Source organism: Somniosus microcephalus, chromosome 13 (genome assembly GCF_052327205.1).
Source record: "Somniosus microcephalus isolate GS21.2 chromosome 13, FLI_Smic_1.0, whole genome shotgun sequence".
NCBI classification, from domain to species: domain Eukaryota; kingdom Metazoa; phylum Chordata; class Chondrichthyes; order Squaliformes; family Somniosidae; genus Somniosus; species Somniosus microcephalus.
The window spans coordinates 6,602,752-6,674,840 of record NC_140999.1 but is presented as its reverse complement, the minus strand read 5'-3'; the positions used below and the strand labels follow the sequence as shown (position 1 = coordinate 6,674,840).

General features: G+C 48.7%; 1 long non-coding RNA gene across 1 annotated transcript; it reads left to right on the top strand.

Annotated features, from left to right (window-relative positions):
- The first annotated feature begins 41,299 nt into the window (after nucleotides 1-41,299).
- LOC147108015 (uncharacterized) lies at nucleotides 41,300-58,789 on the top strand. The gene is made up of 2 exons (XR_015080509.1): nucleotides 41,300-46,333; nucleotides 56,338-58,789. It is a non-coding gene; the product is annotated as an uncharacterized LOC147108015 (long non-coding RNA).
- The last annotated feature ends 13,300 nt before the right edge of the window (nucleotides 58,790-72,089 follow it).

The following is a 72,089-nucleotide window of genomic DNA, read 5'->3' as shown; positions in this document are numbered from 1 at the left end:
CTCTCTGGGAGAATTTATAGTTTTTGCTGTCGATGCCAGGTACAAAAATAAACAGGAAAGGAAGCTTGAGCATGGAGTGTTACACAGTTTTGGTGAGGTGGGGTGCGGAGGAAGAGAGGTCTAACCGAAGGCTATGCATCCAGGAATGTTTCCAGGGACTCTTGCGGAGCACCATAGAAGTTTCTAGAATAGAAACGACACATCTGTCAAGTCTCATTTACAGCAACAATGCGTGAAAAAAAGAATCTCACTTAGGTCTGTTGAAAAACTCTGTTAAAAATCCTCTCCTTCCCCCCTCAACCTAAAACAGTGACTTGTCAAAACTTTTCCAAAAATAATATTTCTCTGCGCCACAGCTGGTGTACTTGGAGGCTGGAGCTATAGTCAGGTGTCGGCCGTGGCTCTCTGGGTAACAGTGGGTAGTCAGAAGGTTGTGGGCTCATATCCCACTCCAAAGACTAGTACACGTAATCCAGGCCAACACTCCAAGAGCGAGTGCTGCACTGTCGGAGGTCATAGTCATAATGGCACAGAAGGAGGCCATTCGGCCCATCGAGTCCATGCCGGCTCTCTGTAGAGCAATCCAGTCCATCCCATTCCCCCACTCTATCCCCGTAACCCTGCAAATTTATTTCCCTCAAGTGCCTATCCAGTCTCCCCTTGAAAACATTGAGGCCTAGAAATTCAGTGGCCTGCGCCACCAGTTTGCGCCCAAAGAGGGCTTTTGCGCCTCTGGCCACAACCACCGCGATATTTAGCGGGGCGCTAATGGCGGCGTTAGCCTGTAGCACTGCGCCGCCACCGATGACGTCATCGGTGTGCGCAGCACCCCGCTACCGCCCCGAGCGCCACATTAGGTCGCAGCCGCCTCTTCCGCGCCGGCCGCAAACAGCGACCGGTACACAGGGGCCTACCTGTGGCGGTAGTGGGGCGAGTTAAGGTGGAGGTGCGGCCGGCCGGTTTTTCGGCGGCCGCCTGCCCACACCTCCGTCCCCGGCCTCCTACACGCCCCCCCCCCCCCCCAGCGGCATTGCCGGCTGTTTCCCGAGAGCCCGGCACGTCTCCTTGGTGCCGGGCTCATTTGCCGGCACTCGCGAGCGGGGATCGTGCTGTTGCAGGCACCTCCCCCTTAACAGTGGGAGGAAGGCCTGCAGTACCGCAGCCTGCCGTGCCGCAGCGGGTGGCGCTGCGGCACTTTGCGCGCCGATATTCAGTTTCGGCGCCCCGAAACCTTGTTTAGCGGCCGGCTTCCACTTGGGGCGCTGAAACTGAATATCCCGATGGCGCAAGTGGCTCCGCGCGCAGCGGTAATTCCAGGCCCAGGCGAGCTGGGCGCCCCAAACTGAATTTTTAGCCCTGAGTGTCTCCGCTTCCACCACTTCTGTCAGCAGCGAATTCCAGGTCCTCACCACTCGCTGCGTAAAAAAGTTTTTCCTCACATCCCCCCTGTATCTCTTGCCCAAAACCTTAAATCTGTGTCTCCTAGTCCTTGTACCATCAACTAGTGGGAACAGCCTTTCCCCGTCTAGCCTATCCAAACCCCTCATAATCTTGTACACCTCTATCAAATCACCCCTCAACCTCCTTTGCTCTAATGAAAACAAATCCAGCTTCTCCAACCTGTCCTTGTAGCTAAGATCCCCCATCCCCGGAACCATTCTGGTAAATCTCCTCTACACCCTCTCAAGGGCCTTCACATCCTTCCTAAAGTGTGGTGACCAGAACTGGACGCAATACTCCAGTTGTGGCCTAACCAGCGCTTTATAAAGATTCAGCATAACTTCTCTACTTTTGTACTCAATACCTCTATTTATGAAACCCAAGATCCCATATGCTTCGCTAACCACTCTCTCTCAATATGTCCCACCACCTTCAGGTACCTATGCCGTCTTTCGGATGAGAAATTTAACACAGGCCCAGTCTGCCCTCTCAGGTGAACTTAAGAGGTCTTACGGGCACTATTTCAACGAGCAGGGGAGTTCTCCCCGGTGTCCTGGCCAATATTTATCCCTCAATCACTAAAAACAGATTGGCCTAGAAATTCACTATGGCCCCGCCAGCTGGCTAGCGCCCAAAAGTTAGCGCTGGGCGGGAAGCCTATAGCGATCGTCAGATATTCATTGTTAGCGCCCCAATTCGGAAGCGGGCGCTATACCAGGGTGTGCCCGCCTCCGCTTGGTGCGCTGACACTGAATATCAGCGCTCTTGGCGCCGCTGCACCAGGCGCTGCGCAGCGGCAGGCTACGGTACTGCAGGCCTCCTCCTTCTCTTAAGGGGAAGCTGCCTGCAACGGGGAGTTCGCCGCTGGATAGTGCCGGCAAATGAGCCCGGCACCACGGAGAAGTGCCGGGCTCGCGGAAAGCAGCCGGCAATGCCGCGGGGGGGGTGGTGGAGGAGGCCGGGGAAGGAGGTGCGGGCAGGCGGCCGCCGCAAAAGCGGCCGGCCGCACCTTCCGCTTTAAAGCGCCCCACTAAGGCAGCAGGACGGCCCCGTTTTCTGGTCGCTGTTTGCGGCCGCTTCGGAGGAGGCGGCCGCAACTAAATATGGGGATCGGCGCGGTTTCGGGGCGGAACCGGGGCACTGCGCACACCGATGACGTCATCGGTGCCGGCGCAGCGCTAATGGCTACCGCCGCCAATACCGCTGCGCTGAATATCTGCGCAAACTCATTTTTGGCACAAAATCACCCTTTAGGCGTTAACTGGGCGCAAAGCTGGCAGCGCCTTAATGAATTTCTAGGCCATTATCTGGATATTATCTCATTGCTGTTTGTGCGAGCTTGCTGTCCACAAATTGGCTGCCGCGTTTCCCCTCTTCATAACAGTGACTACACTTTGAAAAGTACTTTATTGACTGTGAATTACTTTGGGACATCCTGAGGTTATGCCTAGTGCTATATAAATGCACGTTCCTTCTTTCTTTACTGCCAAGAGAGTCAGTCGCGAGAAAAAGCTGGTGTCAGTAAAAGTGATCACAAAGCTACGGGATTGTTGTTAAAAATACCAAACAGGTTCACTAATGTCCTTTCAGAGAAGGAAACCTGCCGTCCTTACCCGTTCTGGGCCTGTACGTGACTCCAGTTCACACACCCAATGTGGTTGACTCTTAACCTGCCCCCTGAAGTGGCCCAGCAAACCCCTCAGTTGTATCCAGAGCAACCCAGGGATGGGTGATAAATGTTGGCCTTCCCGTCGACACCCACATTCCCGAGAACGGATTTTTTTTTTTTAAGTACTCGATTCCACCAGTTGCTTTTGAATAGTTTAGCAGTGTCGGCATAAGCAGATATTTTTCTCAAAGCACAAGGCGGGGCGGGGGAGTGGCGGGGATGACATTCGATTTGGACAGTGATGCAAAAACAGGGGGTAGCGCATCTGTCTCCCGTTATACGTCCCGCCCGATATTCAGTTCCATTGAAGTGAGTTTCTAAAATCTCGGAATGTTGGACCTCACTCAGGTAGCACAGGGAAAGTGCAACATAACACCACCTCGCACCTCCTCTCCCAGCCCCACTCACCCTCTCCTCCCTTCCCACCTTCATTGAAAGAAAAAAAGACTTGCATTTCTATAGCGCCTTTCAGGACCTCAGGATGTCCCAAAGCGCTTTACAGCCAATGAAGTACTATTTGAAGTGCAGTCACTGTTGTAATGTAGGAAACGCGGCAGCCAATTTGCGCACAGCAAGCTCCCACAAACAGCAATGAGATAAATGACCAGATAATCTGTTTCAGTGATGATGGTTGAGGGATAAATATTGGCCCCAGGATACCAGGGAGAATTCCCCTGCTCCTCAAAATAGTGCCATTCCCAGAGAAGCATCCGGGAAGGCGCCGAACACCTCGAGTCTCTTCGCCGGGAGCAAGCGGAAGCCAAGCGCAGGCAGCGCAAGGAGCACACGTCAACCCAAGCACCTCACCCACCCGCCCCTTCAACCACCGTCTACCCCACCTGTGACAGATACTGTAGGTCCCGCATTGGGCTAATCAGTCACTCATTTTTAATGTCGAAGCAAGTCATCCTCGGTTCCAAGTGACTGCCTAAGAAGAAGAAGAAGATTACACTTTACATCCACCTGAGAGGACTCTGCTTAACGTCTCATCTGAATGCTGGCACCTGCGACAGTGCTGCACTCGCTCGGTACTGCAAGGAGTACTGCAGTCAGTCTAGATTTTGTGTTCAGGTCTCTGGGGTTCGGCCTTTTTCACCTATTTAGTTTTGGGTTTAATACAAAGTGCAGGGTTAGAATGGAAAGATGCACCTTTAACGTAGCAGATAGAACATACTTTAGTTATAAACATTGAGATCAGTCCTAAAGCTGTGAGGCACCCAAAGATCAGGGACCAAAGCCCAAGTTCTACTATCTGGATTACAATAACATCAATCGGGTAATCTCGGCCTGTGTTCCTGTCTAACTCTGTAGCTTTTCCATTTTACTTTACCTTAAGACGCTAGCGTTCAGATCTACAAGTGCCATCTGGCCTCTGTAGTCTCACCAAATGGTCACTCTTCCTGTGTGTGACTGTGGTGTTGGCAGACTATTAGACTGTGGATGCCATCACAGCCAAGACCTGACCGATGGCCACTTGCATTTATGTCGCGCTTTTAACATAATAAAATTGTCCCAAGGCGCTTCACAGGAGCGATTATCAGACAAAATTTGACACCGAGCCACATAAAGAGATATTAGGACAGGTGACAAGAGGTAGGTTTTAAGGAGCGTCTTAAAGGGGGAGAGAGAGAGGTAGGGAGGCGGAGAGGTTTAGGGAGGGAATTCCAGAGCTTAGGGTCCAGGCAGCCGAAAGTACGGCCGCCAATAGTGGAGCGATTAAAATCGGAGATAGAAACATAGAAACATAGAAGATAGGAGCAGGAGTAGGCCATTCGGCCCTTCGAGCCTGCTCCGCCATTCAATGAGATCATGGCTGATCATCCAAATTCAGTACCCTGTCCCTGCCTTCTCCCCATATCCCTTGATCCCTTTAGCCTCAAGAAATATATCCAACTCTTTCTTGAATATATTTAATGAACTGGCCTCCACCGCCCTCTGTGGCAGAGAATTCCACAGGTTCACCACTCTCTGGGTGAAGAAATTCCTCCTCATTTCAGTCCTAAATGGCTTACCCCTTATCCTTAGACTATGACCCCTAGTTCTGGACTCCCCGGCCATCAGAAACATCCTTCCTGCATCTAGTCTGTCCAGACCTGACAGAATTTTATAGGTTTCAATGAGATCCCCTCTCAATCTTCTAAACTCCAGTGAGTATAAGCCCAATCGACACAATCTCTCCTCATACGTCATTCCTGCCATCCCAGGTATCAGCCTGGTGAATCTTCGCTGCACTCCCTCCATGGCAAGAACGTCCTTCCTCAGGTAAGGTGACCAAAACTGCACACAATACTCAAGGTGCGGTCTCACCAAGGCCCTGTACAACTGTAGCAAGACATCCTTGTTCCTGTACTCGAACCCTCTTGCTACGAAGGCCAACATACCATTTGCCTTCTTAATCACCTGCTGCACCTGCATGCTTACCTTCAGTGACTGGTGCACAATAACACCCAGGTCTCTTTGCACTTCCCCTTCTCCCAATCTATTGCCATTCAAATAATAATCTGCCTTCCTGTTTTTGCCACCAAAGTGGATAACCTCACATTTATCCACATTATAGTGCATTTGCTATGTTTCTGCCCAATCACCCAACCTGTCCAAATCGTACTGGAGTTTCACGACATCCTCCTCACAGCTTACCCTCCCACCCAGCTTTGTGTCATCTGCAAATTTGGAGATATTACATCCAATTCCCTCGTCCAAATCATTATTATATATTGTGAACAACTGGGGTCCTAGGACCGATCCTTGCGGTACCCCACTAGTCACTGCCTGCCACTTGGAAAATGACCCGTTTATTCCAACTCTTTGTTTTCTGTCCGCCAACCAGTTCTCTATCCAAGTCAATACCTTGCCCCCAATCCCATGTGCCTTAATTTTGCACGCTAATCTCATATGTGGGACCTTATCGAAAACCTTCTGAAAGTCCAAATACACCACATCCACTGGTTCTCCCTTATCTATTTTACCAGTTACATCCTCAAAAAATTCCAGTAGATTAGTCAAGCATGATTTACCTTTTGTAAATCCATGTTGACTTTGTCCGATCCTGTCACTGCTCTCCAAGTGCTCTGCTATTACATCTTTTATAATAGACTCTAGCATTTTCCCCACTACCGATGTCAGGCTTACCGGTCTATAATTCCCCACTTTTTCTCTCCCACCTTTTTTGAATAGTGGGGTAACATTAGCTACCCTCCAATCCATGGGTACCGTTCCAGAGTCTATCGAGTTCTGGAAGATGACCAGCAATGCATCTACTATCTCTAGGGCCACTTCCTTAAGTACCCTGGGATGTAGACCATCAGACCCTGGGGATTTATCGGCCTTCAGTCCCATCAATTTTCCTAACACCATTTCCCTACAAATACTGATTTCTTTCAGTTCCTCCCTTTCATCAGACCCTATGTTCCCCGGCATCTCTGGGAGGTTATTTGTGTCCTCCTTTGTGAAGGCAGAACCAAAGTATGTATTTAATTGGTCTGCCATTTCCTTGTTTCCCATTATAAATTCCCCTGATTCTGACTGTAAGGGACCTACGCTTGACTTCACCAATCTTTTTCTCTTCACATATCTATAAAAGCTTTTACAGTCAGTTTTTATGTTCCCTGATAGCTTCCTCTCATATTCTATTTTCCCTTTCTTAATTAATCCCTTTGTCCTCCTTTGTTGACTCCTAAACTGCTCCCAATCCTCAGGATTATTGCTTTTTCTAGCCAATTTATATGTCCTCTCCTTGGATCTTATGCTATCCGTAATTTCCCTTGTTAGCCACAGTTGAGTCACCTTTTTTGTTTTATTTTTATGCCAAACTGGAATGAACAAATTCTGTAGCTCATCCATTCGGTCTTTGAATGTTTGCCATTGCCTATCCACCATCAACCCTTTGAGTGCCATTCCCCAATCAATCCTACCCAACTCGCTCCTCAGACCATCGTAGTTTCCTTTATTTAAATTGAGGACCCTTGTCTCTGAGTCAACTACTTCATTCTCCATCTTAATGAAGAATTCGATCATATTATGATCGCTCCGACCCAAGGGGCCTCGTACAACAAGATTGCTAATTAATCCTTTCTCGTTACATAATACCCAGTCTAAGATGGCCCGATCTCTGGTTGGTTCCTCGACATATTGGTCCAGGAAACCATCCCGTAAACACTCCAGGAATTCCTCCTCCACAGTATTGGTACTAATTTGGTTGGCCCAATCTATATGTAGATTAAAGTCACCCATGATGACTGCTATGCCCTTATTGCACACTTCTTTAATTTCCCTTTTAATGCCATCCCCAACCTCCGCATTACTGTTTGGAGGTCTATATACCACTCCCACTAATGTTTTTTTCCCCTTAGTATTTCTCAATTCTACCCATACAGATTCCAAATCATCAGAGCTAATATCCTTCATTACAATTGTATTAATCCCTTCTTTAACCAGTAATGCTACCCCTCCTCCCTTTCCTTTTTGCCTATCTTTCCTGAATATCGAATACCCCTGGATGTTGAGTTCCCAGTCTTGGCCATCCTTGAGCCACGTTTCCGTAATCCCAACCAAATCATATTCGTTTACCTCTATTTGCGCAGCCAATTCGTCCACCTTATTACAAATGCTCCTCGCATTAAGACACAAAGCCTTCAGGCTTGTTTTTTTAACGCTCTTAGACCTATTAGAATTATTATTTACTGTGGCCACGTTTGATTTAAACCGTTGATTTCTCTGACTGCCACTTTTGTTTTTCTCCTTCCTATCTTTTGCTTTTATCCCTGTTTTCCTTTCCTCTGTCTCCCTGCTCAGGTTCCCAACCCCCTGCCATTTTAGTTTAAACCCCCGCGAACAGTGCTAGCAAACCTCCCCGCAAGGATATTTGTCCTGCTCTGGTTCAGGTGCAACCCGTCCGACTTGTACAAGTCCCACCTTCCCCAGAAGCAGGCCCAGTGATCCAGGAAACTAAAGCCCTCCCTCCTGCACCAACTCTTTAGCCACGCATTCATCTGCTCTACCCTCCTATTCCTATACTCACTAGCACGTGGCACTGGGAGTAATCCAGAGATTACAACCTTTGAGGTCCTGCTCTTTAATCTGCTACCTAGCTCCCTAAATTCTTGCTGCAGGACCTCATCCCTCTTCCTACCTATGTCGTTGGTCCCAATGTGAACCACGACCTCTGCCTGTTCACCCTCCCCCTTCAGAATGCCCTGCAGCCGTTCAGTGACATCCTTGACCCTGGCACCAGGGAGGCAACAAACCATCCTGGAGTCACGTCTACGGCCACAGAAACGCCTATCTGTTCCCCTTACGATAGAATCCCCTACCACTATTGCTCTCCCACTCTTTTTCCTCCCTTCCTGAGCAGCAGAAGCACCCCTGGTGCCAGGAAGTTGGCTGCTGCTGCCTTCCCCTGGTGAGTCATCCCCCTCAACAGTATCCAAATTGGTATACCTGTTTGAAAGGGGGATGGCCACAGGGGTCCCCTGCACTACCTGCCTGCTTCTATTGCTCCGCCTGGTGGTCACCCATTTCCCTTCTGCCTTTGCAGCCCTACCCTGCGGCGTGACCAACTCATCAAACGTGTAATCCACGACCCTCTCAGCATCGTGAATGCTCCACAACCCATCCATCCGCAGCTCCAGCGCCTCAATACGGCCCGTTAGTAGCTGCAGCTGGATGCATTTCTGGCACACGTGGTCGTCAGGGACACTGGCAGCGTCCCTGAATTCCCACATAGAGCAAGAGGAGCATAACATGGGGCTGGGCTCTCCTGGCATGACTTACCCCTTTAATTAATTTAAATTAATTCAATACCACCAGTTAAAGATATACGCTAGGGCGCTTATTTACCAACTGTCCCCACTACACCACAGAGACCCAAGAAAATATAAACCGCAGAATTTAAGCTTGTAATGAAAAGGAGAAAGAAATACTCACCGACCAATCACTTACCTGCTTCCTGGTAACGTCACACTTGGATTACTTTTTACCTCTCTCCCCTGCTGCTGAATTGGTACGCCTCGCCTCGCTCCTCCTTTTAACTGCCGCCTCGCCTCGTACCTCACGCAGGTCCGCTCTGGTCGGGCCTCGCTCCTCACTGCACTCCCAGGTCAGCCGCTGTGGTCGGGCCTCAAGATGTGCAAGAGGCCAGAGTAGAGGAACACCGAGATCTCGGACAGGTACAGAGCTGGAGGAGGACACAGAGATAGGGAGGGGCGATGATTTGAAAGGAAAGATGAGAATTTTTAAATCGAGGTGTTGCTGGACCGGGACCCATGTAGGTCAGTGAGCACAGGAGCAAAGAATGGTTTCGCTTGCTGTGTGGAAGCTGGGATAAGCCTGCCTCCTAACTCTGTACCATCTACAAGATGCACTGCAGCAACTTGTCAAGGCTTCTTCGGCACCACCTCCAAGTCACACACCTTCCTGACTTGGAAGTATATCACCGATCCTTCATCGTCGCTGGGTCAAAATCCTGGAACTCCCTCCCTAACATCACTGTGGGAGTACCTTCACCGCACGGACTGCAGCGGTTCAAGAAGGTGGCTCACCACCACCTTCTCAAGGGGCAACTAGGGATGGGCAATAAATGCCGGTCTTGCCAGCCACAACCACATCCCTGGAACTAATTTTAAAAAATTATAACTGGACTTCTTTTGCTGATAAGGAGAGGGAACAGCACTGAATCCCAGTTTGACCAGCAGGCCTCAACTGAGTAGGCCAGGGACAGATTGGGGGCATCAAGTGTGCCATGGGGATCCCCTGTGGAAGGGCAATGGGCTGCAAGAGGACCCTGCACCGCAGCACCGGAGCGACATAGCAGAGCGGTGATGGGCCAATCAAACCCACTATCCCACCATTCCACGGCTCCGACCGATAAATATTGAGTTTATCTTTTTAATTATCGAAAGCTTTGCCTGGACTAGGAAAAAATAAAAGGAAAACTGCTTCTTTCATTCTGCTTTTAGGTTGCCCAAGGTTACAGGGGATGAGCAGGAATCTATTATTAACCACCACCAAAAATATAGAAAGTGCTGGAAACACACAGTGGCAACTGAAAGCGATAAAGTTCCCGAAGAGTCTCTTCCCGAAGGATCTCCGGTGAAAATGTTAAGATTTTTTTTCTTTAGAATCACGTTCCACAGACTTTTTAACATGACATAGATTCACACCTGCTGCCCCTACCCCACTCCACGCCCGCCACCTCCCTCTGTTCACCCTCTCTCTCTCCCTTCTAGTGTCAGCCGTGGCTCAGTGGGCAGCACACTTGCCTCAGAAATCAGAAGGTTGTGGGTTCAAGTCCCACTCCAGAGATTTGAGCACATAATCTAGGCTGACACTTCCAAGGGAGTGCTGCGCTGTCGGAGGTGCCGCCTTTTGGATGAGACGTTAAACTGAGGCCCCGTCTGCTCTCTCAGGTGGATGTAAAAGATCCCCCGGCACGAGTTTGAAGAAGAGCAGGGGGAGTTATCCCCGGTGTCCTGGGGCCAATGTTTATCCCTCAATCAGCATCACCAAAACAGATTATCTGGTCATTATCACATTGCTGTTTGTGGGAGCTTGCTGTACACAAATTGACTGCCACGTTTCCTACATTACAACAGTGACTACACTTCAAAAAGTACTTCATTGGCTGTAAAGTACTTTGGGGCATTTGTTGGTCGTGAAAGGCGCTATAGAAATGCAAGTCTTTCTAGGTGTCCGACAAGGCTAATTTAAGAAGATTAACAGTGAAGTAAAAGTGATCTTATCAACCGGCAAGGGGGTTGGGGGTGGGTGGTGGAGTTGAAAGAATGGCTGAGGTCTTTCGTCAAGGAGGAGTGGGTATCGAGATTATCACATTGCTGTTTGTGGGACCTTCCTGTGCGCAAAATGTCAACTAGGGAGAACTCCCCCTGCTCTTCGTCAAATAGTGCCGTGGGATCTTTTACAACCACCTGAAATTGCAGACAGGGCCTCGGTTTTGAGGCCGCATTTATACATCTGCTAAAGAATGCAGCGTTCCTAAGTTATTTTTTTAATAAAAATTGGCACACAAAAAGATTGCCACTGAGGTCTCAACCAAGAGACCATTGATCTTCTGAAAATACACAAACAGCCCACAGGCAGTTCTATTGGTGTGATTTTTTTTCTCCTGAACCAGTGAACCTCAAAGGACGATGAACAGACGTAACCTCAGGCTACTTGATTCAGTGGGCCGCACTCTCTCATTTCTGAGTCAGAAGGTTGTGGGTTCAAGACCCCACTCCAGAGACTTGAGCACATAATCCAGGCCAACACTCCCGGTGCAGTGCTGAGGAAATGCTGCACTGTCGGAGATGCCATCTTTCAGATGAGACGTTAGACTGAGGCCCCATCTGCCCTCTCAGGTGGACGTAAAAGATCCCGTGGCCACTATTTGAAGAAGAGCGGGGGGGGGGGGAGGGGAGGAATTCTCCCTAGCCGACACTTTGCACACAGCAAGGTCCCACAAACAGCAATGATAATGAACCCATAGTGATGTTGTTTGAGGGATAAATATTGACCTGGACACCAGGGAGAACTGTGCCATGGGATCTTTTACATGCACCCAAGAGGGCAGACAGGACCTCGGTTTAACGTCTCATCTGAAAGATTATGTGCTGCAAGTCTCTGGAGTGAGGCTTGAACCCAGAATCGTCTCACTCAGAGGCAAGAGTGCCACCCACTGAGCCACAGCTGATATCAGTGCAGATTTTGGCATTATAGAAGAATAAGGAGTCGTTAAAGGGAAAACGAGAATTTGGCACAAGGCAAGAAGTGAATTTCTTGGCGCCTGTTTTGACAATGGAAGAGATTGAGGAAGATCCAACTGAGATCAGTTGAGATAGTGAGACCAAGAATGTCAGTGCAAATGAAGGAGGACTAAACGAGGAGCCATGAAGGTTGTAGATACTGGAGGGACTTGTGAGAGACATGAGGAAACTGTACCTTTGAAGAACTGAAGGAAACCAGGTTTTCACTGCCCCATCGAAAAAAAAGACTTGCATTTCTATAGCGCCTTTCACAACCGCAGGACGTCCCAAAGCGCTTTACAGCCAATGAACTACTTTTTGAAGTGCAGTCACTGTTGTAATGTAGGAAATACGGCAGCCAATTTCCGCACAGCAAGCTCCCACAAACAGCAACGTGACAATGACTAGATCATCTGTTTTTAGTGATGTTGGTTCAAGTTCAATCTAAACTCTAGCAACAGGAAGTGAGAAAGCCAAACAAAGCATCTCAATGGAGATCTTCCGACTAAAATTAAATTCAATTAAGTCTGGGGGGGGATTTAACTTTCAAAATGTAGTTTTGCTGAAAATCAAAGAATAACATAAGAACATAAGGAATAGGAGCAGGAGTAGGCCATACGGCCCCTCCGGCCTGCTCCGCTATTCAATAGGATCATGGCTGATCTGAATCTATTCTTTACAGATTTATTTTTTAAATGGGGAATCTTTTTTTAATAAAAACATCAACAACTTGCATTTATGTAAAGCCTTTAATGTAGTAAAATGTCCCAAGGTGCTTCACAGGGGGGATTACCAAACAAAAACTGACACTGAGCCAAAGAAATAGTTATCAGGACAGGTACCGGCCCAACACTTGGTCAAAGAGGTAGGTTTTAAGGAGCGTCTTAAAGAAGGGGTGAGAGAGGTAGAGAGGCGGAGAGGTTTAGGAAGGGAATTCCAGAGCTTAGGGCCCAGGCGGCTGAAGGCGCGGCCGCCAATGGTGGGGGCAAAGGAGGTGTGGGGGAAGGACAAGTTGGAAGAACGCGGAGATCTCGGAGGGTTGTGGGGCTGGAGGAGGTTACAGAGACAGAGAGGGGGGCGAGGCCACGGAGATATTTGAACACGAGGGTGAGAATTTTAAAATTTGAGGCATCGGTGGGCCAGGAGCCAAAGTAGGTCAGTGAGCACAGCGGGTGAAATTTTATGGGTTGACACTCCCAGCCCAGGGCCTCGTATTTGATGACCCGGGAGATTGTCTTGGACAAGTGGGCAAGGGACTCAGTGCGTTCGATTCACGACTCTCCCGGTTTGTCGGAAAATCGGGAGGACTGCGTAATCCAGTGCCCTGACCTCCAGGCCCTGACTGGGATGCTTTAACCTTTCCAGATATATAATACCAAACAGATCATGTTTGATGGAAACCTAAGCAAGTAGTGTTTTAGCACCTTGCTAAATCTTTACATATAATAGTAATGTATCTCCTGTGCCCTTGTTCATGTTAAGTCAGATGATAAGGCTGTCCCATAAAGACCACAATGTATTATTCTGCTGCTAAGTGAAGCTGCATGCATTTTAAGGTCACAAAGTCTGCAGTTTAGAAAATGTTTGTAAATTTCAGGCTCCATGTCGCTCGCTGGGTCTTTTTTTTTAACCCCTAAGATTGTTTTGTGTCTGTAACTAAGATGTGAGTCTAAAGGACAAAATGCACGCTAAACATTGATATATATACTAGTCCATCTCCTGTAGCATTGCATGGGAGGAAGTCAGGACCAAGTGTGGTCTTCGGTTGAAGTCGGGTTAGAGGACAGGGAGATAATCGGACCAGGGCACGCAGACGTAATTCCAACTTTATTTTAAGAACATAAGAAATAGGAGCAGGAGTCGGCCACGAGCCTGCTCCGCCATTCAATAAGATCAGGCCTGATCTTCTACCTCAACTCCACTTTCCCACCCAATCCCCATATCCCTTGATTCCCCTAGAGTCCAAAAATCTATCGATCTCAGCCTTGAATATACTCAATGATTCAGTATCCACAGCTCTTTGGGGTAGAGAATTCTAAAGATTCATCATCCTCTGAGTGAAGAAATTTCTCCTCATCTCAGTCTTAAATGGCCGACCCCTTATCCTGAGACTGTGACCCCTAGTTCTAGACTCTCCAGCCAGGGGGAAACAACCTCTCAGCATCTACCCTGTCAATCCCCCTCAGAATCTTGTATGTTTCAATGAGATCACCTCTCATTCTTCTAAACTCCAGAGAGTGTCGGCCCATTCTACTCAATCTCTCCTCATAGGACAATGCTCTGATCCCAGGAATCAATCTACTGAAGCTCTGTCATACTCTCTGTCCAAAACTTTTATACTTCCATTATGAATTTCTATGTCTGCATTTATAACTGAAATTGCCTGCGACAACATTCCTCCAGTGGTGGCGCTGCAGCACCTCCACTGGCGAGAAGGCGTAATTACATAGAAACATAGAAGATAGGAGCAGGAGTAGGCCATTCGGCCCCTCGAGCCTGCTCCGCCATTTAATGAGATCATGGCTGATCATCCAAATTCAGTACCCTGTTCCTGCTTTCCCCCCATATCCCTTGATCCCTTTAGCCTTAAGAAATATATCCAACTCCTTCTTGAATATATTTAGTGAATTGGCCTCTACTGCCTTCTGTGGTAGAGAAATCCACAGGTTCACCACTCTCTGGGTGAAGAAATTCCTCCTCATCTCTGTCCTAAATGGCTTACCCCTTATCCTTAGCCTGTGACCCCTGGTTCTGGACTCTCCCACCATCGGGAACATCCTTCCTGCATCTAGTCTGTCGCGTCCTGTTAGAATTTTATAAGTTTCAATGAGATCCCCTCTCATTCTTCTAAACTCTAGCGAATACAAGCCTAATCGACCCAATCTCTCCTCATACGTCATTCCTGCCATCCCAGGTATCAGTCTGGTGAATCTTCGCTGCACTCCCTCCATGGCAAGAACATCCTTCCTCAGATAAGGTGACCAAAACTGCACACAATACTCAAGGTGTGGTCTCACCAAGGCCCTGTACAACTGCAGCAAGACATCCCTGTTCCTGTACTCAAACCCTCTCGCTACGAAGGCCAACATACCATTTGCCTTCTTAACAGCCTGCTGCACCTGCATGCTTATCTTCAGCGACTGTTTCACAAGGACACCCAGGTCTCGTTGCACTTCCCCTTCTCCCAATCTATTGCCGTTCAGATAATAATCTGCCTTCCTGTTTTTGCCACCAAAGTGGATAACCTCGCATTTATCCACATTGTACTGCATCTGGCATGCTTCTGCCCAATCACCCAACCTGTCCAAATCATACTGGAGTTTCTCGGCATCCTCCTCACAGCACAACGTGACAAGTTTACATAGACAGTTTCCATTGTAAATTGGGATGTAGCAATTCATTAATGGAAAAACAAATTAACAGGAAGCGCACACAGAAGTAAGATTGTTTTAATATGTTAATAGATAAATGGTTCCTTTGGAAATCTTTACATTCATTGATTGTTTCTTTCTTGCAGTTTGTGGTACTGTTGGTGACGATTCTCCAAACACACCCGATGAGTCACCTGACTAAATCCTCTGAGCTTACTAGAGTGGGCAGCTCCCTCGTTCGGACCTCTTCATTACTGGCACTTTCCGCACGACCATCCAGACTATCCACTGGTGAGAATTTATAGAGAGTCAGGAGATCACCAGAAGGAAAAAGGTACCTCAAAGCAATTTCTTTTCCGATTTACTCCATTCCTCTCCTGACAGTGCTGACTCTCGCTGAGGCATGGATTTCATAGACTATGGACGTCCTCCAATCAATGTTCCCTGTAATTTTTTTTTGGTGCGTGGGCACTTTAACTGGCTGCGTGGCCCATTCAATTTTTTGCGCGTGGGCGGTTGTTTACATTGAAAAGTCCTGCGTGAGCGGCCTGTGCAGGACCTCCATACTGCTGCATGGCCGCACGGCCAAGAGGGAACATTGCCTCCACCACCTCACCCAGTCGGCCATTCTTAATTCCTGATCCAAGATTGTCAGCAGGCTACAGAGTAAAAAGATTCTTCTTCTCAGACAGTCCCTCGGAACCGAGGATGACTTGCTTCCACATTAAAAATTATTTCGCAGGTGACTGATGAGTCCAATGCGGGACCTACAGTCTCTGTCACAGGTGGGGCAGACGGTGGTTGAAGGGGCGGGTGGGTGGGGTGCTTGGGTTGACGTGCGCTCCTTGCGCTGCTAGCGCTTGGCTTCCGCTTGCTCCCGGCGAAGAGACTCGAGGTGTTTGGCGCCTTCCCGGATGCTTCTCCTCCACTTTGTGCGGTCTTGGGCCAGGGATTCCCAGGTGTCAGTGGGGATGTTGCACTTTTTCAAGGAAGCTTTGAGGGTGTCCTTGAAGTGTTTCCTCTGCCCACCTGGGGCTCTCTTGCCGTGTCAGAGCTCCGAGTAGAGTGCTTGTTTTGGGAGTCTCGTATTGGGCATGCGGATGATGTGACCCGTCCATTGGAGCTGATCGAGCGTGGTCAAAGCTTCGATGCTGGGGATGTTGGTCTGAGCAAGAACACTGACGTTGGTGCGCCTATCCTGCCAATGGATTTGCAGGATCTTGCGGAGTCAGCGTTGGTGGTACCTCTCCAGTGCTTTAAGGTGTCTGCTGTACATGGTCCATGTCTCTGAGGCATACAGCAGGGCGGTTATCACTACTGCTCTGTAGACCATGAGCTTAGTGCCGGGCCTGAGGCCCTGGTCTTCAAACACTCTTCCTCAGGTGACCGAAAGCTGCACTGGCACACTGAAGGCGGTGTTGGACTTCGTCATCGACGTCTGCCCTTGTTGCCAGTAGGCTCCCGAGGTATGGAAAGTGGTCCACGTTGTCCAAGGCCTTGTCGTGGATTTTGATAATCGGAGGGCAGTACTGTGTGGCGGGGGCAGGTTGGTAGAGGACCTTTCTCTTACGGCTGTTTAGTGTAAGGCCCATGCTCTCGTACGCTTCGGTGAAGGTGTTGACGATGGTTTGGAGTTCGACCTCCGAGTGAGCACAGACGCAAGCGTCGTCTGCATACTGTAATTCGACGACAGAGGATGGGACAACCTTGGATCTGGACTGGAGGCGACGAAGGTTGAACAGTTTCCCGTTTGTTCTGTAAATTAGCTCCACTCCAGCGGGGAGATTACTGAGGGTGAGATGGAGCATTGCAGCAAGGAAGATCGAGAAGAGCGTTGGTGCGATGACACAGCCTTTTTTGACCCCGGTCCGTACATGAATAGGGTCTGTGGTGGAACCGTTGGTCAGGATCACGGCTTGCATGTTGTCGTGAAGCAGGCAGAGGATGGTGACAAACTTTTGAGGGCAGCCGAATTTGAGGAGGACATTCCATAATCCCTCACGGTTGACAGTGTCGAAGGCCTTTGTGAGATCAAAAAAGGCCATGTACAGCGGTTGGTGCTGTTCCCTGCATTTCTCTTGTATTTGATGTGTGGTGAAGATTATTACATTATGAGGACAGGTTGCACAGACTGGGCTTGTATTCCCTCGAGTTTAGAAGATTAAGGGGTGATCTAATCGAGGTGTTTAAGATGATTAAAGGAGTTGATTGGGTAGATAGAGAGAAACTATTTCCTCTGGTGGGGAGAGTCCAGAACAAGGGGGCAGAACCTTAAAATTAGAGCCAGGCCGTTCAGGGTGATGTCAGGAAGCACTTCTTCACACAAAGGGTAGTGGAAATCTGGAACTCTCTCCCCCCAAAAAGCTGTTGAGGCTGGGGGTTAATTGAAAATTTCAAAACTATGATAGACTTTTGTTATGATGTGGAGATGCCGGTGTTGGACTGGGGTGGACAAATGTAGGAAGTCACACAACACCAGGTTATAGTCCAACAGCTTTATTTGAAATCACAAGCTTTCGGAACGTTGCTACCTCATACGTTGCAGGAAAGGATGCCCCGGAGCATGGTACATCGGCGAGACCATGCAGACACTGCGACAATGGATGAACGGACACCGCACAACAATCGCCAGGCAGGAGTGTTCCCTCCCAGTCGGGGAACACTTCAGCAGTCAAGGACATTCAGCCTCCGATCTTCGGGTAAGCATTCTCCAAGGCGGCCTTCGAGACACACGACAACGCAAAATCGTCGAGCAGAAACTGATAGCCAAGTTCCGCACTCATGAGGACAGCCTCAACCGGGATCTTGGGTTCATGTCACGCTACATGTAACCCCACCTGACGTAGAATCATCCAGACTCGAGTCGTCGTTGGCTTGTTCTCTCTGCACAGATGCAGCCGGATCTGCTGTGATTTCCAGCAAAGTTTTTTGGGTTTTTTCTGTTTTTCATACAGATCCCAGCATCTGCAACATTTGACCCCTTGTGACCCCACCTCATTGTTCTTTGATGTAATGTTTTCCTGACTGACCTGTTTGGACACCATCCACGCCTTTGATTGCTGTGATTATCTCTCTGCCGAGGTGCGATAAAGGGCAGTTAGAAAGATTACATGTAATCATCTGGCAGTTTTCTCTGACTATATATGCTGTGCCTGTATGCTTCTCTCCACTTCACCTGATGAAGGAGCAGCGCTCCGAAAGCTTGTGATTTCAAATAAAGCTGTTGGACTATAACCTGGTGTTGTGTGACTTCCTAGACTTTTGTTCGGCAAGGATATTAAGGGTTACGGAACCAGGGCGGGTAGATGGAATTGAGGTACAGATCAGCCACGATCTAATTGAATGGTGGAACAGGCTCGAGGAGCTGAATGGCCTCTTCCTGTTCCTATGTTCCAAACCCAACCCCAAGCCTCGGATGGGAACCATCTCAATATAGTCATACTGAGCTTGGATCATTTTTCACTTAGTATCTTCAGAATCAACTGCTTACCAAAGGCATGAAGCTTTTGAGGGACAAAATTCAGTTTTATGAAGGAGTGAAATTACTCGACATTTTTCCACTTACAATTCCTCATGACAGCTCTGGGTGAGACGGGCAACTTAATACCAATTTGGGCGGTTTTGTGCAATGGACTCATGACAAGTAGGAACTGGGTGAAGCTGCCTCCAACTCACTTAACTTAGGACCCTTATGCCAATAAATGGAAACTTCTTGTGCTGTCAGTTTTGGGACTGCAGTCAAGGCCTGTTACCAGTGGGGAAACCGTAGTATTCCCACAAACCACGCTACCCAGCCACCCTTGAAAGACACTAAAAATTCATTGGTCAGCTTGGCGCGGTTGGTGGCCCTCTTGCCTGCATGTCAGAAGGTTCGAATCATTGAATCGTAGAAACTTACAGCACAGAAGGAGGCCATTCGCCCATCGAGCCCGTGCTGGATTTTTGAAAGAGCAGTCGTGTTTTAGTCCCCCGCCCCTCGCTTTTTGTCCGTAACCCCGTCAGTTCCTCACCCTCCAGAACCCATCCAACTCCCCATAAATTATTGATGTAATCAGCTTCCGCCACCTTTTCAGGTCGAGCGTTCCCGATCCCCACAACTCCCCGAGTGGAAAAAATTCTCATCTCCCCTCTCGATCTTTTGCCAATGATTTTAAATCAATGACCTCTGGTTATTGACCCACTCGCCAGAGGGAATAGTTTTTCTCTCTCTCTACTCTTTCAAAACCTCTCATCATCCGGAAAACCTCTATTAGGTCACCTCTTAACCTTCTCTGTACCAAGGAGAACAGTCCAAACTTTTCCAACCTCTCCTCATAACTGAAGTCCCTCATCCCTGGGAACATCCTGGTAAACCTCCTCTGGACCCTTTCTAAGGCCTTGACATCATTCCTAAAGTGCGGGGCCCAGAATTGTCCACAACACTCCAGCTGAGGTCTAACCAGTGATCTTTGCTTTTATATTCTATGCCTCTATTTATAAACCCAAATATCCCACATGCTTTTTTAACCATCTGATCAGTTTGTCCTGCCACCTTTAAGGATTTGTGTATATGGGGGCGATTTTGTGACTAGGGCCGCGTTGGAGGCGGGACTGCTGCTTGTCGGGTCGATGTCCCGCCTCCATCGATTTGTGGCCAACTCATACTATTTTCCCTTGATTGACCTTGTTAAGCCCGCCCAGCGGGCTTAGCAGGCTAATTAAGGGAAAGCCGGTTGCAGAGCACGTCAGCGTATGACATTTCGTCTGTCAAAAACTTTTGACAGATGAATTGTCATCGTTTGACAGCTCTGTGAAGCTGTCAAATAGTGACATTCTCTGCAGTTTCCTCATCAAACCTCTTTTTATAACAGAATTCAGATGGTTGTTGCATCAGAGAATGCAACAGCCACCTGTCATTCCCAACGCAGAGGTGCGAGACTCTCCGCATACGCACCGACTGAAGCCTGCAGGAAGAAACAAAGATAAAAACACTTTGCATTTACCTCAGATACTCACCTCTCCACTCTTGCACCCATCACTTACCGTCACAGCACATTTTTGCACCCCCACCCCCCCCCGACCCCCGCAGACCCAATACTCGCTGAGCTGAGCTGGCGGGCTTTGGAGTCTTCGAGAAGCCCGCACTTGTGAGGGCAAAATGGGGATAATCCTATTTTCTGCTTGTTAACTACCTATTAACAGGCAGTTAATAGGCTTTAATCCCTTCCTGCCTCCGAGGAGATGGGACCCGGTGCGGGACGGCTACCAGCCTCCTGGCAAGATGGCACGGAGGCGGGTTGGGGGCGGGTTGGGCACCCGCCCCCACCTTCTGCCATTTTCGCGGCAGTCCCGCCTCCATACCCGCCTCCCCAGGACTGACAAAATCGCCCCCCATGGACACCAAGGTCTCTCTGCTCACCTGCATTTTTCAAAATCATGCCATTTATAGTACACTGTCTTTCCATATTAGTCCTCCTAAAGTGCATCACTTCACACTTCCCCGCATTCACCTCCATCGGCCGTGCATCTGGTCATTTCACCATCCTGTCTATGTGATCTTGAAGTCTACAACTATCCTCATCACTATCTACTACTTTGCCAAGTTTCGAATCATCTGGAAACTGTATAATGCTGCTCCCTCCACCCAAGCTTAGGGCGTTTATTAAAAAAAAGGTTGTTGGTTCAATCCCTGGTCCAGGACTTGAGGGATTTGAACTCACGTTTACAAGGAACCCTTGGCTAACAAAAATCTATCAATCGCAGTTTTGACATTTTCAATTGGAGCCCCCCAGCTTCAACAGCCTTTTTGGGGGAGAGAGTTCCAGATTTCCACCACCCTTTGTGTGAAGAAGTGCTTCCTGACATCACCCCTGAACGGCCTGGCTCTAATTTTAAGGTTCTGCCCCCTTGTTCTGGCCTCCCCCCACCAGAGGAAATAGTTTCTAACTACCCAACAACTCCTTTAATCACAATAGCAAAATACATCTTGAACACCTCAATTAAATAATTGAGTTGCATTGCTAGGCACAGAAGAGGAAGCTACATCAAAGAACTTAAGAAACAAGAGAGACCTTGGTGTCCATGGGGGCGATTTTCCCAGCCCTGTGGAGGCGGGTATGGAGGCGGGGCTGCCGGGAAAATGGCAGAATTTGGGGGCGGGTGCCCATAAATGCGAGGTAATCCACTTTGGTGGCAAAAACAGGAAGGCAGATTATTATCTGAACGGCAATAGATTGGGAGAAGGGGAAGTGCAACGAGACCTGGGTGTCCTTGTGCACCAGTCACTGAAGGTAAGCATGCAGGTGCAGCAGGCGGTTAAGAAGGCAAATGGTATGTTGGCCTTCGTAACGAGAGGATTCGAGTACAGGAGCAAGGATGTCTTGCTGCAGTTGTACAGGGCCTTGGTGAGACCACACCTTGAGTATTGTGTGCAGTTTTGGTCGCCTTACCTGAGGAAGGATGTTCTTGCCATGGAAGGAGTGCAGCGAAGATTCACCAGACTGATACCTGGGATGTCAGGAATGACGTATGAGGAGAGATTGGGTCGATTAGGCTTGTATTCGCTAGAGTTTAGAAGAATGAGAGGGGATCTCATTGAAACTTATAAAATTCTAACAGGACGCGACAGACTAGATGCAGGAAGGATGTTCCCGATAGTGGGAGAGTCCAGAACCAGGGGTCACAGTCTAAGGATAAGGGGTAAGCCATTTAGGACAGAGATGAGGAGGAATTTCTTCACCCAGAGAGTGGTGAACCTGTGGATTTCTCTACCACAGAAGGCAGTTGAGGCCAATTCATTAAATATATTCAAGAAGGAGTTAGATTTATTTCTTAAGGCTAAAGGGATCAAGGGATATGGGGAGAAAGCAGGGACAGAGTTCTGAATTTGGATGATCAGCCATGATCTCATTAAATGGTGGAGCAGGCTCGAGGGGTCGAATGGCCTACTCCTGCTCCTATCTTCTATGTTTCTATGTTTCTATAAAGACCATATGGCCCATCAGGTCCCATTCCTTTCACTGTCACTGCATGACTACCTTCATCAAGATATCCATACTCTCTCCCTACACCCGCCTAAATCAATCTGACCTATTAATATCTCTAGAACACTCATTGCTCTTCCTCGACAGGTATCGATCCGATTCCTTTAAATAGTATGAATTGACCCAGAATTAAATACGTCTACTAACCCATGTCGTGTGCAACCTGGATGGCAACGCACAATCTGTGGGATAATGTTCCGCTCCTCTCACACTGGAGTCCTTTACCTCAAACAGCATAAAATACATCTCACAGAAATATAGTTTTTGTATTTTGTATTTATAAAGCATTCATCATGTACATTTCCCACATTACGACAGTGATTCCACTTCAAAAGTACTTCATTGGCTGTAAAGCACTTTGGGATGTCCAGTGGTCGCGAAAGGCGGTATATAAATGCAAGTCTTTCTTTTTTACAAAAAACATCTCAATTCTCTTACTCTCAATCCAAGCTTAGAGGGATTCCTACAATGGATTTAGAGGGAAGAGTCTTGAGGCCTGATTTTAACCCCTTTCCACTGCCCCCCCACCGTGCCCCCCCTGGGGGGTGGGGGGAGGTGTCAAAATATCGTCACTGATGTAATAAACTCACTACGCACTTGGTTTGAATATAAAGCAAGGCTTTAATCAACTTGTTTCAGAACATGGAGGTCTAGTTGTACTTCACTAGTTCCTTGTCTTACAAAATGTCCCTGGTGAGCTGGGGCTGACGCCCGAGTATTTATACTCCTTGGACGGCGCCACCAGCTGGCCGTCCAGCGTTATTTCATAAGCAGTTTCTTGATGATGAGATTTATAACAGTCACCATGGTCCTAACCTTGTCCATGCCACGCGCCATTTTAATGGGCATTTTTTTGGGGCAGCCAGGGGACTCGTTGACATGCAAAAGTTGATGTTATTCGGACCCCTATGTTATTTTAGCTCCTTTGCCGATCATGTCTGGGGAAGCTGGCATCAGAGGGTTCCGGGTGGGGGTGGGGGGGTGGTGCCGGGAGAGGCAGGAGTTCCCGCGGGTTCCCCCCGCCCCCCAACCAGGCAGAGGGCCCCGCCATGCTCGCGCTCTGCTCCCCTGCCCCGCCCGCTCGCTAGCCTCTCTTCATTCCCGCAGGGCCTAGGCGGCAGTCGGGCCCGCACTATGTTAATGAGGCCTCGGGAGTTCAGATGGGTCTCACACCAGCGAGTCAGGGCGAGCCCACCGGCCTCATGCTTGCTTCTCACCCCCAGGTTAAAATCGGGCCTCAATTGGATTCTCAAAAGCCTCAGATTGGAATTTCCTCTTAGGAATTCATACCTTCCTTCTTGTGGTAGATTCTGCCTGCTCTCAATCTGTGGCTGAAAGAAAGAAAGACTTGCATTTCTATAGCACCTTTCACGACCACCGGATGTCCCAAAGCGCTTTACAGCCAATGAAGTACTTTTTGGAGTGTAGTCACTGTTCTAATGTAGGAAACACGGCAGCCAATTTGCACACAGCAAGATCCCACAAACAGCACCGTGATAATGACCAGATAATCTGTTTTAGTGATTGACATGAATCAGTCATTCATGAAAGAAAGACTTATGAAATAATACTGAGCGGCCTGCGGGTGGCGCTGTCCAGGGAGAGTATAAATACTTGGGCACGGGCCCAGCTTGCACAGGACATTCTTAACAGGAACTAGTGAAGGACACAACTAGACCTCCATGTTGTAAAACAGTTGATTAAAGCTTTGTTTAACGCTTAGACCAAGTGCTTAGTAGTTTTCTTACGCAGTGATGATGATTGAGGGATAAATATTGGCCCCAGGACACCGGGGAGAACTCCCCTGCTCTTCTTCGAAATAGTGGCCGCGGGATCTTTTACGTCCACCTGAGAGAGCAGACGGAGCCACGGTTTAACGTCACATCCAAATGACGGCACCTCCGACAGTGCGGCTCTCCCTCAGCACTGCACTGGGAGTGTCAGCCTAGATTTTTGTGCTCAAGTCTCTGGAGTGGGACTTGAACCCACAACCTTCTGCCTGGGTGGCAAGAGTGGTGCCCACTGAGTCACGGTTGGCACCTACTTCCCTTGGCATGTATAACTCGCCTCTCGTTGGCTGGCGGGGTCGAGAGTTGGCAATGACTATGGGAAAGTTTGCATCTCAGACTAACCCAACTCTTCTGGCTGAAGTAGGATGGAATGGATGGAGCTTGATAGAGGCTGAATCCAGGGATCAGAAAGGCCCCCCTTTCTGAGTTACACGATGAATCTATCTACTAATACTGTACTTACACATTAGTTTCTGTTCCCCTTCTCCTGCCCGCTCCCATAGCTGTGTGAAAAAAGTTTACAGACGCTAATTCTTTCGAGGGACAAGTGGCCATTTGTTATTCAAGTTCAGACACAAGAAAAGGAAACCTTATGTAAATGTATTCAAATTAATTCAGCAACTGCAGGATCACAAGCTCCCCTTGTCCAAACTTTCCCACCGAGTCCTTTCATATGGAGAGAGCTGGAATAATGAGTTAGCTGTGGTCCACCCCTTGAAAATACAACAATGGCCCTTCACAGCGAGCTCACGCCTAAACTCGTTTCTCTTTAACCCTTTCACCGCCGTCTACATGTCTGCCGGGTTTTTTTGTTACTCCCGTCCCCTCCTGAAGATGCTAGCTCTTGCTGAGGTAGGTGTTGCATGGGCGATGGGCAAAAACAACAACTTGCATTTATATCTTCTTCTTCTTAGGCAGTCCCTCGGAACCGAGGATGACTTGCTTCCACACTAAAAATGAGTTCTCAGGTGACTGATGAGTCCAATGCGGGACCTACAGTCTCTGTCACAGGTGGGGGTTGTCCATGAGGGTCCTGACGTTCCAGGCCCCGAACTTCATTTTAAAGGGTGGAAGATGCCTGTGCGTGAATTCTTTTAACGTGGGGTGGCCGTTGCACACCAGCTACCACACGGGCTTGACAGAGCAAGGTCTTGGTCCAATGTCAAGGGGATCCAAGACGATTGGAGACCAGGCTCTGCTACATCGGCCTAGCACACACACACAAACATACTCCTACTGTCCTCCTCCCTCCTTCCCGCAGGTCCTCTCTGCCTGGGTTTCATAGGCTATAACCCTGTAGTAACAAAGGCATTAAACATTAAAAGATGCATTATTTATATAGCGCCTTTAACGTAGTAAAACCCTCCAAGGCGTTTCACAGAAGCGATTATCAAACAAAATTTGACGCCGAGCCACATAAGGAGATATTAGGGCAGGTAATCGAAAGCTTGGTCAAAGAGGTAGGTTTTAAGGAGCGTCTTAAAGAAGGAGAGAGAGGCGGAGAGGTTTAGGGAGGAAATTCCAGAGCTTAGGGCCTTGGCAACTGAAGGCACGGCCGCCAATGGTGGAGCGAAGGAAATCGGGGATGCTCACGAGGCCAGAATTGGAGCAGCGCAGAGATCTCGGAGGGTTGTGGGGCTAGAGGAGGTTTCAGAGATAGGGAGGGGGCGAGGCCATGGAGGGATTTGAAAACGATGAGAATTTTAAAATCGAGGTGTTGCCAGACCGGAAGACAATGTCGGTCAGCGAGCACAGGGGGTGATGGGTGAACGGGACTTGGTGCGAGCTAGGACACGGGGCAGCGAGCACAGGGGGTGATGGGTGAACAGGACTGGGTGTGAGTTAGGACACGGAGCAGTGAGCACAGGGGGTGATGGGTGAACGGGACTTGGTGCGAGCTAGGACACGGGGCAGCGAGCACAGGGGGTGATGGGTGAACGGGACTTGGTGCGAGTTAGGACACGGGGCAGTGAGCACAGGGGGTGATGGGTGAACGGGACTTGGTGCGAGCTAGGACACGGAGCAGTGAGCACAGGGGGTGATGGGTGAACGGGACTGGGTGCGAGTTAGGCCACGGGGCAGTGAGCACAGGTGGTGATGGGCGAATGGGACTGGGTGTGAGTTAGGACACGGGGCAGTGAGCACAGGGGGTGATGGGTGAACGGGACTGGGTGTGAGTTAGGACACGGGGCAGTGAGCACAGGGGGTGATGGGTGAACGGGACTTGGTGCGAGCTAGGACACGGGGCAGAGTTTTGAATGAGCTCAGGTTTATGGAGGGTGGACGATGGGAGGCCGGCCAGTTGGAATACTCAAGTCTAGAGGTAATAAAGGCGTCAGTGAGGATTTCAGCAATAGATGAGCTGAGGCAACTTCTACAACCTCATCTCAAGTGGCTACTCTTCATGCGTGAGCCTAGCCTGCGAGTGCATTCCATTGAAACACGGGAGGGCGTCAGAGATGAGGTTGATCTGTACTGTCCTGCTGCCCCACACACCTGTAAAAATGGAAGGCTCGCATTTCTCCAGCGCCTTTCACCACCTCAGGATGTCCCAAAGCACTTTACAGCCAATGAAGTACTTTTGAAGCATAGTCACTGTTGTAATGTAGGAAAGGTGGCAGTCAATTTACACACAGCAAGCTCCCACAAACAGCAATGAGATAATGACCAGATCATCTGTTTTAGGTAAAAACTGAAAATGCTGGAAACACTCAGCAAGTCCAGTAGCATCTGTGTTAGGTGATGATTGAGTGGTAAATATTGGCCAGGCCATCAGGAGAACTCCCCTGCGCTTCTATCAAATAGTGGCCATGGGATTTTTTACGTCCACCTGAGAGGGCAGACGGGGCCTCGGTTTAATACCTCACCCAAATGACGGCACCTCTGACAATGCAGCACACCCTCAGTACTGCACTGGGAGTGTCACCCTAGATTATGCGCTCAAGTCTCATGGAGTGGGGCTTGAACTATCAACCTTCTGACTCAGAGGCAAGAGTGCTACCCACTGAGCTACGGCTGACATCTTTACATAGAAACATAGAAGATAGGAGCAGGAGTAGGCCATTCAGCCCCTCGAGCCTGCTCCGCCATTCAATGCGATCATGGCTGATCATCCAAATTCAGTACCCTGTCCCTGCTTTCTCCCCATATCCCTTGATCCCTTTAGCCTTAAGAAATATATCCAACTCCTTCTTGAATATATTTAATGAATTGGCCTCAACTGCCTTCTGTGGTAGAGAATTCCACAGGTTCACCACTCTCTGGGTGAAGAAATTCCTCCTCATCTCTGTCCTAAATGGCTTACCCCTTATCCTTATCCTTTCACTAGTGGATAGCGATGTCGAATGGGAAGCCTGACTGACAGCACGATTGATGGTTCTCATGAGACCTGGAATAAACCATCTTGTTTTTTTAAATGGCCATCATTCCCCATGGTTAGTTAATAAAAGTACTGTTCTGGCTAGAATTTCTCCTTAGAGCAGAGAAGATTAAGGGGAGCATTGATAGAGGTGTTCAAAACCTTGAAGGGTTTTGACAGGGTAAATAAGGAAAAACTGTTTCCAGTGGCAGGAGGGTCGGTAACCAGAGGACACAGATTTAAGGTGAGTGGCAAAAGAACCAGAGGCGACATGAGGAAAACTTTTTTTATGCAGCGAGTTGTTGTGATCTGGAATGCGCTGCCTGAAAGGGCGGTGGAAGCAGATTCAATAGTATCTTTCAAAAGGGAATTGGATAAATACTTGAAAAGGAAAAATTGCAGGGCTGTGGGGAAAGAGCAGGGGAGAGTGGGACTAATTGGAGAGCTCTTTCAAAGAGCCAGCACAGGCACGATGGGCCGAATGGCCTCCTTCTGTGCTGTCATCCTATGGTTCTAAAAACTTAGCTGACAGACAACGGAAAAGTCCTAGCCTAGACTAAGTGCTCAAGTTTTGGAGTGGGACTTGTACTCACAATCTTCTAACTCGGAGGTACGACCAACTGAGCTAAGCATGGCCATTCGGATGAATGAGCCGCAAGTGGCCATTGGAAGCAAATCCCAGCGATAGTCAGCACCTCTAGGAGGGGAGGGTAGAAATAATGAAGGGGGAAGGAAATATTTCTCCAAAATAAGATGACAGAACATGTCTAGTGTTCCAAATTATGGACTGATTGATCAATTAAAGGACAACACGTCCATCCATCAGGTGATCAGTTCTCAATCACATTGCGTTTGCATGTCCATTATAGAAAGATCTTGCATTTATATAGCACCTTTCACAACCTCAGGACATCCCAAAACACTTTACAGCCAATGAAGTACTTTTTGAAGTGTAGTCACTGTTGTAATGTCGGAAATGTGGCAGCCAATTTGCGCACAGCAAGCTCCCACAAACAGCAATGTGATAATGACCAGATAATCGGTTTTAGTGATGTTGGTTGAGGAATAACACAGGGGAGAACTCCTCTGCTCTTTTTCAAAATAATGCTGCGGGATCTTTTTTGTCCACCTGAGAGAGCAGACGGGGCCTGGGTTTAATGTCTTATCCGAAAGACGGCACCTCCAACAGCGTTCCCTCAGTACTGCCCCTCCGACAGTGCAGCGTTCCCTCAGTACTGCCCCTCCGACAGTGTAGCGCTCCCTCAGTACTGCCCCTCCGACAGTGTAGCGCTCCCACAGTACTGCCCCTCCGACAGTGCAGCCCTCCCTCAGCACTGCACTGGGAGTGTCAGCCTGGATTATAGGTTCAATTCTCTGGAGTGGGACTTGAACCCACGACCTTCTGGCTCAGAGGCAACAGTGCTACCCACTGAACCAAGGCTGCCACCTGATTGGTGGAGAGTGTAACATGGATGATAAAGATGGTGGCATTACAAGGATTAATTTTCTTTTTGTTTAAGAATGAATGCCTTGTGATAAGGGGTGCCCCAACCTGTTGCCCAAGGATCTGTCGTAGACCTCAAAGTCCGGGTAGCTCAGTCCTCTTTGCGTTTCTATTTATTACTCGCTGGTTGGTTTGTATTTCGTGGCCTTGGAGATTGGGGAGGGCTATTCCTAATGCCATTGCCTCATTTGTCTGAGACACGTGTTAGTCTGTTGGTATCAGCAAGTTGATTTATCTGCCTCTGAGGCTCTGTGGTACAAACCTATGACAAATTGGACGCTCATCGTTTAGTATTTTGGTTCCTATAAGCAAAGCAAACTTTGATTTAACCAAAAGCTGTAGCTAAATAAAATTGCCTAGTAGAATCCAGTCTGATGACGAACTGATCCCAGAGTCAATTTTCCCTGGGTTGTGACTACTTTACCAGCCAACAATACACATCATTTTAAACTTGAGGCCATCCAAAACTCGGCTGCCCGTGCCCTAACTCACACCAAGTCCCGTTCACCCAGCACCCTCTGTGCTCGCTGACCTACATTGGCTCCCGGTCCAGCAACGCCTTGATTTAAAAATTCTCATCCTTGTTTTCAAATCCCTCCATGGCCTTGACCCTCCTTATCTCTGTAACCTCCTCCAGCCCCACAACCCTCGGAGATCTCAGCGCTCCTCCAACTCTGGCCTCCTGAGCATCCCCGATTTTAATCACTCCACCATTGGCGGCCGTGACTTCAGCTCTGGAATTCCCTCCCTAAACCTCTCCGCCTCTCTCTCCTCCTTTAAGACTCTCCTTAAAACCTACCTCTTTGACCAAGCTTTTGGTCACCTGTCTTAATATCTCCTTATGTGGCTCGGCGTCAACTTTTCTTTGATAATCGCTCCTGTGAAGCGCCTTGGGACGTTTTATTACATCAGAGGTGCTGTATAAATACAAGTTGTTGTTGTGTACTCACTCCTGGTACACAGGCTGTGAGGTGGGTGTTGGCAGTGGGGAAGCTAGTATCTGAAAGCAGGACAGGCTGATCCTGGGACACGGTTCCAGCAGTTTCACTGGTCATCACGCCCACTAGTGACCTCCAACGCTGACACCACTAGACTTTGCCAGACTGCCTCCCCAAGCCCTTATTATCTCATCCTTTCAGCTCCTCTGTAAGGGGGCTGATAGATAGAATTACGGAAAAAAACGTAGCCAATTGTTGTCGTCCAGACCATTTCCCTAGCCTAGAAGGCCACTCATTCCCCCAACATCCCCTGTAGTGCCTACTCTTGCTCTTCCGGAGGCCACTGTGTCTCTTCGCACTCAACCTAATGCCCTCCAGACTCATAACCAAGCTGGTATCTGAGAGTGGGACAGGCTGTGTGTGTGGGTGATGGAGGAGCTGGTATCTGAGAGTGGGACAGGTTGTGTGAGGGCGATGGAGGAGCTGGTATCTGAGAGTGGGACAGGCTGTGTGAGGGCGATGGAGGAGCTGGTATCTGAGAGTGGGACAGGCTGTGTGTGGGTGATGGAGGAGCTGGTATCTGAGAGTGGGACAGGCTGTGTGTGGGTGATGGAGGAGCTGGTATCTGAGAGTGGGACAGGCTGTGTGTGTGGGTGATGGAGGAGCTGGTATCTGAGAGTGGGACAGGCTGTGTGAGGGTGATGGAGGAGCTGGTATCGGAGAGTGGGACAGGCTGTGTGTGGGTGATGGAGGAGCTGGTATCTGAGAGTGGGACAGGCTGTGTGTATGTGATGGAGGAGCTGGTATCGGAGAGTGGGACAGGCTGTGTGTGGGTGATGGAGGAGCTGGTATCTGAGAGTGGGACAGGCTGTGTGTGGGTGATGGAGGAGCTGGTATCTGAGAGTGGGACAGGCTGTGTGTGGGTGATGGAGGAGCTGGTATCTGAGAGTGGGACAGGTTGTGTGTGAGGGTGATGGAGGAGCTGGTATCTGAGAGTGGGACAGGCTGTGTGTGGGTGATGGAGGAGCTGGTATCTGAGAGTGGTACAGGCTGTGTGTGGGTGATGGAGGAGCTGGTATCTGAGAGTGGGACAGGCTGTGTGTGGGTGATGGAGGAGCTGGTATCTGAGAGTGGGACAGGCTGTGTGTGGGTGATGGAGGAGCTGGTATCTGAGAGTGGGACAGGCTGTGTGTGTGGGTGATGGAGGAGCTGGTATCTGAGAGTGGGACAGGCTGTGTGTGGGTGATGGAGGAGCTGGTATCTGAGAGTGGGACAGGCTGTGTGTGGGTGATGGAGGAGCTGGTATCTGAGAGTGGGACAGGCTGTGTGAGGGTGATGGAGGAGCTGGTATCTGAGAGTGGGACAGGCTGTGTGTGGGTGATGGAGGAGCTGGTATCTGAGAGTGGGACAGACTGTGTGTGGGTGATGGAGGAGCTGGTATCTGAGAGTGAGACAGGCTGTGTGAGGGTGATGGAGGAGCTGGTATCTGAGAGTGGGACAGGCTGTGTGTGGGTGATGGAGGAGCTGGTATCTGAGAGTGGGACAGGCTGTGTGTGAGGGTGATGGAGGAGCTGGTATCTGAGAGTGGGACAGGCTGTGTGAGGGTGATGGAGGAGCTGGTATCTGAGAGTGGGACAGGCTGTGTGTGGGTGATGGAGGAGCTGGTATCTGAGAGTGAGACAGGCTGTGTGTGTGGGTGATGGAGGAGCTGGTATCTGAGAGTGGGACAGGCTGTGTGTGTGGGTGATGGAGGAGCTGGTATCTGAGAGTGGGACAGGCTGTGTGTGGGTGATGGAGGAGCTGGTATCTGAGAGTGGGACAGGCTGTGTGTGTGGGTGATGGAGGAGCTGGTATCTGAGAGTGGGACAGACTGTGCGTGGGTGATGGAGGAGCTGGTATCTGAGAGTGAGACAGGCTGTGTGTGGGTGATGGAGGAGCTGGTATCTGAGAGTGGGACAGGCTGTGTGTGGGTGATGCAGGAGCTGGTATCTGAGAGTGGGACAGACTGTGTGTGGGTGATGGAGGAGCTGGTATCTGAGAGTGGGACAGGCTGTGTGTGGGTGATGGAGGAGCTGGTATCTGAGAGTGGGACAGGCTGTGTGTGTGGGTGATGGAGGAGCTGGTATCTGAGAGTGGGACAGGCTGTGTGTGGGTGATGGAGGAGCTGGTATCTGAGAGTGGGACAGGCTGTGTGTGTGGGTGATGGAGGAGCTGGTATCTGAGAGTGGGACAGGCTGTGTGTGGGTGATGGAGGAGCTGGTATCTGAGAGTGGGACAGGCTGTGTGTGGGTGATGGAGGAGCTGGTATCTGAGAGTGGGACAGGCTGTGTGTGGGTGATGGAGGAGCTGGTATCTGAGAGTGGGACAGGCTGTGTGAGGGTGATGGAGGAGCTGGTATCTGAGAGTGGGACAGGCTGTGTGTGGGTGATGGAGGAGCTGGTATCTGAGAGTGGGACAGGCTGTGTGTGGGTGATGGAGGAGCTGGTATCTGAGAGTGGGACAGGCTGTGTGTGTGGGTGATGGAGGAGCTGGTATCTGAGAGTGGGACAGGCTGTGTGTGTGGGTGATGGAGGAGCTGGTATCTGAGAGTGGGACAGGCTGTGTGTGGGTGATGGAGGAGCTGGTATCTGAGAGTGGGACAGACTGTGTGTGTGGGTGATGGAGGAGCTGGTATCTGAGAGTGGGACAGGCTGTGTGTGGGTGATGGAGGAGCTGGTATCTGAGAGTGGGACAGGCTGTGTGAGGGTGATGGAGGAGCTGGTATCTGAGAGTGGGACAGGCTGTGTGTGGGTGATGGAGGAGCTGGTATCTGAGAGTGGGACAGACTGTGTGTGGGTGATGGAGGAGCTGGTATCTGAGAGTGAGACAGGCTGTGTGGGGGTGATGGAGGAGCTGGTATCTGAGAGTGGGACAGGCTGTGTGTGGGTGATGGAGGAGCTGGTATCTGAGAGTGGGACAGGCTGTGTGTGGGTGATGGAGGAGCTGGTATCTGAGAGTGGGACAGGCTGTGTGTGGGTGATGGAGGAGCTGGTATCTGGGAGTGGGACAGGCTGTGTGTGTGGGTGATGGAGGAGCTGGTATCTGAGAGTGAGACAGGCTGTGTGTGTGGGTGATGGAGGAGCTGGTATCTGAGAGTGGGACAGGCTGTGTGTGGGTGATGGAGGAGCTGGTATCTGGGAGTGGGACAGGCTGTGTGTGTGGGTGATGGAGGAGCTGGTATCTGAGAGTGAGACAGGCTGTGTGTGTGGGTGATGGAGGAGCTGGTATCTGAGAGTGGGACAGGCTGTGTGGGGGTGATGGAGGAGCTGGTATCTGAGAGTGGGACAGGCTGTGTGTGGGTGATGGAGGAGCTGGTATCTGAGAGTGAGACAGGCTGTGTGTGGGTGATGGAGGAGCTGGTATCTGAGAGTGAGACAGGCTGTGTGTGGGTGATGGAGGAGCTGGTATCTGAGAGTGAGACAGGCTGTGTGTGGGTGATGGAGGAGCTGGTATCTGAGAGTGAGACAGGCTGTGTGTGGGTGATGGAGGAGCTGGTATCTGAGAGTGAGACAGGCTGTGTGTGGGTGATGGAGGAGCTGTATCTCAGAGTGGGACAGGCTGTGTGTGGGTGATGGAGGAGCTGGTATCTGAGAGTGGGACAGGCTGTGTGTGGGTGATGGAGGAGCTGGTATCTCAGAGTGGGACAGGCTGTGTGTGCGTGATGGAGGAGCTGGTATCTGAGAGTGGGACAGGCTGTGTGTGGGTGATGGAGGAGCTGGTGTCTGAGAGTGAGACAGGCTGTGTGTGGGTGATGGAGGAGCTGGTATCTGAGAGTGGGACAGGCTGTGTGTGGGTGATGGAGGAGCTGGTATCTGAGAGTGGGACAGGCTGTGTGTGGGTGATGGAGGAGCTGGTATCTGAGAGTGGGACAGGCTGTGTGGGGGTGATGCAGAAGCCAATAATCATTTGCCTAGGATTTCAGTCTATGATACAAATGTTTTTTTGATATTTGTTCCTGGGATGTGGGCATCGCTGGCAAGGCCAGCATTTATTACCCATCCCTAATTGCCCTCGAGAAGGTGGTGGTGAGCTGCCTTCTTGTACCGCTGCAGTCCGTGTGGTGAAGGTGCTCCCACAGTGCTGTTAGTGAGTAAGTTCCAGGATTTTGACCCAGCGACGACGAAGGAATGGCAATATATTTCCAAGTCAGGATGGTGTATAACTTGGAGGGGAACTTGGAGGTGGTGGTGTTCCCATGCGCCTGCTGCCCTTGTCCTTCTAGGTGGAAGAGGTCGCGGGTTTGGGAGGTGCTGCCGAACAAGCCTTGGCGAGTTGCTGCAGTGTATCTTGTAGATGGTACACACTGCAGCCACGGTGCGCCGGTGGTGGAGGGAGTGAATGTTTAAGGTGGTGGATGGGGTGCCAATCAAGTGGGCTGCTTTGTCCTGGATGGTGTTGAGCTTCTTGAGTGTGGTTGGAGCTGCACTCATCCAGGCAAGTGGAGAGTATTCCATCACACTCCTGACTTGTGCCTTGTAGATGGTGGAAATTCTTTGGGGAGTCAGGAGGTGAGACATTCGCTGCAGAATACATAGCCTCTGAGCTGCTCTTGTAGCCACAGTAGTTATGTGGCTGGTCCAGTTATGTTCCTGGTCAATGGTGACCCCCAGGATGTTGATGGTGGAGGATTCGGCGATGGTAATGCTGTTGAATGTCAAGGGGTGGTGGTTAGACTCTTGCTTGTTGGAGATACTCATTGCCTGGCACTTGTGTGGCGTTAATGTTACCTGCCACTTATCAGCCCAAGCCTGAATGTCGTCCAGGATGACATGAATCAACTGAGCGGCTTGCGGGTGGCGCTGTCCAGAGAGAGTATAAATACTCGGGCACGGGCCCAGCTTGCACAGGACATTCTTAACAGGAACTAATGAAGGACACAACTAGACCTCCATGTTGTAAAACAGTTGATTAAAGCTTTGTTTAACGCTTAGACCAAGTGCCTAGTAGTTTTCTTACGTCACAGGTCTTGCTGCATTCGTGCATGGACTGCTTCATTATCTGAGGAGTTGTGAATGGCACTGAACACCGTGCAGTCATCAGCGAATATCCCCACTTCTGACCTTATGATGGAGGGAAGGTCATTGATGAAGCAGCTGAAGATGGTTGGGCCTAGGACACTGCCCTGAGGAACTGCTGCAGCGATGTTCTGGGGCTGAGATGATTGGCCTCCAACAACTACAACTATCTTCCTTTGTGCTAGGTATGACTCCAGCCAGGGGAGTTTTCCCCCTGATACCCATTGACTTCAGTTTTAATAGGGCTCCTTGATGCCACACTTGGTCAAATGCTGCCTTGATGTCAAGGGCTGTCACTTTCACCTCACCTCTGGAATTCAGCTCCTCTGTCCATGTTTGGACCAAGGCTGCAATGAGGTCTGGAGTCGAGTGGTTCTGGCAGAACCCAATCTGATCATCGGTGAGCAGGTTATTGGTAGTAAGTGTTGCTTGATAGCACTGTCGACGACACCTTCCATCACCTTGCTGATGATTGAGTGTAGATTTATGGGGCGGTAATTGGCCGGATTGAAAATCTGCTCCATACAATGGGATAAATAGTATCTTCAATCAGCTGGAATTCTTGTGCCACTGTTTCTACACTAAATACTGCATCTGAACACAAAAGTGTGAATCCTGTGCTGTAATCCAGGCTGACACTCCAGTGCAGTGCTGAGGGAGCGCTGCACTGTCGGAGGTGCCGTCTTTCGGATGAAACTTTAATCCGAGGCCGGTGTCCTGGGGCCAATATTTATCCCTCAATCAACATCACTAAAACAAATTATCTGGTCATTATCACATTGCTGTTTGTGGGAGCTTACTGTGTGCAAATTGGCTGCCGCGTTTCCTACATTACAACAGTGACTACACTTCAAAAAGTTCTTCATTGGCTGTAAAGGGCTTTGGGACGTCCTGAGGTGGTGAAAGGCGCTACAGAAATGCAAGACTTTCTTTTTTTGAGCGGAACTCCACACTGGGGTGAGTGAACTTACCCCATTGTGCAAAAATGACCCTTCAAGATCTTTCAAACCTTAGATGGGACATTTTACAACAATATTCATTTTGATATCAAGTCCCAAAAAGTTTCTAAGATCTATAAGGGTCTTTGATGGCCGCAGTGGTACAACAGAGTGCAGACACCTTCGAGTGACTGGGAAAGTGCATTACCGTTTTCCAAATGATGGGTTCATACGAGATTTATTTTCTCCTGCTTTTTCCGCTTTCCGAGACGCGCACGAATTATAAACTGTTTTACGAAAAAAATCGCCAATCACCAGCTCTAACAGCCAGAAGCGTTTATTTTCTCCTTTAACTTTTGGAGAGGCATTGGGAGAATGGGCTTGGATGAAGGGAGGGAGTGGGGGGGCGGAGGGGGGGAGGAGGTGGATTGTCGGTGGACAATGGCTCGGCCTCTCTCCATTGTGTGCCTCTCAGTTCCCAGAAACCGTTAATGACTGGCAACCCGAACCAGTGTATCTCGCTGTGATGTTTATTCATTTTCTCACTCGCGATCACTCCCAAGGCAAAATGATTCATATTAGGCACGATCTGTACGACACTTTTTTCATCCAAAAAAAGAGCCCCAACTCCTTGTCCCGGCACATAGACACAAAGAGCCATTCAGAGATTTGCAAGTCTCCTGCTGTCAGCCCTTGTCTATCCGTTCTGGGACAGATCAGCTCTTGTATAGCAGTTGCCTATTACATCATAACCAGTTTAACCCCCTTTCTTTTTTAATTTTGGCCTGTTTAATTGTTTCTTGAAGGCCAAAAGCATAAAATTCTAAGCACAATTTTTTTTTTAGCAATTTAGCCAATTAGTTTAGCTAAATGAAGAACGAGGGTTTTTCTTTCCTTGTATCTGCAGCTGCCATCTCAGTTGCTCAGCGCAGACTTCTGGTCACCTTGTCCCTGTTTGTGCAACGAGTCTTAGTAATCAATACAGTCTTTCTTCCCCAACTCGACCCCACCCCACCAAAATGAAATTTTAAATCACTTCCTCTCCTGAAGGTCATGGTGGGGAACCTGTGGAATTCTCGACCACAGAAGGCTGCGGAGGCTGAGTCACTGAATATATTTAAGAAGGAGATACAGGAAACTCTTTGGTATCCGGCACCGACGGGACCGGGATGGTGCCGGTCGATTAAAAATTCCGGATGACGGAGAGGGTTATCTACCGAGGTTATTTTTAACAAACAAAAATTTAAAAAATCAAGAAATGTGCAGCATACAGTAATTGGACTTCCGACAGCGCCAAGAAGCCGAGTAGTGGCAGTTTGGAGAACTACCCCCACCGACTAACTCGGCCACCGCGGGAGATTCGGACTCGGCAACATTTCCGGATATTGAGGTGTTGTTTTCGGAGTATGAATTTTGCCGGTTAATAGAGAATTCCAGATATTTAGGTGCCGTTTAAACGAGAGCTTCCTGTAGATAGATTTCTAGACGGAAAAGGTGTCAAGGGGTATGGGGAGAGAGGGGGATATGGTATTGAGATAGCGGATCAGCCATGATCATATTGAATGGCAGAGCAGGCTCGAAGGGCCGAATGGCCTATTCCTGCTCTTATTTTTCTATGTTTCTATGTCACTGGCCTGACACCTTGTTCAGGTACAGGTTCCACTGGCAGTCTCCAGCACCTCACCCAATGGGCCATTCTTCACAGCGACTGTTGGTGTGCTATTCAACTGAGGGGGGGGGGGCTTTGCGGACACGCCCCGACCCCATTCTACCTGGACATCCTCCTGCATGTACGTGTTTTCCAGCATAGCGATCAGCGGGGTGTTGCTGCGGCGTGCAGGAGTAGTGCCGGTGTCAGCTGTGGATCTGTGGGCAGCACTCTTGCCTCAGGGTTGGAAGGTCATGGGCTCAAGTCCCACTCCAGAGACTTGAACACAAAAAGTTAGACTGACACTCCCAGGACCAGTACTGAAGGAGTGCTGCACTGTTGGAGGTGCTGCAATTGAAGATAGTGCATAGCTGTTAATCTACAGATAATAATGGGTGGGTAGCAAAGATTGTAGCAGTGGTACTCATAACATGAGCCAGAGGTCATTTCCAAACCTCCGTGGCTCTCGCCAGTCTGACACTCCAGGTGCCCTCTCCAGCTATTGGTTGGTCGAGCGTGGATGACGGGCTGTCCTCTCTCCTTTTCTTGTTCTTTTACATAAGATCATGGTTGAGCTACCCCCAGTTCCCACACATCGAGAGCAATGGCTCCATTCCTACGCCACTATTTCGAAGCCAACATTTAGCCCAACATTTATCCCTCAATTAACATTACTAAAAACAGATTATCTGGTCATTGCTGTTTGTGGGAGCTTGCTGTGCACTAATTGGCTGCCGTGTTTCCTACATTACAACAGTGACTACACTTCAAAAAGTACTTCATTGGCTGTAAAGCGAGTTGGGACATCCTGAGGTTGTGACAGGCGCTGTAGAAATACGAGTTCTTCCTTTCTTTTCATTCTTTATTCATTCAAATGGAACTATTTAATAGATCTTTTATGCCTGTAATTGTTCCCTGTCCCTCTGGGAAGCAGCTGGGGGGAAAAATTCAGTATCGCCCCATTTGGGGCGCCAGTATCGGCCGTGCGCAAAGTTTAGCGCCTGGCGCTAATTATCGCCTCCGACTGCAAACTTGGCTTTTATCGCCCCGGAGGTGATTGGAGCGCTAAATCAGGCGCTTCACACCTGTCTTAAGGCGCAAAGGCCGAGGAGCGAGGCACTACCTCAGAGCGCGGGCGGAGCTCACATGATGTCAGTCAGCCATGGAAGATAGACACACTGGCGCTGGCCAGTTCTTAAAGAGGAGTTCTGACGAAAGGTCATTGACCTGAAACGTTACCTCTCTTTGGGGGAGAAATTCAGTAGGTTGCGCCACCCGTTAGCGCCTTAAGAGGGCGCTAAGTGGGTCGCAAGCCAACTCGCGCCCGGGCGCGGCACTGCCCACGCCTCCCGCTAAATTCAGCGGGACGTTAGTGGTGGCGCTAACCGTTAGCGCTGCGCCGCTGCCGGTGATGTCATCGGAGTGCGCTTCACCCCGCTGACGCCCCGGCCGCGATATTCGGCAGCGCCCCCTGATTTACTGCCGGACGCTATGTCCGACAGGGTCAGGGTGGCGTACCTGCGGCCGGGGAGGCGCAAATTAAAGGCGAGGTGCGGGGCAGCCATTTTTGTTGTTGGCCGCCTGCCAGCACCTGCCTGCGCTGCCGTCCCTGGCCTCCTGAATCGCCCCCCCCCCCTGAGGAGTGCCGGCTGCGCTCCAAGAGCCCGGCACTTCTCTTCGGTGCCAGGCTCTTTTGCCTGAACTCCCGATTCTTGGGGGCTCAGCTGGGCCCCAGGTCGCGCTGCACAAGGCCCCTCCCCTTTAAGAAGGGGAGGAAGGCCTGCAATACCGCAGCGCGACCTGCCGCAGCGTGTGGCGCTGCGGCACGTTGCGCCACGATATTCACTCGCAGCGCCCCAAGAGGGATGCGGGGTGCCTCCAGAGCGCTGCGCTTCCCTCTGGGGCGTAACCACTCAATTCCGGTGCGGGGGCGTGAATGTTTCCGGGGCGCTACTTTCAGCGCCCTGGCGAAGCTGGCGCCCCAAACAGGGCTAAACTCAACTTCTCCCCCTTTCTCTCTTCACAGATGCTGCTTGACCTGCTGAGTTTCTCCAGCATTTTCTGTTTTTATCTTAAAGGGGAGGGTCAATCTTGCTCTCCATCCACATCCTGCTCATTGCAGCCTTGAATCTCGGCCTGGAGAGACCTGTACATCAAATCTGCTGGAAAGAACAATGGAGAGGCCCAGGGAAAGAGCTCAGAGTGCAGCCCCCACAGTCTCTTCTAAATCGATACAAGGAAGGGCAAATCAAAATCAACCTGCAAAGTGCTGCTCAGTACCCAAAACTCCTTCACACAGCGATGAATCTCTCCAGAAGTCTCTCTCTCTCGCTCTCACACACAATGCGTGGTGCAAAAATGTCACCAACAAAAAAAGGCAGGAAGCGGTCGCCTTTAAATAGCGCTCCCCCAGTCCCTTCCCGACTGCAAAATGCTCCCCTCAACCTGTCGTTGCTAGCGGCAGGCGGTAAGGCAGGGGGCGCCACTCAGTATCCGGTCCGGGGCGCTACTGGGGCGTTGCGCACTCAACTGACGTCACGATCTGCCGGCGCAAACATCGCCGCGCCCGGGCGCTAGTTGCTTTGCGCCCCATTAGCGCCCTCTTAAGGCGCTAACGGGAGGCGCAAACCAACTGAATTTTTCCCCCCTGGTCTCCACATCCCAACCATTCAGGGGGACAGGAGTGAGGTCGGAAGCACGCCACTTTGAGGTGCTTGGCTCAGAGGCAGAATGTGGAGGGTTTAAGTCCCACTCCAGAGACTTGATCACATAATCAAGGATGGCACTTCAATGCAGTACTGAAGGAGCGCTGCACTGTCGGAGGTGCCGTCTTTTGGACGACACATTAAAACCAAAAGTCCCATCTGCTTGTTTCGGTGGGTGTAAAAGATCCCATTCCACTATTGGAATAGGAACCAGGGGCCATCAATATAAGATAGTCACTAATAAATCCAATGGGGAATTCAGGAGAAACTTCTTTACCCAGAGAATGGTGAGAATGTGGAACTCGCTACCACAGGGAGTGGTCGAGGCGAATAGTGTAGATGCATTTAAGGGGAAGCTGGATAAACACATGAGGGAGAAAGGAATAGAAACATAGAAACATAGAAACTAGGAGCAGGAGTAGGCCATTCGGCCCTTTGAGCCTGCTCCGCCATTCAACGAGATCATGGCTGATCATCCAAACCCTAGCACCCGGTCCCTACACCGACAGCCATCCCACCCAAGCCCTATCCCCGTAACCCCACATATTTAATCCCCCCTAACACTAAGGGCCAATTTTTATCATGGCCAATCAACCTAACCCGCACATCTTTGGACTGTGGGAGGAAACCGGAGCACCTGGAGGAAACCCACGCAAACACGGGGAGAATGGAAGGATATGTTGATGGGGTGAGATGGAGAAGGGGTGGGAGGAGGCTCGAGTGGAGCAGAAACACCGGCACGGACCTGTTGGGCCGAATGGCCTGTTTCTGTGCTATAAATACTGTGTAACTGCTATGTAACTAAGATCAAAGAGTTTCTCCCGGTTTCCTGGCCAATACTACCAAAAAACATATTGGGCTGGAATTTCAGTGTGCCGTGAGGCGGGCAAAAATCCCGAATTCGGGGGTCCCGACACCATCCCGCCAAAAACCCGCCTCCACATAAGTTTCAAAGGAGGCGGGTACCTGCCCCGCACTGGGACCCGCCGACCCGAGGCGGGAAGGGATTAGTGCCAATTAACTGCCTGTTAACAGGTAGTTAACAGGCAGTTTTTAGCCTAATCCCTATTTTGAGGGGTGTTGTGTGGGATTCCCGATGGCTCCAAACCACACCAGGTTAGAGCAGGCGGGCTGTTGGGTTGAAGGACTTGGAGGGGTCGCAATGTCGGTGTTCAGGTGAGTGATGGGTGCATGAGTGCAAAGGTAAGTGTGTTTGGTGTGTCTAAAGTGTGTAAAGAAGTTTAAATTACCTGTACTTACCTTAACAGCCTTTCTTCCTCTAGGCGTCGGGAGTCCATCACTCAGCCGGCACTGAAAGCAGAATGGCTGCGATCTGTCAAAAGTGACAGCCTTCAGCTTTCAGTGCCGGTGAGAGTTCTAACTGAGTCTGCATAGAAGGACTCAGGTTAGAAGTCAGACTGTCACTGTTTGACAGCTTCAAACAGCTGTGAAACACTGATATTTCATCTGTCAGCACTGTTGTGTTTTGAATTTTGCTTCAATTAAGTTTGTCCCAGTTCCTGGGTGTTACCTGAAGGGGATGCTGGGGGGCTCGGTTTTACTTTGTCTTTCACTTTCAGTTTCGGTTTCTGCCATGCAGACAATGTGCTGTAATGTCCACCCATTTACTCAGTAAATAGTAAAAGGTACATTCCGTCTCCTCTATTCATTACTGTTCGGTCAAGATGCAATAAGCACGTCCTGACAGATGAAATTTCAGTCTGTGACGTCACCTGTTGCCGGGTGGCCCTTAATTGGACTGCTGAGCCCGCTGGGCGGGCTCAACAAGGTCAATCAAGGGAAAAGCACGTGGATTGGCCAGACGTCAATGGAGACGGGACTAAAACCCGAAAGTTGTAGTCCCGCCTCCTTCCCGACTGCTGAATGAAAATCCAGCCCGTTAACTCGTCACTCATCTCAGTTGCTGTTGGCGGGATTTTGCTGCCACAAAAAAGGCTACTGCATGTCAAAAGTAATTTGTATAAAACTTTTTGACATGTTTTCTCAGATGAATGACAAGATGCTTTGTGAAGTTCTGCAGCGATCAGAGGTATGCCCTTACTCTGTTGGATATGTTGCACGGTGGTTATGCTACTGGACTAGTAATCTTAAGGCTTGCACTAATAGTCCAGGAGGACTGTGAGTTCAAAAACCCCACCATGCTAGTTTGAGAATTTGAATTTCAGTATAAAAAAATCTGGAAATAAAAAAATGTTTTTATTGGGACTAGTAAACGTGACTATGAATCTGTTGGATTGTTGTACAAACCCAACTGGTTCACGGAAACCTGTCGTTCTTTCCCGGTAATTTTAACGGGCTGTGTTGCCCATTCAAAATTCCGTGCACGTGCAATTTTTTTCAATTTAAGAACCGGGTCCGACTGCGCAGGACTCCTAGGGGGCGAAATTCGCCTCCTTTGTGCCTGCCGCTAGCGCCGCCGGGTGGCGCCAACAGGGAGCTAAGGGGTTATCGCCCCGTGGGGTGCGATAATAGCGCCTGCCGAGAAATTGGCGGAGCGCTGCTGAGGCGCTAGCCAGTAGCGCCCTGGGGCTGGCGATGACGCCGTCGCCGAGCGACGCGACCCCCCTAGCGCCCCACGGCAGAAATTCGGCTGCGACCCGCGAGGCTGCCACAGGCGATGTCAGCGACAGCCTCGCAGGTCGCGCGCCGGGCCGACCTCCGCTCATGGGGTGGTGTTTAAAGGGGGAGGTCTCGTGCGCCCCGTGCCGCCATTTTCTGGTCGGCCCCTCGTGGCGGCCATTGGCGTGGTCCGTGGCCACCATCATGCTGCCCGGCTCCGCATCCCAGTGCCAGGCAGCAGACGTGGCACCACGCCACCCTGCTGGGCTAGTGTGGGCCATCGGCGGCCCTGCAGAGCTCGCAGCGTCCTTCCCCTTTAACGGAAGGGGAGGGGCGGTGCAATACCTCAGCGCTACGTGGAGCGGCTGCGTAGCGCTCCGTCGCGCTTTGCGCCCCAGACACCTCCCCGAAAGGAAGTGGCACGCCCGAGGTAGCGCTCCTCTTCCTCGCCGGGGCGGTAAGCCCAATTTTGCAGCTGGGGCAGTGAAAGTGAGCGAGAGCGGAGCCTGAGGATGTAAAGAGCGCGGCAGGGCGAGGACCGAGAGTGGAGCCTGAGGATACAAAGAGCGCGGCACAGCGAGGACCGAGAACGGAGCCTGAGGATACAAAGAGCGCGGCACAGCGAGGACCGAGAGCGGAGCCTGAGGATGTAAAGAGCGCGGCACAGCGAGGACCGAGAGCGGAGCCTGATGATACAAAGAGCACGGCAGAGCGAGGCCCGAGAGTGGAGCCTGAGGATACAAAGAGCGCGGCACAGCGAGGACCGAGAGCGGAGCCTGAGGATACAAAGAGCGCGGCAGGGCGAGGACCGAGAGCGGAGGCAGCGGACCTGAGAGGGAGCGAGAGCAGAGCCTGAGGATATAAAGAGCGCGGCAGAGCGAGGCCCGAGAGCGGAGGCAGCGGACCTGAGAGGGAGCGAGAGCGGAGCCTGAGGATATAAAGAGCGAGGCCCGAGAGCAGAGGCAGCGAACCTGAGGGAGCGAGAGCGGAACCTGAGGATATAAAGAGCGCGGCAGAGCGAGGCCCGAGAGCGGAGGCAGCGGACCTGACAACAAAACAAGGAGAGACGTCACAGGAAAGCAGGGAAGTGATTGGTTGGTCAGTATTTCTCTCTTTATCTTGGGCATTGGTTTAAATTAAAAGCCGGGATTAAAAATTAAACTTTCAACAAGAGGGAGCTGATTGGTGAGTGTCTGGTAAGTGTTTTTACTTGGCTTTCTTAAAGTTTTTAAGTTTATTCCAGCTAGGTTAGTAAACAGTCTGTTAATTAGAGGTATGGCAGGGCAGCTCACACCCGTGGAATGCACATCCTGTGCCATGTGGGAAGTCCTGGACACCTCCCGTGGTCTGGCCGACCACATGTGCGGGAAGTGTCACCAGCTACAGCAGCTCGAGCACCGGGTTATGGAGCTTGAGCGGCGGCTGCAGTCACTGCGGTGCATCCGCGAGGCTGAGAGCTACGTGAATAGCACGTTTCGGGAGGTGGTCACCCCGCAGCTTAAGAGTGTGCAGGCGGAGAGGGAATGGGTGACCGTCAGACAGAAGAGGAGGACCAGCCAGGTAGTGCAGGAGTCCCCTGAGCCCAACTTGCTCACTTACCAGTATTTGGTGCTGAGTACTGGTGGTGGCGATGGTTCCTCTGGGGAGTGCAGCCAGAGCCAAGTCCACAGCACCATGGAAGGCTCAGCTGCACAGGTGGGGGGGAGGAAGAGGAGAGGGAGAGCAATAGTGATAGGGGATTCAATAGTTAGGGGAGCAGACAGGCGTTTCTGCGGCCGCAGACGTGACTCCAGGATGGTATGTTGCCTCCCTGGTTCCAGGGTCAAGGATGTCACTGAACGGCTGCAGGGCATTCTGAGGGGGGAGGGTGAACAGCCAGAGGTCGTGGTTCATATCAGTACCAACGACATAGATAGGAAGAGGGATGAGGTCCTGCAGGCAGAGTGTAGGGAGCTAGGAAAGAGGTTAAAAAGCAGGACCTCAAAGGTCACACCCCCATCCACATCAATGGGGCTGTGGTGGAAAGGGTGGACAGCTTTAAGTTCCTCGGAGTCCACATCACGGAAGACCTCTCCTGGTCCCTCAACACCTCCTCTCTGGTGAAGGAGGCCCAGCAGCGCCTATATTTCTTAAGGAGGCTGAAGGGATGTAATCTGTCACCCCTGATCCTCTCTAACTTTTACCGCTGCACTATAGAGAGCATCCTGACAAATTGTATCACAGTATGGTATGGCAGCTGTAGCTACTAAGACTGGAAAGCCCTGCAGCGGGTAGTCAAAACTGCCCAACGCATTACCGGCACCCGGCTACCGACCATAGAGCACATATACCAGAAACGCTGTCTACGGAGGTCACGGTCCATCATCAAAGACCCTACCCACCCCAGCCACAGTCTGTTCGCCCTCCTACCATCTGGGAGGCGCTACAGATGCATTCGCACCCGTACGACCAGATTTAGGAACAGCTTCTTTCCCAGGGCTGTCATCCTACTGAACTCCACAAATAAACTCTAAAGCCTGCACATCTGCCAATGCACTTTATTATGGTCATATTTATGTTAATATACTACAAGCCAAATGTATGTTGAATGTTTAAATGTTTTAATCCAAATGTACACTCTCGGGAGCCGCAAGCCTACATTTCGTTGTACTGCACTTGTGCACTAACAATGACAATAAAAGTTGATTTGATTTGATTTTGATTTTGATTTGTAGTATGCCACGTGCTAGTGAGTACAGAAATAGGAAGATAGAGCAGATGAATGTATGGCTGGAGAGATGGTGTAGGAGGGAGGGCTTTAGATTCCTGAGGAATTGGAACTGTTTCGGGGGGAGGTGGGACCTCAGCGGGAACGGGACCAATATCCTCGCGGGAGGGTTTGCTGGTGCTGCTGGGGAGGGTTTAAACTAGCTTGGCAGGGGGATGGGAACCTAAGTATAGAGTCAATAGGGAGGGAAGAAAAACTGGAATTGGAAAACAAAAACGTAGAAAGTAAATTGGAAGGACAGAGAAATCAAGGGCTAGGTAGTAGTCAACAAGGAGGTTTGCCTGTACTAAATGGTATATACTTCAATGCAAGGAGTATGATGAAATATTCCATTCACCACTGCCTGTGACTGAGATCGGTTTCAGTGTCATTTCCCTTCCCCCAGACCTCATTGTATTGTGTACTGGAATGTGCTGTATTGTATACTGGAATGTGCTGGAATGTGCTGTGTGTAGGGCTCCGCCCATACCTGGCCCCGTTTGTAAGCTAGCTTCAGTCTGGCCTCAGTCTCCAGAAGGAAGACATCTCTCTCTCTTACGTGTTACTTTCTAAGTTAATAAAAGCCTTGTTTTTGTTCTGCTAACTTCGAGTCTCGGAATTATTGAGGCACATCAATTTTATTAACTTATTTTTCAACACTATGGATCAACTCCTGAAACCCGAACGTTTGGATTTGGATCAACATGCTCCGGATGCATCAGCACGCTTCGGACACTGGTTTGAGTGTATGGAATTCTTCCTGGACAATTCCGCAGCCGTCAAAGACGCTACGGACGCTGCGAGGATGAGACTCGGAATTCTGCGGAATTGGGTAAGCCACCGAGTTTACCCCCTCATCCAAGACGCCGAGACGTACCTGGCCGCCGCGTATCAGTGGGGGAGCATTTTGGTGCTAGTGACCATAATTCTGTTAGATTTAAGGTAGTTATGGAAAAGGACAAGGATAGACCAGGAATAAAAATTCTAACTTGGGGAAAAGCAAATTTTGCTAAGCTCAGAGGGGATGTAGCCATAGTGGACTGGAAACAGCTACTTGAAGGTAAATCAGTGTCAGAGCGGTGAGAGGCATTCAAGGAGGAGATCCGGAGGGTTCAGACCAAACATGTGCCCTTAAAGAAAAAAGGTGGGACTAACAATTCTAGAGCCCCCTGGATGTCTAGGAACATACAGGTTAAGATAAAGAAAAAAAAGGAGGCGTATGGCAGATACCGAGGGCTAAATACTCCAGAATATTTAGAGGAGTACAGAAAGTGCAGGGGTGCAATTAAAAAGGATATTAGGAAAGCAAAGAGAGAGCATTCGTAATAAGGTGGATGAATTAGCTGCGTAAATAGAGGTAAACTAATATGATTTGATTGGGATTACGGAAACATGGCTCCAGGGTGGCCAAGGCTGGGAACTCAACATCCAGGGGTATTCAATATTCAGGAAAGATAGGCAAAAAGGAAAGGGAAGTGGGGTAGCATTGCTAGTTAAAGAAGGGATTAACACAATTGTAAGGAAGGATATTAGCTCTGATGATGTGGAATCTGTATGGGTAGAACTGAGAAATACCAAGGAGCAGATAACGTTAGTTGGAGTGGTATATAGACCTCCAAGTTATAATGCGGAGGTTGTGGATGGCATTAAAAGGGAAATTAGAGAAGCGTGCAAGAAGGGCACAGCAGTCATCATGGGTGACTTTAATCTACGTATAGATTGGGCTAGCCAAATTAGTAACAATACTGTGGAGGAGGTATTCCTGGAGTGTTTATGGGATGCTTTCCTGGACCAATATGTCGAGGAACCAACCAGAGATCAGGCCATCTTAGACTGGGTATTATGTAATGAGAAAGGATTAATTAGCAATCTTGTTGTATGAGACCCCTTGGGTCAGAGCAATCATAATATGATAGAATTCTTCATTAGTTGACTCAGAGACTAGGGTCCTGAATTTAAATAAAGGAAACTATGATGGTATGAGGCGTGAGTTGGGTAGGATTGATTGGGGAATGTCACTCAAAGGGTTGACAGTGGATAGGTAATGGCAAACATTCAAAGAGCGCATGGATGAACTACAGAATTTGTTCATCCCAGTATGGCATAAAAATAAAACAAAAAAGGTGACTTAACCGTGGCTAACAAGGGAAATTAGGGATAGCATAAGATCCAAGGAGAGGACATATAAATTGGCCAGAAAAAGCAGTAAACCTGAGGATTGGGAGCAGTTTAGGATTCAACAAAGGAGGACAAAGGGAATAATTAAGAAGGGGAAAATAGAATATGAGAGAAAGCTTGCAAGGAACATAAAAACTGACTGTAAAAGCTTTTATAGATATGTGAAGAGAAAGAGATTGGTGAAGTCAAGTGTAGGTCCCTTGCAGTCAGAATCAGGGGAATTTATAATGGGGAACAAAGAAATGGCAGACCAATTAAATACATATTTTGGTTCTGTCTTCACAAAGGAGGACACAAATAACTTCCCAGAGATGCCGGGGAACATAGGGTCTGATGAAAGGGTGGAACTGAAAGAAATCAGTATTTGTAGGGAAATGGTGTTAGGAAAATTGATGGCACTGAAGGCCGATAAATCCCCAGGGCCTGATAATCTACATCCTAGGGTACTTAGGGAAGTGGCCCTAGAAATAGTAGATGCATTGCTGGTCATCTTCCAGAACTCAATAGACTCTGGAACAGTACCCATGGATTGGAGGGTAGCTAATGTTACCCCACTATTCAAAAAAGGTGGTAGAGAGAAAACGGGGAAATACAGACCAGTAAGCCTGACATCGGTAGTGGGGAAAATGCTAGAGTCCATTATAAAAGATGTAATAGCAGAGCACTTGGAAAACAGTGACAGGATCGGACAAAGTCAACATGGATTTACAAAAGGTAAATCATGCTTGACTAATCTACTGGGATTTTTTGAGGATGTAACTGGTAAAATAGATAAGGGAGAATCAATGGATGTGGTGTATTTGGACTTTCAAAAGGCTTTCGATAAGGTCCCGCATAAGAGATTAGCGTGTAAAGTTAAGGCACATGGGATTGGGGGCAAGATATTTACTTGGATAGAGAACTGGTTGGCAGACGGGTCTTTTTCCGAGTGGCAGGCAGTGACTAGTGGGGTACCGCAGGGATCAGTCCTTGGACCCCAGCTATTCACAATATATATTAATGATCTAGAAAAGGGAACTAGATGTAATATCTCCAAGTTTGCAGACGACACAAAGCTGGGTGGGCGTGTGTGCTGTGAAGAGGATGCCGAGAAACTCCAGGATGATTTGGACAGGTTGGGTGATTGGGCAGAAGCATGGCAGATTCAATATAACGTGGATAAACGTGAGGTTATCCACTTTGGTGGCAAAAACAGGAAGGCAGATTATTATTTGAATGGCAATAGATTGGGAGAAGGGGAAGTGCAACGAGACCTGGGTGTCCTTGTGCACCAGTCGCTGAAGGTAAGCATGCAGGTGCAGCAGGCGGTTAAGAAGGCAAATGGTATGTTGGCCTTCATAGCGAGAGGGTTTGAGTACAGGAACAAGGATGTCTTGCTGCAGTTGTACAGGACCTTGGTGAGACCACATCTTGAGTATTGTGTCCGGTTTTGGTCGCCTTATCTGAGGAAGGATGTTCTTGCCATGGAAGGAGTTCAGCGAAGATTCACCAGGCTGATACCTGGGATGGCAGGAATGACGTATGAGGAGAGATTGGGTCGATTGGGCTTATACTCGCTGGAGTTTAGAAGAATGAGAGGGGATCTCATTGAAACTTATAAAATTCTGACAGGACTGGACAGACTAGATGCAGGAAGGTAGTTCCCGATGGTCGGGGAGCCCAGAACCAGAGGTCACAGCCTAAGGCTAAGGGGTAAGCCATTTAGGACAGAAATGAGGAGGAATTTCTTCACCCAGCGAGTGGTGAACCTGTGGAATTCTCTACCACAGAAGGCAGTAGAGGCCAATTCATTAAATATATTCAAGAAGGAGTTGGATATATTTCTTAAGGCTAAAGGGATCAAGAGGTATGGGGAGAAAGCAGGGACAGGGTACTGAATTTGGATGATCAGCCATGATCGCATTGAATGGGGAGCAGGCTCAAGGGGCCAAATGGCCTACTCCTGCTCCTATCTTCTATGTTTCTATGTTCCTATGTAAAATTCTTGGCAAGTAAAATCAAGGAAACCCAAAGATGTTTTATAAATATATTGAGAGTAAGAGGATAACTAAAGAAAGGGTAGGGCCTATTAGAGCTCATGAGGGTAATCTGTGTGTGGAGGCGGGAGACGTCGGTCGGGTTCTTAATGAATACTTTGCGTCTGTTTTCACAAAGGAGAGGGGCGAAGCAGACATTGCTATCAGGGAGGAGGAGTGTGACATATTACATGAAATAAACATAGTGCGAGAGAAAGTATTAAGGGATTTAGCAGCTTTAAAATTGGATAAATCCCCAGGCCCAGATGAAATGTATCCCAGGCTGTTAAGCGAAGCAAAAGAGGAAATAGCAGATGCCCTGACCATCATTTTTCAATCCTCTCTGGCTTCAGGTGTGGTGCCGGAGGACTGGAGGACTGCTAATGTGGTACCCTTGTTTAAAAAGGGAGAAAAGGATAGACCGAGTAATTACAGGCCAGTCAGCCTAACCTCGGTGGTGGGAAAATTATTGGAAAGAATTCTGAAGGACAGGATAAATCTTCATTTAGAAAGACACAGATTAACCAAGGATAGTCAGCACGGATTTGTTATGGGAAGGTCGTGTCTGACACACTTAATTTAATTTTTTGAGGAGGTAACAAGGAGGGTAGATGAGGGTTGTGCGTTTGATGTAGTTTATATGGACTTTAGCAAGGCTTTTGATAAGGTTCCACATGGCAGACTGGTCACGAAGTTAAAAGCCCATGGGATCCAGGGCAAAGTATCAAGGCGGATTCAAAACCGGCTCGGAGACAGGAAGCAGAGGGTAATGGTTCATGGGCGTTTTTGTGACTGGAAGGCTGTTTCCAGTGAGGTTCCGCAGGGCTCAGTACTAGGTCCCTTGTTTTTGTGGTATATATAAATGATCTAGACTTGAATATAGGGGGTATGATTAAGAAGTTTGCAGATGATACTAAAATCGGCTGTGTGGTTGATACTGAAGAAGGAAGCTGTAGACTGCAGGAAGATAGCAATATATTGGTCAGTTGGGCAGAACAGTGGCAAATGGAATTCAATCCAGAGAAGTGTGAGGTAATGCATTTGGGGATGGCTAACAAGGAAAGGGAATACACATTAAATGGTAGGACACTGAGTAGTGTAGAGGAACAAAGGGACCTTGGAGTGCATGTCCACAGTTCCCTGAAGGTAGCAGGCAAAGTAGATAAAGTGGTTAAGAAGGCATCCGGAATGCTTGCCTTTATTAGCTGTGGCATAGAATACAAGAGCAGGGAGGTTATGCTTCAACTGTATAAAACACTAGTTAGGCCTCAGCTAGAGTACTGCGTGCAGTTCTGGTCACCACATTACAAGAAAGATAGAAACATAGAAACATAGAAGATAGGAGCAGGAGTAGGCCATTCGGCCCCTCGAGCCTGCTCCGCCATTCAATGCAATCATGGCTGATCATCCAATTTCAGTACCCGGTCCCTGCTTTCTCCCCATATCCCTTGATCCCTTTAGCCTTAAGAAATATATCCAACTCCTTCTTGAATATATTTAATGAATTGGACTCTACTGCCTTCTGTGGTAGAGAATTCCACAGGTTCACCACTCTCTGGGTGAAGAAATTCCTCCTTATTTCTGTCCTAAATGGCCTACCCCTTATCCTTAGACTGTGACCCCTGGTTCTGGACTCCCCGACCATCGGGAACATCCTTCCTGCACCTAGTCTGTCCAGTCCTGTCAGAATTTTATAAGTTTCAATGAGATCCCCTCTCATTCTTCTAAACTCCAGCAAGTACAAGCCCAATCATGCCAATCTCTCCTCATACGTCATTCCTGCCATCCCAGGTATCAGCCTGGTGAATCTTCGCTGAACTCCTTCCATGGCAAGAACATCCTTCCTCAGATAAGGCGACCAAAACTGCACACAATACTCAAGATGTCGTCTCACCAAGGCCCTGTACAACTGCAGCAAGACATCCTTGTTCCTGTACTCAAACCCTCTCGCTACGAAGGCCAACATACCATTTGCCTTCTTAACCGCCTGCTGCACCTGCATGCTTACCTTCAGCGACTGGTGCACAAGGACACCCAGGTCTCGTTGCACTTCCCCTTCTCCCAATCTATTGCCATTCAGATAATAATCTGCCTTCCTGTTTTTGCCACCAAAGTGGATAACCTCACATTTATCCACGTTATATTGCATCTGCCATGCTTTTGCCCAATCACCCAACCTGTCCAAATCATCCTGGAGTTTCTCGGCATCCTCCTCACAGCACACACGCCCACCCAACTTTGTGTCGTCTGCAAATTTGGAGATATTACATCTAGTTCCCTTGTCTAGATCATTAATATATATTGTGAATAGCTGGGGTCCAAGGACCGATCCCTGCGGTACCCCACTAGTCACTGCCTGCCACTTGGCAAAAGACCTGTTTATTCCAACTCTTTGCTTTCTATCTGCCAACCAGTTCTCTATCCAAGTCAATATCTTGCCCCCAATCCCATGTGCCTTAACTTTACACGCTAATCTCTTATGCGGGACCTTATCAAAAGCCTTCTGAAAGTCCAAATACACCACATCCACTGGTTCTCCCTTATCTATTTTACAAGTTACATCCTCAAAAAATTCCAGTAGATTAGTCAAGCACGATTTACCTTTTGTAAATCCATGTTGACTTTGTCCGATCCTGTCACTGTTTTCCAAGTGCTCTGCTATTACATCTTTTATAATGGACCCTAGCATTTTCCCCGCTATTGATGTCAGGCTTACCGGTCTGTAATTCCCCGTTTTCTCTCTACCACCTTTTTTGAATAGTGGGGTAACATTAGCTACCCTCCAATCCATGGGTACTGTTCCAGATTCCATCGAGTGTTGGAAGATGATCAGCAATGCATCTACTATTTCTAGGGCCACTTCCTTAAGTACCCTAGGATGTAGATTATCAGGCCCTGGGGATTTATCGACCTTCAATCCCATCAATTTCCCTAACACCATTTCCCTACAAATACTGATTTCTTTCAGTTCCACCCTTTCATCAGACCCTATGTTCCCCAGCATGTCTCACACACACACTCACACAGAAACCCCACAGTGCAGATAGAGGCCATTTCGGCCCATCGAGCCTGCACCGACACATATCCCATCCGATCCCCGTAACCCCTACACCAACACATATCCCACCCTATCCCTGTAACCCCACGTATTTAATCCCCCTAACACTAAGGGTCAATTTATCATAGCCAATCAACCTAACCCGCACATCTTTGGACTGTGGGAGGAAACCGGAGCACCCGGAGAAAACCCACGCAAACACGGGGAGAATGTGCAAACTCCACACAGACAGTGGGAGGTTATTTGTGTCCTCCTTTGTGACGACAGAACCAAAATATGTATTTAATTGGTCTGCCATTTCTTTGTTCCCTGTTATAAATTCCCCTGATTCTGACTGCAAGGGACCTACGCTTGACTTCACCAATCTTTCTCTCTTCACATATCTATAAAAGCTTTTACAGTCAGTTTTTATGTTCCTTGCAAGCTTACTCTCATATTCTATTTTCCCCTTCTTAATTAATCCCTTTGTCCTCCTTTGTTGAATCCTAAACTGCTCCCAATCCTCAGGTTTACTGCTTTTTCTGGCCAATTTTATATGTCCTCTCCTTGGATCTTATGCTATCCCTAATTTCCCTTGTTAGCCACGGTTGAGTCACCTTTTTTGTTTTATTTTTATGCCAAACTGGGATGAACAAATTCTGTAGTTCATCCATGCGGTCTTTGAATGTTTGCCATTGCCTATCCACCGTCAACCCTATGAGTGACATTCCCCAATCAATCCTACCCAACTCACGCCTCAGACCATCGTAGTTTCCTTTATTTAAATTCAGGACCCTAGTCTCTGAGTCAACTACTTCATTCTCCATCTTAATGAAGAATTCGATCATATTATGATCGCTCCGACCCAAGGGGCCTCGTACAACAAGATTGCTAATTACTCCTTTCTCATTACATAATACCCAGTCTAAGATGGCCTGATCTCTGGTTGGTTCCTCGACATATTGGTCCAGAAACCAATCTATATTTAGATTAAAGTCACCCATGATGACTGCTGTGCACTTATTGCACGCTTCTCTAATTTCCCTTTTAATGCCATCCCCAACCTCCGCATTACTGTTTGGAGGTCTATATACCACTCCCACTAACGTTTTCTGCCCCTTGGTATTTCTCAGTTCTACCCATACAGATTCCACATCATCAGAGCTAATATCCTTCCTTACAATTGTGTTAATCCCTTCTTTAACCAGCAATGTTACCCCACCTCCTCTTCCTTTCTGCCTATCTTTCCTGAATATTGAATACCCCTGGATGTTGAGTTCCCAGCCTTGGCCACCCTGGAGCCATGTTTCCATAATCCCAATCAAATCATATTAGTTTACCTCTATTTGCGCAGCTAATTCATCCACCTTATTACAAATGCTCCTCGCATTAAGATACAAGGCCTTCAGGCTTATTTTTTTAACGCTCTTAGACCTATTAGAATTATTATTTACTGTGGCCATGTTTGATTTAAACCATTGATTTCTCTGACTGCCACTTTTGTTTTTCTCCTTCCTATCTTTTGCTTTTATCCTTGTTTCCCTTTCCTCTGTCCGCCTGCTCAGGTTCCCAACCCCCAGCCATTTTAGTTTAAACCCTCCCCCAAAGCACTAGCAAACACTCCCCCTAGGACATCGGTCCCGGCCCTACCCAGGTGCAAACCGTCCGGTTTGAACTGGTCCCACCTCCCCCAGAACCAGTTCCAATGGCCCAGGAATTTGAATCCCTCCCCGTTGCACCATTCCTCTAGCCATGTATTCATCTGAAATATCCTTCTATTTCTACTCTGACTAGCACGTGGCACTGGTAGCAATCCTGAGATTACTACCTTTGAGGTCCTATTTTGTAATTTACCTCCTAACTCCCTATATTCAGCTTTTAGGACCTCATCCTGTTTTTTACCTATATCGTTGGTACCTATATGCACCACGACAACTGGCTGTTCACCCTCCCCTTCCAAAATGTTCTGCAGCCACTCTGAGACATCCTTGACCCTTGCACCAGGGAGGCAACACACCATCCTGGAGTCTCGTTTGTGGCTGCAGAAACGCCTATCTATTCCCCTTACAATAGAATCCCCTATTACTATAGCTCTACCCCTCATTTTCCTCCTGTCCTGTGCAGCAGAGCCACCCCTGGTGCCAGGAAGTTGGCTGCTGCTGCCTTCCTCTGATAAGCCATCCCCCCCAACAGTACTCAAAGTGGTGTATCTGTTTGAGAGTGGGATGTCCACAGGGGACCCCTGCACTACCTGCCTGCCCCTAATACTCTGTCTGTTGGTCACCCCTTTCCTTTCTGCCTGTCCAACCTTTGCCTGCGGTGTGACCAACTGCTTAAACGTGTTATCCACAACTTCCTCAGCATCGCGAATGGTCCAGTATGTATCCAATCGCAGCTCCAGCGCTGCAATGTGGTCTGCCAGTAGCTGCAACTGGACACACTTCCTGCACATGTAGTTGTCAGGGACACAGGAAGTGTCCCTGAGTTCCCACATAGCGCAGGAGGAGCATGCCATGGGGCCAGGCTCTCCTGTCATGACTTACCCTTTAATTAATTGAAATTAAATTAAATTAAATCAATCCCACCAATTACACTACAGTTAAATGGTATATTTAAGGGCCCTGATTTACCAACAGTCCCTGCTACACCACAGAGACTTTAGAAACTATAAACCACAGAGTTAAGGTTCAAAAAGAGAGAAATACTCAACAACCAATCACTTACCTGCTTTCTGGTGATGTCACACTTCGATTACACTGATGTGGTTGCACTAGAGAGGGTGCAGAGGAGATTTACAAGGATGTTGCCGGGAGTAGAGAATCTTAGATATGAGGAAAGACTGGATAGGCTGGGTCTGTTTTATTTGGAACAGAGGAGGCTGAGTGGAGACCTTATTGAGGTGTATAAAATTATGAGGAGCCGCAATAAAGTAGATAAAAGATAGCAGAGGAGTCAAAAACTAGGGGGCACAGATTTAAAGTAATTGGTGGAAGATTTAGAGGGGATTTGAGGGGAAATTTCTTCACCCAGAGGGTTGTGGGGCTCTAGAACTCACTGCCTGAAAGGGTGGTAGAGGCAGAAACCCCAACCACATTTAAAAAGTACTTGGATCTGCACTTGGGATGCTCGAACCTGCAGGGCTACGGACCAAGAGCTGGGAAGTGGGATTAGGCTGGATGGCTCTTTGTTGGTTGGCGCGGACACGATGGGCTGAAATGGCCTCCTTCCGCGCTGTAATTTTCTATGATTCTATAAATGCCGGGCAATAATTCGGTTACCTCCCTCAAACGGAGCGTAACCGAATTTCACCCCCACCACCACCCCCCCCCCAGAACTTTGCGCTGCTTAACACTGGGAACATTGGTGACATGATTGACTCTTAATTGCCCTCTGAAGTGGCCTTGCAATCCCCTCAGTCAGAGCAACCAGAGATGTGCAATAAATGCCGGCCTTGCCCGCCACGCCCACAGATTGAGAAAGAATTGTTCTTGTTAAATTGAGTAAGAAAACTCCCAAGAGGATATCTATTAATTATAATTTTTGGGGGGGCCATTTTTACTATGGATTTGATAGTGAGTTTTATTCTGTTTCCTGTTGTTTTTGCAGCCCTGGAGATGCCTGCGGACAGGCTGCCCACTCCCCCCCCTCCATCAGCTCCACGACAGCAACTCTGCCGAAGGATCAACAGCTGTGATGTAACTGCCGCACGTTTGTTAAGTGAGAAATGACAGTCAGTGTGTGTTATGTAACAAGAGTTGGGGTATAGTTCAATGTATAAAATGTATATCTCAATATGTAAATCCTATATCTTGATATGTAAATCCTATATCTTGATATGTAAATCCTATATCTCGATATGTAAATCCTATATCTCGATATGTAAATCCTATATCTCGATATGTAAATCCTATATCTCAATATGTAAAATGTATATATTGATATGTAAATCCTATATCTCAATATGTAAATCCTATATCTCGATATGTAAAGCTATCTCAATATGTAAATCCTATATCTCGATATGTAAATCCTATATCTCAATATGTAAAATGTATATATTGATATGTAAATCCTATATCTCTATATATAAAGCCTATATCTTGATATGTAAAGCCTATAGCTCAATACATAAAGCCTATAGTTCAATATATAAAGCCTATAGCTCAATGTATAAAGCCCATATCTTGATATGTGATGCCTATAGCTCAATATATAAAGCCTATATCTTGATATGTAAACCCTATATCACAATATGTAAAGCCTATAGCTCAATATATAAAGCCTATTGCTCAATATATAAAGCCTATATCTTGTTATGTGAAGCCTATAGCTCAATATATAAAACCTCTAGCTCAATATATAAATCCTATATCTTGATATGTAAACCCTATATCACAACATATAAAGCCTATAGCTCAATATATAAAGCCTATTGCTCAATATATAAAGCCTATATCTTGTTATGTGAAGCCTATAGCTCAATATATAAAGCCTATTGCTCATTGTATAAAGCTTATATCTTGATATGTAAACCCTATATCACAATATGTAAAGGCTATAGCCCAATATATAAAGCTTGACATGAACTCAAACTCATCCGGGATCTCGAGTCTGCCCAAAGTCCCACTCACCTCAATGACTTTACTCAACTTAACCCAAACCTCAACTGTGCCCAATGGAACCCAAACCACAACTGTACTCAAATTAAGCCAAACACCAACTGGCAATGTAGTAGATTTCCCGGGGTAGTCCATGATTATTAGCAGGTCTGTAGAAAGCACCAGCAAGGACTCTCAATGATGCTCAACTCCCCACTTGGAAAAGGCGCTGGCAAAGACAGCTGACCTGCTGGTGGTCAATGCTCAGCCTGTTTCGATTGGCTCATTGGTTGGTAGGTAGGGGTGCGGCTTGGAAGGATGTGTAGATAACGAGAAGGGTGCAGTGAGGCACAGAGGGCCAGTGGAGGTCGGCAAGACAGGGGCGACAGGTGAGTGGGACTTTGGGCAGGCTTGAGATGCAGGCTGTGCGGTCCTGAGTGAGTTTGAGTTAATGTCAAGTGGAGCTTCCGAGGCCAGAGAAGAGGGTATTGGAAAGTTTTAATCTCAATGTGGCACAGGCATCAATGAGGGTTTCAGTTGTAACTGGCATGAGGCATAGAAAATTCTGAGGGGTTTAGATAATTTGAACACAAGGACTGAGATGAGGAGGAATTTCTTCACCCAGAGAGTGGTGAACCTGTGGAATTCTCTGCCACACAGGGCAGTTGAGGCCAATTCATTAAATATATTCAAGAAGGAGTTAGATATATTTCTTGAGGCTAAAGGGATCAAGGGATATGAGGAGAAAGCAGGGACAGGGTACTGAAATTGGATGATCAGCCATGATCTCATTAAATGGCGGAGTGGGCTCGAGGGGCCGAATGGCCTACTCCTGCTCCTATCTTCTATGTTTCTATGTAAGTATGTATGTATGACAAGGAGGGTCAGGACCTCAAATTCAGAAGAGGGCAGATTAACAGAGTTTAGGTTTAACCATTTACCCAAAGGATTGGAACCAACAATGGAGGCAGGATAGTATTGCCAGATTCAAGAGGGAACTGGCTAGATATTTGGCAGAGAATACATTTTGAGAGATGGAATAGTCTATGGTATTTTTTCAAACTGGTCAAATAGGCTGCAGCGGTCTCTGCCAGTCTTACACAACCTTATCTTATCTTTTCAATCTTATCTTCGTTCCGCATTAAAGAAACTGGGTGACGCCATGGGTGAGAAACTAAGCCTTTCACCTCAAAGGCCTAGACTCAGACTAATGGGACGGAAGGTCTCTCTGCTGGCTATAGGAAATCTATCGGAAATCTGTTTTTGTTGAGCACACCGAGAATTTAAATGCGGAAGATGTTACGAGATGTCCAATAGCAACTGGAGGGGCAGGATTGCTCACTCAGTACGAGAGCTGGAGTGGTGAAAAATCTGCCAGAAAACTGTAAGTTAACGGTGGGTGACAGTTTACTTCTTGTAGTTTTATCACTTATTTATCAATAAACTCCATGTAAAGGGCAGCATTTGTCAGTGTGCTTATTATTGATTTGCAATTTTATTAGAAGGGACTGGTCAACTGGGATCCATTCAGAATAAATTCAGTTATATAAGCCTGTCTTATAAGAAGGCCCACAGAACAAAACTGCCCACCAATTAGCAGTAAATTGTCAAACTTGCTCAGACATTCCTCCATGTATTTAGGTGAGAAACAGAAATGTGTACACAGGGCCAGAAGGGTAGTTGGAGCTGGGCGACCTTGTTGGGACAGTGTAGAGGGAGATTTACTCTATATCTAACCCATGCTGTACCTGCCCTGGGAGTGTTTGATGGGACAGTGTAGAGGGAGCTTTACTCTGTATCTAACCCGTGCTGTACCTGCCCTGGGAGTGTTTGACGGGACAGTGTAGAGGGGGCTTTACTCTGTATCTAACCTGTGCTGTACCTGCCCTGGGAGTGTTTGATGGGACAGTGTAGAGGGAGCTTTACTCTGTATCTAACCCGTGCTGTACCTGCCCTGGGAGTGTTTGACGGGACAGTGTAGAGGGAGCTTTACTCTGTATCTAACCCGTGCTGTACCTGCCCTGGGAGTGTTTGACGGGACAGTGTAGAGGGGGCTTTACTCTGTATCTAACCCGTGCTGTACCTGCCCTGGGAGTGTTTGATGGGACAGTGTAGAGGGAGCTTTACTCTGTATCTAACCCGTGCTGTACCTGCCCTGGGAGTGTTTGATGGGACAGTGTAGAGGGAGCTTTACTCTGTATCTAACCCGTGCTGTACCTGCCCTGGGAGTGTTTGATGGGACAGTGTAGAGAGAGCTTTACTCTGTATCTAACCCATGCTGTACCTGCCCTGGGAGTGTTTGATGGGACAGTGTAGAAGGAGCTTTACTCTGAATCTAACCCGTGCTGTACCTGCCCTGGGAGTGTTTGATGGGACAGTGTAGAGGGAGCTTTACTCTGTATCTAACCCGTGCTGTACCTGCCCTGGGAGTGTTTGATGGGACAGTGTAGAGGGAGCTTTACTCTGTATCTAACCCGTGCTGTACCTGCCCTGGGAGTGTTTGATGGGACAGTGTAGAGAGAGCTTTACTCTGTATCTAACCCATGCTGTACCTGCCCTGGGAGTGTTTGATGGGACAGTGTAGAAGGAGCTTTACTCTGTATCTAACCCGTGCTGTACCTGCCCTGGGAGTGTTTGATGGGACAGTGTAGAGGGAGCTTTACTCTGTATCTAACCCGTGCTGTACCTGCCCTGGGAGTGTTTGATGGGACAGTGTAGAGAGAGCTTTACTCTGTATCTAACCCATGCTGTACCTGCCCTGGGAGTGTTTGATGGGACAGTGTAGAAGGAGCTTTACTCTGTATCTAACCCATGCTGTACCTGCCCTGGGAGTGTTTGATGGGACAGTGTAGAGGGAGCTTTACTCTGTATCTAACCCGTGCTGTACCTGCCCTGGGAGTGTTTGATGGGACAGTGTAGAGGGAGCTTTACTCTGTATCTAACCCATGCTGTACCTGCCCTGGGAGTGTTTGATGGGACAGTGTAGAGGGGGCTTTACTCTGTATCTAACCTGTGCTTTCTAACTCAGAGGCGAGTGTGCTACCCACTGAGCCATGGCTGACACTGATATACTGACATCACACTGGCAGAGTCTATTCACAGTGTATGGAACGGCAAGATGTTGGGTGACCTATCCCAGTGCCCAAATGCACATGCCTGTGGCCTTCAGATTTGGCATCGGGGGAGGCATCACAGTGAGTGTGGTAAAACAGGTATCTTCGGCTGCTCACCGCCACCAGTCTGATGGAGTTTCAGGGTCATTCAATGAGCCGTTTCCATAAGCAGATCTGTATCCCAAAGCTCTCCGGGCCGGCCTCCCATCTTCTACCCTCCATAAACTTGAGTTCATCCAAAACTCCACTGCCCCGTGTCCTAACTCGCACCGAGTCCCATTCACCCATCACCCCTGTGCTCGCTGACCTACACTGGCTTCCTGTTCACCAACGCCTTAAATATAAAATTCTCATCCTTGTGTTAAAATCCCTCCATGGCCTCGCCTCTCCCTATCTCTGTAACCACCTCTAGCCCCACAAACCCCCCGAGATCTCTGCGCTCCTCCAATTCTGGCCTCTTGCGCATCCCCCGATTTCCATCGCTCCACCATTGGCGGCCGTGCCTTCAGCTGCCTGGGCCTTAAACTCTGGAATTCCCTCCCTAAACCTCTCCGCCTCTCTCTCCTCCTTGAAGGCCCTCCTTAAAACCTACCTCTTTGACCAAGCTTTTGGTCACCTGTCCTAACATCTCTTTATGTAGCTCTGTGGTCATTTTTCTTGGATAATCGCTCCTCTGAAGCGCCTTGTGACGTTTTATTATGTTGAAGGCTTTATGTAAATACAAGTTGTTCTTGTGTCAACCAGAAGCTGCAGCTCTGCGGTTTCTTGTCCACCAGAGACCTGATCTTCTCCTTCTTCTTAGGCAGTCCCTCGGAACCAAGGATGACTTGCTTCCATGCTAAGAATGAGTTCTCAGGTGACTGATGAGTCCAATGCGGGACCTACAGTCTCTGTCACAGGTGGGGCAGACGGTGGTTGAAGGGGCGGGTGGGTGGGCTGCTTGGGTTGACGTGCACTCCTTCCGCTGTTTTTGCGCTTGGCTTCCGCTTGCTCCCGGCGAAGAGACTCGAGGTGTTCGGCGCCTTCCCGGATGCTTCTCCTCCACTTTGAGCGGTCTTGGGCCAGGGATTCCCAGGTGTCAGTGGGGATGTTGCGCTTTGTCAAGGAGGCTTTGAGGGTGTCCTGGAAGCGTTTCCTCTGTCCAGCTGGGGCTCTCCTGCCGTGTCGGTGCTCCGAATATAGCGCTTGCTTTGGGAGTCTCGTATCGGACATGCGGATGATGTGGCCCGTCCATCGGAGCTGATCGAGCGTGGTCCATGGTCCATGTCTCTGAAGCATATAGGAGGGCAGGAATCACTACTACTCTGTAGACCATGAGCTTGGTGCCGGGTTTGAGGTCCTGGTCTTCAAACACTCTCTTCCTCAGGTGACCGAAGGCCACACTGGCACACTGAAGGCGGTGTTGGACTTCGTCATCGACGTCTGCCCTTGTTGACAGTAGGCTCCCGAGGTATGGAAAGTGGTCCACGTTGTCCAAGGCCTCGTCGTGTATTTTAATAATCAGGGGGCAGTACTGTGTGGCGGGGGCAGGTTGGTAGAGGACCTTTGTCTTACAGATGTTAAGTGTAAGGCCCATGCTCTCGTACGCTTCGGTGAAGGTGTTGACGATACCCTTTAGGACTCACACGATGCTCAATCATTAGTTCCTGCTCCACTTTATTCTGTTCCAAGGCCTCCAGCACAGAATATCATCTACACATCACATTTCTGAACTCATCACCTCTCTCCTCAAAAAACCCACCCTCATTGGTGAGATTGGGGACTAAATGTGCAATGGATTAAAGGTGTGAGCTCACATTCCACTGCTCCAGGGCTCTGCTTGTTGGTGCCCCAGCCCATCAGAGCATCACGACCCGTAAAAAAAAATTCTTAGTGTACTTCACGGACTGTGCTATTGAGAACCTTCAGAAACACGACATTGTAAAGATGACAGCACACACCCCCTGTTTGGATCACCCCCGGATTTAACCTCCCTGAAATTCTCACATTGCAAGATTCCTTTGCGAGAGCCCCAACCTCTTAAGAACTAAATTAAACCGAAAGGTCAGTGCGGTGCTGAGCCACACAGACCACACGTCGGTCTCAGCAGTTTGGGGTGCTACAATTGGCCTCAGTTCCCCAGGGGTGGGGAGGGGAGGGAGAAGGGCGGTGGGGGGGGAAATCAGGCAGGACTCCACTGCCGATCGCTATCCAGTAACTGCTAGAAAGTGCACATGTTTGGGCGACAGGTGGTCCGAATGATGCCAAGGCTTTGAGGGGTAAATTATGAGAAAAAAGAAATAATTGCATTTATATAGCGCCTCTCACCACCTCAGGACATCCCAAAGCGCTTTACAGCCAATCAAGTACTTTTTTTGGAGTGTCGTCACTGTTGTAATGTAGGAAACGCGGCAGCTAATTTGTGCACAGCAAGGTCCCGCAAACAGCAATGTGATAATGACTAGATCATCTGTTTTTTAGTGATGTTGATTGAGGGATAAATATTGGCCAGAACAGATAACTCCTCTGCTCTTCTTCAAATAGCAGCTGACGTAAGAAAACTACTCGGCACTTGGTCTGAGTGTTAAACAAGGCTTTAATCAACTGTTTTACAACATGGAGATCTAGTTGTGTCCTTCACTAGTTCCTGTTAAAGAATGTCCTGAGCAAGCTGGGCCCAAGCCCGAGTATTTATACTCTCCCTGGACAGCGCCACCAGCAGGCCGCCCAGTATTATTTCCACATGAATGACAAGATTCATGCCAGCGGCCAGGGGATCTTTTACGTCCACCTGAGAGAGCAGACGGGACCTCGGTTTAACATCTCATCCGAAAGACGGCACCTCTGACAGTGCCGTGCTCCCTCAGTACTGCACGTGGAGTGCAATGTTCCCTCTAATTTTTGGGGGGGCTGCGCGGCCCATTCAAAAATCCACGTATGCGCAACTTTTGCATTTAAAAGCCGGTGAGTCTGCTGCGCGGGAGTTCCAGACCACTGTGGGGGCCGCACAGCCTCAAGGGAACATTGGCGGAGTGTCAGCCTGGATTTTGTGCTCAAGTCTAAGAGCCCACGAACTTCTGACTTCAGAGTCGAGAGTGCTACCCACTGAGCCGCGGCTGACATCCACTAACTAGGTACATTTATAGGGGTTATAAACGAGGCAGATATCCTCGGAAGCTGCCCGTCAAAAGTGGACTCGGTGGAGTGACAGAAACGTAGAAACGGAGTTGCTGTTTTCCAAGAGCTGATGTCCTTCACCTTGATGAGCAGAGAAAAGAATGCAGCTGTCATCAGCAACTGGCAGCAAACTCTTCACACATTGTCAACAGATTGGGGAAAAACTGTTCTGAAATCAGTCAGCGGGCTTTGCGTGCAGCGCTTATGAGGATGAAATTGGGCCTTGGCGAAAGAGCAAAATGGATGAAAGCAAATCGGCAACCCATTTTACACCCCGCCCCATTTTCCTTTCCATTGACTTCATCGTCGCTGGGTCAAAATCCTGGAACTCCCTCCCTAACAGCACTGTGGAAGCACCTTCACCACACAGGCTGCAGCGATTCAAGAAGGCGGCTCACTACCACCTTCTCAAGGGCAATTAGGGATGGGCAATAAATGCCGGCCTTGCCAGTGACGCCCAGATCCCGAAGAATTATATATTCTGTAGTCCAATGCTCTACTGCAGGCCTCCCATCTTCCATCCCCATGTTCTTTTGACCTCATGCAGACAAGAGGTATTGGAGAAATGCCTGACTAACTCACTATCCTGACATTCTGCAATGAGTATCAACAAAGCCAGTGTTAACACAAACCATCGTTTATACAAAAACGGGCAGCAATATCCAGCTTTCCTAGCTGTAGCTCAGTGGGCAGCTCTCTCGCCTCTGAGTCAGAAGGTCGTGGGTTCAAGTCCCACTCCAGAGACTTGAGCACAGAATCCAAGCTGAGACTTCAGTGACAGTACTGAGGGAGTGCTGCACTGTTGGGGGTGCCACCTTCCAATTGAGACGATAAACCAGTCTTTTTCTTTTCTTTTCTCTGCTCATCAAGGTGAAGGACATCAGTTCTTGGAACTTCTTTATTACAAGAGTGACTAAACTTCAAAAGTACTTCATTGGCTGTAAAGCGGTTTGGGAGGTCCTGAGGTTGTGAAAGGCGCTATATAAATGCAAGTCTTTCTTTCTTTAAAAACCCAACTGGTTCACTAATGTCCTTTAGGGAAGAAAACCTGCCGTCCTTACCCAGTCTGGCCTATATGTGACTCCAGTCCCACACCAACGTAGTTGACTCTTAATTGTCCTCTGAAATGGCCTAGCAAGACACTCAGTCAGGGCAACAAGAAATAAAACAACAACAACTTGTATTTATATAGCGCCTTTAATGTAGTAAAACATCCCAAGGCGCTTCACAAGAGCGTTATCAAACAAAATTTGACACTGAGCCACATAAGGAGATAGTAGGGCAGATGAGGAGGTAGATTTTAAGGTGCATCTTAAAGGAGGAAAGAGGTTGAAAGGCGGAGAGGGTTAGGGAGGGAATTCCAGAGTTTAGGGCCCAGGCAGCTGAAGGCACAGCCGCCAATGGTGGAGCGATTAAAATCGGAAATGCACAAGAGGCAAGAACTGGAGGAGCGCAGAGATCTCGAAGGGTTGTAGGACTGGAGGAGATTACAGAGATAGGGAGAGGGCGAGGCTATGGAGGGATTTGCAAACAAGGATGAGAATTTTAAAATTGAGGTGTTGCTTAACTGGGAGCCAATGTAGGTCAGCGAGCAACAGGGGGTGATGGGTGTGCGGGACTTGGTGCGAGTTAGGACACGGGGCAGCCGAGTTTTGGGTGACCTCAAGTTTACGGAGGGTAGAAAATGGGAGGTCGGCCAGGAGAGTGTTGGAATAGTCAAGTCTAGAGGTAACAAAGGTATGGATGAAGGTTTCAGCAGCAGATTAGCTGAGGCAGGTGTAATAAACGCCAGCCATCCCGAGAACGAGTAATAAAAAAACATGTATGTGGGGTGTCGGGCGAGGACAAAATGGGAGATTCCGCTGTGATGCCTCTCATGGTCAAATGGTGTGATGACAGTCGCTGTCTAGGCTGACACAAGAAAATGGCCAACTTGAGGACAGGAATGGGAGGGGGGGTTACTGACAGGCTGCTGCACCACTTTCAGGAGAGAAGAGGGGGGAAAGGGGGAAATGTTTCTCAGGAAAATGTACAACGAAAAGAATTTCGGGAAATGAAAGTTCTCAAAATGTCCCTGAGCCTCAATGCCATCTGCTCACAGACATCCACAGATGGCCACGTCTAAAAGCTCCTGTGTGTGTGTGTTTTTTTTCCGCACAGCATACGAGAAATATTGAGCTGGGATATTAAATTAGCTCAATAAAGAGTTTTAAACAAGACCGGGCAGAGTTTGAGCTTGTAATGCTAACGGAGAGGGGAGTGGGGAACTTGCTATTCAAGAGGTTGACGCAGGGGTCTAAAGGTGCATGAAGTTCACAGGCCCTCTCCTTTGTCATGCTAATGGTCCCAGAATAAAAAACACACACACACACACACACACACAGACTTCTGTTCAATGGACCGTGAAATACAAATGATTTCTTAGGGAATGTCGATTAATAAGTCAGAGGTACGCAGCGAGGAGAGAGATAAAAAAAACAGAATTAAGGCAAAAAATAAGGGTAGGAAAGTGGCTCGGTTTTTGCGTCGAGAAAAGTATCGCGGTCGAGGCGGGGGAGAACGTTTTTCTTCCCTTCCACATTTTGGCTAAAGAGTGTTTGGAGTTGCATATTAAAGACGCACTGCGCTGTGTATACAAGTTACACAAAGGAGGCTATTATAATCACTGAAACTAATGCTGGGGCTTGAGAACTTAAAGATCTCCAGACAGTCTAGCATTTAATTTCGTAGCAAGAACAAAGAGAAGATGGATGGACCATAGGCATGTGTGCACAAAGAGCCTCCAGAATCTATTTTACATCAAGTACAATTCATAAATTAGCATCCAAGAGCGGCACGGACTAGGTGTTGCACTACAGTCGCACCCACTGCTGAGTCAATTTTGTTTCTGCCCCCAGTTTTTTTTTTCTTTTGAGGGAGAGGGAATGTTGTCCTACGAACGTCCGACTATTTTCAATTCGTAGCGATTAAACCGGAACCCAGCGTTAAACGTTAAAATATTAAAAAGGGGCCGGGACGGATGGTAACGGAATGCAGCAAGGCACCGAGTCCTTCTCGGCACTAAATAGCTTTGGACAGATATGATACACTTCAGCTTCAGCTTAGGCAGTCCCTCGGAACCGAGGATGACTTGCTTCCACATTAAAAATGAGTTCTCAGGTGACTGATGAGCCCAATGCGGGACCTACAGTCTCTGTCACAGGTGGGGCAGACGGTGGTTGAAGGGGCGGGTGGGTGGGGTGCTTGGGTTGACGTGCACTCCTTGCGCTGCCTGCGCTTGGCTTCCGCTTGCTCCCGGCGAAGAGACTCGAGGTGTTTGGCGCCTTCCCGGATGCTTCTCCTCCACTTTGTGCGGTCTTGGGCCAGGGATTCCCAGGTGTCAGTGGGGATGTTGCACTTTTTCAAGGAGGCTTTGAGGGTGTCCTTGAAGCATTTCCTCTGCCCACCTGGGGCTCTCTTGCTGTGTCGGAGCTCCGAGTAGAGTGCTTGTTTTGGGAGTCTCGTATTGGGCATGCGGATGATGTGACCCGTCCATTGGAGCTGATCGAGCGTGGTCAAAGCTTCGATGCTGGGGATGTTGGTCTGAGCAAGAACACTGACGTTGGTGCGCCTATCCTGCCAATGGATTTGCAGGATCTTGCGGAGGCAGCGTTGGTGGTACCTCTCCAGTGCTTTGAGGTGCCTGCTGTACATGGTCCATGTCTCTGAGGTATACAGCAGGGCGGGTATCACTGCTGCCCTGTAGACCATGAGCTTAGTGCCGGGATTGAGGTCCTGGTCTTCAAACACTTTCTTCCTCAGGCGACCGAAGGCTGCACTGGCACACTGTGCCAGATATGATAAAGAGGGTGTAAGAATCTCAAGTTGGATCTGGCAATGAGGGGAAATCACAGCAATACTTTTTATACTTTAAGCTTTAAAATATAGGAACTAAATAGTGAGAATTCCGGTGCTACAATTCAATTTTTGAGGTCTTTTCTAAAAAAAATTGTTTCTCAGCACGTGGGCATCGTTGGCAAGACCACATTTATTGCCCATCCCCTGGCTGCCCTGAGAAGGTGGTGGTGGGCCTTCTTCTTGAGCCGCTGGTAGCGGTTTAACACAAACTGAGCGGCTCGCTCGGCCACTTCAGAGGGCAGTTTAAGAGTAAACCACTACTACGATAGCAAAATACTGCGGATGCTGGAAATCCGAAATAACAACAGAAAATGCTGGAAAAACTCAGCAGGCCAGGCAACATCCGTGCACAGAGAAATAGAGTCAACGTTTCAGGTCGAAACCCTTCATCAGGACCTTGGGTTTCGACCTGAAACGTTGACTCTATTTCTCTCTCCACAGATGTTGCCTGGCCTGCTGAGTTTTTCCAGCATTTTCTGTTGTTATTTAAGAGTCAACCACATTGGTGTGGGGACTGGAGTTGCATCTAGAGCCAGACCAGGTGAGGATGGCGGGTTTCTTTCCACTAAAGGACTCTGGGGAACCCGTTGGGTTTTTCCGCAACAATCCAACAGCTTCATGGTCACGTTTCCTAATACCAGCTTTTTAAACTGAATTTAGATTCTCAAACTGACATGGCCGGGATTTGAACTGCGCATTCATTCTGGATTATTGGTCCAGCAACCACAACCCATCTGCAGTGTTTTCTTTTTGTATTAGTGTTTAATTCACTGCCACCTCTCTCCCAGGAATGCCCACCTTGAAGAAGTTCTGCTCTTCTCTCCGACGGGATTTCCGTTTGTCTCTTTTACCTTGTTCATCTTCATTGCTTTCTGTCTCCCTTCTCGTGTTTGATCAGGTATCTCCTTGAATATCTCTTAATGTCTCTTAACTTCTCCTGCCTTCTATCCTATCACAGACCTTCCCTTTTGTTCTTTCATCCCCTCCCCCCCATTTCCCAGCCCCTACACTTGCTTAAAAATCTGTTCCATTTCCTGCTTTTTTCCAGTTCTGACGAAAGGTCATCGACCCGAAACGTTAACTCTGTTTCTCTCTTCACAGATGCTGCCTGACCTGCTGAGTATCTCCAGCATTTTCTGTTTTTATTCCACTACACTACCGTACTAGGCCTGAGTCAACTAGGCCTGTATTCACTAGAGTTTAGAAGAATGAGAGGGGATCTCATTGAAACTTATAAAATTCTGACAGGGCTAGACAGACTGGATGCAGGGAGGATGTTTCCCCTGGCTGGGGGGTCTAGAACGTGGGGTCACAGTCTCAGGATACGAGGTAGGACATTTAGGACTGAGATGAGGAGAAATTTCTTCACTCAAAGGGTGGTGAACCTGTGGAATTCTCTACCACAGAAGGCTGTGGAGGCCGAGTCATTGAATATATTTAAGAAGGAGATAGATAGATTTCTAGACACAAAAGGCATCAAGGGGTATGGGGAGAGAGCGGCAATATGGTATTGAGATAGAGGATCAGCCATGATCTCATTGAATGGCGGAGCAGGCTCGAAGGGCCGAATGGCCGACTCCTGCTCCTATTTTTCTATGTTTCTATGTACCCAGTCAGTTGAAGGCGCTACAACATGTAGCAACAGATTCCATTGATGGGAGTGAGAGAGCCCCTCCTGAGACCTTAGCAATGTCTCTCTGCAGTTGGCACTGTAATCTGCTTCTAAAAAAAGAACAGCTTTTGAAGGCGAATAGCGATGCAGCGTTTCCAAGGTTTGAAAACAGGCCTTAGCCTCTTAACTGTAAATTCTCAATAAAGCCCCAAGTCCATGCAAGAGTTGAACACTTGCTCCTGTCTCTGGAGAACCTCTCCTGCAATCACGGATAAGATACGAGGAAAGACTTGCTCTCTGTTTGGAAGTTCCTCTTATGCTCTAGCCTCCAATCTGCCTCTTTCTATTGCAATCTTTTCGTGGCTTTTCAAATATTTTTATCGGTGCTGCTGTGGTCAGTCTTGTTCCTTTTAAGCTCCCAATATTCCACTGTACACGCTAGTTCTTCTGCCTCAATCCTCACTGAGTTGAAATCAAGACTCATTGCACTGCCTCCCCATCTAACTCATCCTTTCTCAAGGTCTCAAAAAAACTCCCCAGCTCCCTCAGTCTTCCCTGAATATAGGAACATAGGAATAGCTGGACAGAAATAGAAGAGGTCCATCTAGTTCGGCTTCTCCCATCCTGGTAGTCGCACGATACAACGATAATGGAGTTGTTGATCAATCTCTATCAGTGAGTCTACAACAGACCCAGACATGAGGTGAGGAAACCCCCAGTGGTGGAGAGCTTTGGGAACCAGAGGTCCACAGTCACCTGTTCCTCCCGAGCACACTACACTCACCACATCATGTCTCAAATGACTGATAATGGCTCCTTTTAAAACGCAAATTCCTACACTTTGGGCTGCCTCGTCCTAAACTGGACAGGGATGGGATGTTGCATTTTGTTAAATGTCGCGAACTTGCATGAGTTGGGACACCTCCCATATGTACATTGATATAAGCGAATGGAAAATAAGCTGCGATCAGATCCCAGAAGGAACATTGAGGATGCAAAGGATGATAATGTGTACGGGCAGATTCCAGGGGCCAAATCTTTAGGGCCATTCAAAACTCCAGTCAGATGCAGGACTGGGAGTGTTGGAATATCGGAGCAAAAGGCTGTAGTGGGACAAAGAGCCATTTCTCACCCTTGATCTTGCATGTTCTTGTGTTGATACCTGCACAGCAATGGTGGTTAAACTGCAGGCTCGGGTCACATGTGATCTCCAAGCCCTACAAACCAGCCCTCAAACCCAAATCACTTCTGTCTTATGAGTGCGTAATTTTCTTACTTTGTGACCCCGGGGCTTGGGAAGTGGGTAGAGAGTGTGTAGATTATCCTAATTTAAGAATCATTGTTTAAACTGTGTACAGTTTTGGTCTCCTTACCTAAGGAAGGATATACTTGCCTTAGAGAGCGGGGGGGGCAACGAACGTTCGCTAGATTGATTCCTGGGATGACAGGGTTGTCCTATGAGGAAAAATTGAGTAGATTGGGCCTATACTCTCTGGAGTTTAAAAGAATGAGAGGTGATCTCATTGAAATATTAAAAATTCTTAGCAGGCTTGACAGGGTAGATGCTGAGAGGCTGTTTCCCTCTGGCTGGAGAGTCTAGAACCAGGGGGCACAGTCTCAGGATAAGGGGTCGGCCATTTAGGACTGAGATGAGGAGAAATTTCTTCACTGAGAGGGTTGTAAATCTTTGGGATTCTTACCCCAGAGGGCTGTGGAGGCTCAGTTATTGAGTGTATTCAAAGCTGAGATCGAGAGATTTTTGGATACTAAGGGAATCAAGGGATATGGGGATCAGGCAGGAAAGGAGTTGAGGGAGAAAATCAGCCATGATCTTAATGAATGGCGGAGCAGGCTCGAGGGGCCAATGACCTACTCCTGTTCCTAATTTTTATGTTCTGATGTTTTACCCTGTTTTAACTTACTGTGGTCTTGAGAAAGTGTAAGTCAAGGCTAGGAATTAATCACATGGGAAGAATGACCCAATCAGGTGTGGTAGAATAGAGTTGACTGATAATTGTGCCTAGATTAGAATAAATTAGGGGTGATTATAATAAATTTGATTGTGATTAAGGGTGACTAAAAGTGTGTTACAGAAAATGCACATTGTACACGAAACTTTTAATTTAACACTAGTCAATCTCCCACATGGTAAATCAGAGTATGGGGGCCACTCGCCTCTGAGTCAGTAGGTTGTGGGTTCAACTCCCACTCCGGAGACTTGAGCAGAGGAGGAAGGCCTGCAGTACCGCAGCACGCCGTGCTGCAGTGTGCGGCGCTGCGGCACGTTGCGCAGCGATACTGAGTTGCAGCGCCCCAAGAGGGATGTGGGGCACCTCCAGTAGCGCCGCGCTTCCCTCTGGGGCACGCAGAGTCAATTTCCGGCAGGCGGCTGCGACTACTTCCGGGTCGCTACTTTTAGCGCCCTGGCGAGGCTGGCGCCCCACTGAATTTCTAGCCCATTATCTGGTCATTATCACATTGCTGTTAGTGGGAGCTTGCTGTGCGCAAATTGATGCCACATTTCCCACATTACAACAGTGACTCCACTTCAAAAATACTTCATTGGCTGTATTGCGCTTTGGGACGTCCGGTGGTCGTGAAAGGTGCTATAGAAATGCAAGTCTTTCTTTTCTTTGTTCTCCTCTTTTGCTTTTGTTTCTCTCACTCTCTTTGCTCCCCATTAACTCTTCATTTCACTTCTCTCGCTGTCTACATCGGCTTCTTGGTTAGGCTACACTGTTCGTAGTTCTGGTCTCTATGTTATAAAAAGGATATAGAGGCACTGGAGAGGGCGCAAATAAGATTTACAAGAATGGTACCAGAAATACGAGGTTATACCAATCAGGAAAGGATGAACAGGCTGGGTCTCTTTTCTCTTGAAAAGAGAAGGCTGAAGGGTGACCTAATAGAGGTCTTTAAAGTTATGAAAGGTTTTGATTGCGTCAACACAGAGAGAGTGGGCAGGATTTTCATTGGACCGTG